A 60,948-nucleotide genomic window follows, 5' to 3' on the forward strand; every position below is an offset into this window, starting at 1 on the left:
ACCTCCAAAAATCTGTTATTATTATTTTTTAATGTTAAAGAGTCAAATTTATATGCTGTAGTGTTGGTTAGTTGAGTTCTCTGTTGCAAAGATCAGAAAGCAAATCAAGATCATTTGAATAATAAAAGGGGAGTTAAAACTTAAGGATATAGGATGATTCTGCCCCCCCTACTCTGGTACTCTTGCCTGAAAATTCCATGGACAGAGGAGCCTGATGGGCTGCAGTTCATGGGGTCGCTAAGAGTCAGACATGACTGAGCGACTTCACTTTCACTTTTCACTTTCATGCTTTGGAAAAGGAAATGGCAACCCACTCCAGTGTTCTCGCCTGGAGAATCCCAGGGACGGGGGAGCCTGGTGGGCTGCCGTCTATGGGGTCTCACAGAGTCGAACATGACTCAAGCGACTTAGTAGCAGCAGCATGGAACAGAATGATGGCAAGAAATAAAAATTTAGACTTTTTTTCTGTTTGCCTTTCAGGTCTTGTCTCTCTCTCTTTTTTTTCTCAGCAAACAAACTTTCTCTGATCTGTGAGTGTGTGTGCTAAGTCGCGTCAGACATGTCAGACTCTGTGTGACCCCATGGACTGGGTTCCCCATGGACCCACCAGGCTCCTCTGTCCATAGGTTTTCCGAGACAAGATTACTCAAGCTACCTAAGACAGTTGCAAAAAGGGCCAGAACACTGTAAGTTGATAAGTTAAAAATCACTTTTGGATGGCCCCATAGCTGAAAAATACAAATATTTCTGAGAAAGCCACAGAAAGTCTATGGTAATATGCTGATTAAAAAAATCAGCTGATAAATAATATACTATCAGAATAATAAAGTGTAAACAGTTGAACTATTGAAAAGTCATCAGAAATCACAAATAGTCACTGGTTTGGAAAAAGGTACCAATAACTCATGTTTGTACCCAAATTCCTAGGTCTCAAAAGGACTCAATGTTCATTTTCTAATTTAATCAAGAAAACTTTCTAGTCTCAGAGAGGTTTATTGATTTGCCTAACACCACACAGGAAATGCAGACTCAGGATTCAAGCCCCACGTTATCCCTGTATACACAGAGGTCTACCTTATAGAATCTGTTTTCCCTATTTTTCAAAGGTGGTTTAACTTTTATTTAGCATAGAAAAACCTAAATGAGGCTTGAAACTTCTAATCTAATTCTGAGAATATAAAGAAATACTATGTTGTAAAAACAAATCCAGGAAATTAACATGTGATACAGTACTATTGACTAAAAGACAGATTTTGTTCAAATTTCAAAAAAAAAAAAAAAAAGGGTGGATTGTACTGACATTGATTGTGGTGATATGCTATTATAGTTTTGCAAGGTTTTACCATTAAGGGAAACTGTGAAGGATACAGTGAATTTCTCTGTGTTCTTCCTTACATGTGAATGTATATTTTTTCTCAAAATAAAAATTTTAACTTAAAAAAGAAAGTAAAGGCAGAAATGCTTTTTTAATATTATAATAATATTTTATTTATTTATTTGGCTTCACTAAGTCTTATTTGGAGCACACGGGATCTTTTGTTGCAGCATACGGGATCTAGTTCCCTGACCAGGGATTGAACCTGGGTCTCCTGCATTGGGAGCACAGAGTCTTAGCCACCGGACCACCAGGGAAGTCCAAGAAATAATTTTAAAGTGCTAAATTTTTAGCGGGAAAAGTAGACTACAAAAAGTTATTTCCTCATATGATTCAAAAGCAAATAAAGTTGAAAACCCTCTATAGTAACCATTTATTTTTTAAAAAGCAAATAACTAGAACAAAAACAATCAACTTTCAGAGTACAGGAACATACATCCTTGCTTCACTGTAATGTCTGATGTGAAATGACTGAATTCTTCTTATTAAAAATAGGCTTTAAGCAGAGAGCGGGGATCGGGATGGGGAATACGTGTAAATCCATGGCTGATTCATATCAGTGTATGAAAAAACCCACTGAAATGTTGTGAAGTAATTAGCCTCCAACTAATAAAAAAAAAAAGAAAACATTTGCCAAAAAAAAAAAAAAAAATAGGCTTTAAGCAAAGTTAAAAAAGGAGGCCAATATCTAACATTCTCTCACCTGTAAGACACATGCTAAAAATGAAACTATTCAAATACCTGAGATTAAGGGAGCCCTGAAGATTTCTTATGCTTCTCTACATATAGAACGAGCAGGTGTTAGGATCCAGGTTGCAATGATTGTTATGTATGCCTGAGAACTTGGGAGAAAATGACTAAGCCTGGGAAAGGAAGAGAACAAGGTAATAGTTTGCTGGTGTCCCGGGAGATAAGAGAAACTTTACGGTTACCAAAGGGATGTAGACTCACTCTAGTCTTTGTGGCACCAGAGGAAAAGGCATGTGGTAAAGACGTTATACTATAATAGAGCCTGTGAGGCCAATGCTTCTATATGAATGATGTAATGTAGGTTTCACCCACATGATCCCAGGTGTTCTGTGCAAGTGTGCACACCTGTGAAGGAGGAAGTGGAACAAACTTAAATTGGCTTCAGTTGATCATATTAGCGAGGCTACAGCAGTTGAAGAACTCCCATTGTCAGGTTTGTCCAGAAGAACAAGCAAGTAAAATTTTCCAGGAAAACGTGATTATGATAGATTCTCTCTCTAAAAATAAAAATGCTACTATGAAGCAATGATTTTCAAAATTGTATTATCTTGAATTTAAAAAGGTAAATTGATGAGTAAAATAGGATAGTTTCTAGAAGTACATGTAAACAACAGTAACAGATCAAGAAAAGAAAAAGACAAAGAGCAATAACTCATCTATAGAAAAGCATATTACTATTTTAAAAGGGATTAATCTGGACAAAAATTAGCTTAACTCTCATCTTGAAAGTGAAAGGGTTAGTAGCTCAGTTGTGTTCAACTCTTTGCAACCCCATGAACTGCATTAAGCAATGCAGGCCCCTCTGTCCATGGAACTCTCCAGGCAAGAATACTGGAGTAGGTTGCCATTCCCTTCCCCAGGGGATCTTACCAACCCAAGGATCGAATGCGGGGTCTCTTGCATTGCAGGCAGATTCTTTACCCTCTGAGTCACCGGGGAAGCCCCAACTCCCACCATGCACTGTACCAAATTCCACCTTCAGCGGCTGTGAAGCTGGGGAGATCCTGGCCAGGAGACAGATGTCAGATCTCATTGTCTTCCCAGCCTTTCAACCCTCCCCTGAAGCCCCTCAGTAAAATGGTTTGATCCCCTCAAAATGAGTAAATTTCAGGTGACTTGCCTCCTGTGTATCCCTTCAGCCTCATCCCTGGTCACCCACAGCATCCCACTTTATGCTCAGCCATAGAAAACTGCCTAAAGCACCCTAAATGTGGTACCACATCTTTGTCCATTCTGTTTCCTTAGCTTGCTCCCCTCTCCCTCCTAATTTTTGTCCAAATAACCACTTCTGTTCCACTCTCAAGTTTCAGCTCAATAGCTGTGCTTCTAGAAAGTCATACCTAGTGCTTCGTAGGACTCTAGGCTTCTTTGGTGCACACACCTCTGGCACTTTCCACATAGAATTGAAATGATCTGTTCTGTATTTTTCTCTCCAGTGGATTGTCTTCATTCTGGATGGCAGGCATGGTATCTTAGTCAGCTTTTTATTCTCAGAATTTAGCACGGTGTCTGACACACACAGGTATTTGATACATGCTTGTGGAGCTGAAATAAACCGAACAAATTAAGTAGTCTTTGAGTAGTCCCATAGCCTGCAGCTTGGATTCTTACAAAGCTTATCACATTATATCAATAAATTGGTGTTTTGGAAAGCAATACAACAACATGCAACAAAAACCATGAAAATGTTCATTCTCTTTTACTTGGTATTTTCCTGTTTTTGAGTACTCCCCAAAGAAATGATCCCAAGGGGGAAAATTTACACAGATGTTCCCGGTAACTCTAGTTAAAGTAGTGAAAAAAACTGGAGGCGATCCAAGTGTCTAATAGGGAAATGACTAAGCAAACAATGGGATTATAATAGAGCTATTAAAAATGACAGAGGTGAGGACTATGTCAACATGGAGAAGTGTGTATCTGCAGGAACGCTAAGTGGAGAAAAGAACACAGGCCAGTGTTTAAACACGAATGGTTAAGGATGTGTGTGTACATGAAAGATCAGAGGCTAATCTGCAGAAATTGAAAATGGCTGGAGTTCAATACTTTCTTTCCTGTGCAATTCCATAAGTTTCTGGCATTAATAGTTTATATCTCATGCAACATAGATATCTTTTTTATTAATTAAAAAAAATTAAAAAAATTTTTTGGCTGTGTAGGTCTAATTGCTGCACCCAGGATCTTCATTATGTTAAACGGGATCTTTCAGTATCTTTCATTGCTCACACAGATTCTCTAATTGTGGCATGACTTAGTTGCTCTGAAGCACATGGAATCTTAGTTCCTCGACCAGGAATTAAACCTGTGTCCCCTGCCTTGCAAGGCTGATTCTTAACCACTGGACCACTAGGGAAGTTCCCAACATGGATATGTGGAAAGTTTGCAAAATAAGGGCTCTAAATTTCCTACCAGGTTGTAATTTAGTGCTAAATTCTCATCAAATTATTATGAAAATAGTGACACTTCTTTAAGAGAACAAAATACTTTAAATTCAGGAAGTAATTTGAGTCTAATTATGTGCTGTAGCACTTACATGCTCATGAAATTTACCAAAAAAATGGCAGAGATCCTCAGGCAGTGGTGGTATTATTTTAACTTACCTTTGTTTATTTGGATGACTGTACACATTAGGACCTAGTACAAAGGAAAGTCTGAAAAACCTTTGGCCTAAATCTCACATTCACAAATTATCTCAATTTTATACTTTTGATACTGTCTTCAAAAAGGGTTCTATGCACAGTCACTGAGATACACCAAGAAAGGCTAAAAGAAAAAAGTCATCACTGGGGACTTCTCTGGTGGTCCCAAGGGTAAGACTCCATGTTTCCAATGCAAGGGGCCCAGATTAGATCCCTGGTCAGGTAACTAGGTCCCGCATGCTGCAGTGAAGATTGAAGATCCCTTGTGTTGCAACTAAGACTCAGCACAGCCAAATAAATAAATACTAAATTAAAAAATTTTTATTTATTTTTATTTGGAGGATAATTGCTTACAATATTGTGTTCGTTTCTGCCATACATCAACATGAATCAACCATAGGTATACACATGTCCCCTCCCTCTTGAACCACCCATCCCATCCCACCCCTCTAGGTTGTCACAGAGCACCAAGTGTAAGCTCCCTAAACTTGGGTTACACTGCCAGTGTAACGTACTATTTTATAAATCAGTGATTATCTTGTGAATAGAGAAATAGTGACATTGTAAGATCTGTCATATGGCAATTAAAAGAAATAAACCACACATTTTTATGTCTCATTTTAAAATGTCTTCTTTTCATTTATTTTATTTTGATTGAAGTATAGCTGATTTACAGTGTTATGTTCATTTCTGCTGCAGCCACATGGATGGACTGTCATACTGAGTGAAGTAAGATAGAGAAATATCATAGATACTGTTTGTATGTGGAATCTAAAAAAAGGGTACAAATGAACTTATTTACAAAAACAGAAATAGAGTCACAGATGTAGAAAACACACTTATGGTTACCAAGAGGGGAAAGAAGGGGGGATAAATTGGGAGACTGGGACTAACATATACAAACTACTGTATATAAAATAGATAACTAATAAGGACCTACTCTATAGCACAGGAAACTCTACTCAATACTCTGTAATGCCCTATATGGAAAAAATCTAAAAAAGAGTGGATACATGTATATGCATAACTGATTTACTTTCCCATACAGCATAAACAAACACAACATTATAAATCAATTAGACTCCAATAAAAATTAATTAAAAAAATTTCTGTTGTACAGCAAAGTGATTCAGTTATATATATACTGGTTGGCCAAAAAGTTCGTTTGAGTTTTTCTGTAAGATATTATGGAAAAACCCAAATGAACTTTTTGGGACAGACCTATATATACATTCTTTAAAAAAATATTCTGAAAAAAAAAATAAAAAATATTCTGTTTCATTTTGGTTTCTCACAGAAACACTGAATATAATTTTCTGTGCTATACAGTAGGACCTTCTCATTTATAAAATTTCTTCTTTAAAAAAAAATTCACTGAGACCCTTTAAAAAAAATGGAGGTGGCCCAGACCTTTCTAGAATTCTGGGAGGCCCAGAACACAGTTATCACTTTATTTTTAAAATGTGATCATTTTAGCTAGGGGCCCCCAGACTAATGAGTTGTTAATAACTTAACTGTATAAACACCTGACTCACAAACTGCTATCTACTAACCATACTGTTTCTGCTGCCTTGTAACCAGTGGTCAGAGAATTCACAGTTTCTCCAGCAGTGGTTCACAGCCCTGGTTGCATGTTTAATCTGAAGGTCAGTCACCATTTTCATTGTAACATGTCCAGGGTGATGGGTTACAAGTGCCCAGAAAACAGTTTAGAAAAGAAGTTTGAGGGTGCAGTCCCCAAGATGTTGAAGGAACTGCCTCAATAATACTTTTCATCAAAATACCTTCAATTATTCCTCAAATATCTTATTGTGCTTAAATATATGAAAGTAAATAAATACTGAGTCAAAAGTATTATGTTCATGTGTCCATTTTTAGAAATGATGTGAACTACCAGATTTTTATAGGCGGTAAAACTACAACAAACCCAAACTGTCAAATGAATGAATTCTTTTTGTTCCATTAAAAAAAAAAATGGATTTATAACATAGAGAAAAACAAATTCTTGGACACTGGCAGAGGTCAGTACTGCCCATTCTCCTGGACCTTCTCCTCTTCATCCTAGTTCTGTGCTATGATTATTGATGCTCTGAAGATGATGATCCTCTCTGTATCCCAGCAACATTCACCCATTCATGAAACCAAGATTTATTTGTGTTCATCTAAACCCCAAACACGGGCTTCTCTGGTGGCTCAGTGGTAAAGAATCTGCCTGCCAATGCAGGAGATGAGGGTTCGATCTCTGGGTCAGGAAGATCCCCTGGGAAAGGAAATGGCAATCCACTCCAGTATTCCTGCCTAAGAATCCCATGGACAGAGGAGCCTGGCTTACCACAGCTACCACTCAGTGACTAAACAACAACAAAACCCCAAACACAAGAAAATGTCCAGGGAAGTTGGAGGAGCAAATGAGAATTGAAGAATCAGGGTACACTGTCTCACTCCCTGCCTACTCTACCACTGCCGCCCATCCCCCCACCGCCTGCCTGCCTGCCCAATTCACCCTGCTTTACATCCCATTTGGAATGACTTATGCCTATGGGTTCAGTGGAAGACATTTTCCCACCTCTTACCTCAAAAGCAGAGGCAGGCACTGAAGGTGTCTGACTGAGGGTTATGTTTATCCTTTGAGGAGCTGTAACCAGAATTTTTGGACATGGGTCAAATTCAGAAAAAGCGAGTTCAAAAAGGTCCATGACTGTGAGTAGCAAAAACCTGGGTTGTGTTCCTCAATACAATGTCTACTTATAAAGGTGGGGGACTTGTGTTCAAGAAAGATGTGGTTGCTAAGGCTTTCCAGATGAACCAGAGTTGAGACAATAATTTGTATCTGGGAACCTGTGGTAGGAGTCTTCCTGGCTGAGCAGCCAACACCTGTCTGAATGTCCCAGAAAGCATCCTCTCCTGAATGATCCAGAATATTGCCCTTCAGCCGGTGCTTCACTCCGTGGGGGTAGAATGCACTCATATAACTATTGCCTGGGCTACAGTGGTTGCTTCCCATGAAAACCCAGGAAACAGAATCCCCGCTGCTGTTGAAAGTGTATAATTAGCTCCTCGTGCAGCCTGACCCCACTGATTTTTCTGACGCATTTGGCCCGAGGTGTGCCCTTTCTGAGACCTCTAAGAGCTTCTCCGCAGCTGGAGATGCTCAAAACTGCACGCAGCACTTCCTGTGGGCGTGGCTCTGCATTCTGAAGGCTGCGCGCCTACTGAATCACGTGTTTCAAACGCTCAGATTCACGATGCTTTTTAAAAAAAAAAAAAAATACTGGAGTGGACTGTGAGTGGCTCTATCAGACAGAGTCTCTTCCCTTTTTCTTTTTAAAAAGTGGTTGTGTACTGGTGGCCTCCCAAGAAACACTATAATTGGTCAGCCTGGGGTGCGTTTGATGTCCTCTCAGATAACGTCATTAGCTATTTTCAGGAAAGGGAAGGCAGAGTATGCCCCCGGGACAATGACAGCACTTGTTTTAAGTTGGGGAAGAGCCTGTGGTTCTTTTCCTGCGTTTGGGCGAAAGCGAACACACAATGTTCATTTCCTAAATACGGGATGTGCTGCGAGGCTGGCTGGTCATTTTCCACCATGTCATATCCTTCTGGATGAAGGCAGCAGGGGCCAGGACAGGAAACGGCAAATTCTCAGAATAAGACAAGGCTTTCCCAGGGCTGTCATTGGCTCTCTGGAACTATAAAGCTTGCTCATCCAGAAACAGCCTCAGATTCTTCTTTCCTGGAGATAGCCAGAAGTGAATGGTAAGTGGGGAGACCAAAGGAATGCTATCTGAAAGAATAGCCACTGGACTGGCAATACTGGGGTTGTATCCTTGGTCCGTAATACATTTTGAGAAACGTTGCCTCCTTTTTGCTCAGAGGTGTCTTTATCTGGCAGTTTGTCAGTGGTGGGTACAATTGTGGAGGCATGCTAATAAAATTAAGATCTAGGAGTCTAGAGACCAGTGGACTTCTACACTGAGCTCTGTGAAGTATCAGCGGCAGATAGAACTTGTCTGTGTTTCAATTTCCTCACCTTCCACATGAGAATAATTTCTGCCCTGATATCTCACAGTAGTGAAGTGTTAGATTTCTATAGCTTTGTCACCTTTGAGAAGTTCCTAATAATGAGAAATACAATGGCTATGAAGGGAGAAATCTTTGGCAGCTAGAAAGGATGTACTTTTACTCAGGATGTAGTTTTCTCTGTTAGTCATCTTCAATTGGCTTCCGTTCAGCTCAGTACAGATAGCCCTCAGTGAGCTGTTCAACAAAAATTGTGGTCCCTTTTAAAATTCTGTTCAATTGTTACTCATTTTTAAAGGGCGCTTTCATCATAAAGGAACAAACTGGTGCTAGTGTAATTTAGTTTTAATTAAGCATGTATCAAAGAGTAAGATTTCTGAAGACCTGATGAACTCTAGTTAGAAGAAATAGCACAAGCCTAAGAAATCTTAGGCTTGATTCTAAGATAAGAGCTGGGAAAAATAACAAGCAGAAGAGTTGCTTCAGGTGAGCATCTAACTTAGAAAAATTATTTTCTTACATTTGATAGATGCTTTTTGAGTTTTTGGTGATTTGTCTTTTTCACTCATCAGAGAGGGGAAAAAACTATTGCAAAACTCCTAAGATCTTAGTCTTCTTGTAAGGAAAGGACTTTGTAAAGGGGTACAACCTATTGCTTGCCACATGTCATCTTGCAGATATGAGTGCTCAGTATTCCGTGCCTGTTCAATCCTGGGCGGCTCTTTCTGACCCCATGGATTGTAGCCTGACAGGCTCCTCCATCCATGGAATTCTCCAGGCAAGAATACTGGAGTGGGTAGCCATTTCCTTCTCCAGGAGATCATCCCCACCCAGGTATCGAACTTGCATCTCCTGCATTGGCAGGCTGATTCTTTACCACTTAGCCACCTGGGAAGCCCTTCAGTATTGCAGTAGACTTCTAATATTAATAGCTGCTGCTGCTTCTGCTAAGTCATTTCGGTCGTGTCTGACTCTGTGTGACCCCATAGATGGCAGCCCACTAGGCTCCTCTGTCCCTGGGATTCTCCAGGCGAGAATACTGGAGTGGGTTGCCATTTCTTTCTCCAATGCATGCATGCATGCTAAATTGCTTCAGTCCTGTCCGACTCTGTGACCCTATGGACAGCAGCCCACCAGGCTCCTCTGTCCACAGGATTCTCTAGGCAAGAATACTGGAGTGGGTTGCCATTTCTTCTCCAAATATTAATAGCACCACTCCCTTATTTAACAGATTAAAAAAAAAAATCAATCCTTGACATTCCCTGGGAGAAAAGTGGACGAGAGCATTATTCTTATTGGCTTACTCGGGTTTAAAGTCCTGGGAAGTGGAGGACTTGTCCCAGATGACAGAACGGGTCTTTGAGAACCTGACACATGACTCACTGGAAAATGACCCGTTTCCCCTTGGGTGGCCGTAGCTGTTGCGCTCGACTTCGGGCTAACCGCGTGTCTCGTCCCCGCAGGACATGGAGAGGCCGGCGGCCCGGGAGCTGCAGGGCGCGGATGCTCTGCGACGCTTCCAGGGGTTGCTGCTGGACCGCCGCGGCCGGCTGCACGGCCAGCTACTGAGTCTGCGCGAGGTGGCCCGGCGCCTAGAGCGCCTACGTCGGCGCTCCCTGGCGGCCAACGTGGCCGGCAGCTCGCTGAGCGCGGCGGGCGCTGTGGCCGCCATCGTGGGACTCTCGCTCAGCCCCGTCACCCTGGGGGTCTCGCTGCTGGCGTCGGCCGTAGGGCTGGGGGTGGCCACCGCCGGCGGGGCCGTCACCATCACGTCCGACCTCGCCCTGATCTTCTGCAACTCCCGGGAGCTGCGGCGCGTGCAGGAGATCGCGGCCACCTGCCAGGACCAGATGCGCGAGATGCTGAGCTGCCTCGACTTCTTCTGCCGCGGGCAGGGCGGCGGAGACCGCCAGCTGCTGCAGTGCGGGAGGAACGCGTCCATCGCGCTCTACAACTCCGTATACTTCATCGTCTTCTTTGGTTCCCGCGGCCTCCTCGTGCCCAGGCGGGCCGAGGGGGCCACCAGGGTTAGCCAGGCCGTGCTAAAGGCCAAGGTTCAGAAACTGGCCGAGAGCCTGGAGTCCTGCACTCGGGCGCTGGACGAACTCAGCGAGCGGCTGGAGTTCAGAGTCCAGCTCTACACGAAGAGCAGCCGCGGCCACGACCTCAAGATCTCGGCTGACCGGCCCAGGGGGCAGTTTTTCTGAGAACATCTTTTCCCATCTAATGACCGAAGCCAGAAAACCATCCCCATGGGGTGCTCCATATTTGTATCTCCCTCAGGAACACACCAAGTTGGGCTAGGAGCTGAATGCAAAAGATGAGAAAAACTATTCGAGGATGGGGTGGGGGGTGGGGGTGGGGGTGTGTTCTCCCAACTCTTCTTTACCCATCACTGACATCCTGCCAGGGGCTGAGTGCTAGGGACTTTTACCTGCCTGATCCTGGTGGGATATATGACCTGAAAACTATTTAATCTTTTATCATAACCGTTCAGTCTTCACGCCCTTGGGCACTCCTGATTTAAAGTTGTTGCAACATGCCTGTCCCTGCCTCGGCGCAACGTGCCTGTCTCTGCCTCGGCGGGTGATTTGAGCCGAGGCTGGAGAGCGGTGCAGACATCCCTACCCTCTGGGTCCTCTCCGAGCCCCACTAGGCTTTGAGGTCCTGAAAAACACCCTTGAGAAGAGACACTAGCTTTAAAACCTCTCTGGCAGAGTTTCTGAGTATGAAGAACTCCAGAATCTAGTGCTAATCAGACTCTCTGAACTGTGTAGGAGGGTTCAGGACCCAAGGGAGGCACCTCCCGCTGATATGCGCCCCCTCCTCTCTCAGAGTACCCTGCTCACAGATCCAACCTGGGGATGGAGTGGACCTTCCTAGGTGACTTCATAGCCAGACCTCCAGGTGCTCTGAGAGGGGAAATCCACTAAACCTTCACCTAAGTCCCGCCCCCTTGCAGAAGAAAATGAAGGAAGAGAAAATGGTTAATAGTTTCATTTACTGACTTCATACTGTAAAGAAGGGATCAGTCGCTTTTGAGTTAGTCCTGGGTTTATTCTGTGTGAGATTTGGCTTCCTAGTCTGTAAAATGGATGCTAAAACCTCACCCTATTGGGAAGTATTGAGTAAGATAAAGCCAAGCACAGTGTCTGGGTGGTAAAGAGTGGTCTCTGGGCTTGTAGCATCACCTGGGAACTTGTTAGAAAAGCCAGTTCTTGGACTCAGCTCTAGACTTAAGGAGTCAGCAACACAGGTGGGGCTTAGCAAGCTGTGTTTAAACAAGTCCTTGGGGGTAATTTGATGCCTGCTAAAATTTGAACATCATTGCAATGGGTGTTAGTTTGCAATCCCCTGATGAGCGTTCTCTAAATCTATAGCTTCTCTAGGGGCAGCTCCGTCTTTAGTGTCATTCACAGACGGTCAAGGACAGACTGTGTCCCAGAAGTAAAAGAAAATGTGCTTGGGGGCCGTTGTGTCAATGCTTCCTGGAGCAGGTTCCCACCAGGTCAACTAAGGGATATAACAAAATCAGCCCGTTAGAGGGCAGTGTTGCCTGCTCATTGTAGAAACTGGTACAGAAAGGAATGTGAATTTAATGGAAATTGACCTTTATTACATTTTCTAAAAACGTCCAGACCATGTTTTTTTTTTTTTATTATTATTTATTTTAAGTTTATTATTTAATTACTGTTTATTATTAACATTTAATTTTATTTAACCACATTAGAAAATAATAGGAATAGCAAGTTTCCAAATGGGAGACTACTGAGATTCTTTTCAGGAGACTAAGTTGAGTTTGCCTTTCTAAGGTGGGCCATGAGCTGTAAACAGTATTGTGTTCCTTGAATAAATCTTCTTCAGAGGGAAATTTTTTCCCTAGTGTTTTGAATGATCCTTTTAAGTAAATGAGGGTAGTTCTTTTTTCCTCTTGGATTTTTTTTTTTTTTTTTTTGGGGGGGGGGGTTGTTGTTCTTTTTATAAGTAAATGAGGGAAGTTCTGAATAGAGAGACCAGGAGCTGAATTTAAGCCTCATAAATGGGAGGCTTGACTTGTCAATATAGAAATGATGTGAGCATATCTATCCTGAAGGTAACTTGCCAACAGATAACACTTGACCTGAAAGGCCCTCCCTATTTAGTTCAGGGGAAAGAAAACCCAAGTAGAGGCGTATGAAGGAAACACTAGGAAGCCTGATGTCCTGCGAAATTGGGTCTTAGGAGTGACAAAGTAGCTTGTGTTATGATGGTGATGTGTTATATTTTCACTTTGGAATCTGTAAGAAATCTGTAAGCTGTCTCTAAGAAAATACTTCCAATTTCTTCAGTTTTTATTGCTACCATTGTATTGCTGAAAACTATGTTGAAAAGTCTTTGGGATCACACACATACCCAAGCTAGGTCAAATTATGTAATTATCTAATGTGATTTAAATTTGCCCAGTTGACCCCCATGCTTACCAATGATGGCAGTGTGTCGGAGGAAGTGTAATTTCAGAGCTGGGGAGAGGAGTTGGTGTTTCTATATTTTTATTTTTCCTAAAATGGCAATTGATTTGTATCCTGATTTATTTTGAAGTTGGTACCTTTTTAAAGGAAATGGTGTCAAATTTCCTAGGTTACCTTGCACAGATGCTAGCATTTTCGATCACCAGAATGTACTTCATATGGTTATATTATGTTATGAAGGTACAATCACTGCCTAACCCCATCTTGTATTAAAGCTTAAGTTTGAATTATTCTTCCAAAGGCCTGAGCTGTTCCTTAGAAATAAACCAGGCACTTTTGGAAGCAGCAGCAACAGAGACCATTTCATATCATTAGGGTATTTTGACTGTACCAATGTCTTAAGCTCCTGAAATTATTATTTAGTGGCCCACTGTACATCTAAGGAAGGGTGTCTACTTTGGAACAGTACTTTGCACATTACAGGAGCATAGTAAATGTATTTGAGTAATTTAATGAACTGTTTAGCTATATTAATAGGAGTTTGTTTTGATAGTGAAAGATCATTCATCCTCTTTTGTGTCTGTTATAGAGATGGAAGCGTCTATCAGGATTTAAGTCAAGTTTAGTTAAATGGATCCTAGAGACAAGTATTCTATTTATTTCTTTTGTGGGAATGTGAATAAGGCTTTTTCCTTAAGGCCATTGTTCTGTAAACAAACAGACTGAAATGGTATGTTGTAAAGGGAAGGAGAGAAAGGGGTATTTGGATTACAAGTGTACTTCAGAACAATATCCGAGTTGGAAAAATAAACATGTTCATATTGAAGGTTTAAGTGCTTCTGTTGGTTTCTGGGGTTTACAATTGTTTGGATTGTTTTCTTTCACAAGAAAGGAGTTTCTTTTGGTTCTACATCTCAAGGATTCAATAAAACTACATTCTACTCTATTAAAAAAAATAATCCTTAACAGACATTCTGATCCTAATCACTTTGATGTGTTTGTCCTCAGGAACCTGTCATTTCCAATGTGGCAAATGTCAGTGTCCAGAGTATTTACTGGGAGGAAAAAGAGAGAGAGTGATGTAGAAGCCACCCTAGATCAGATATGTCAAGTAGTTTGTCAACTATATATATTTCTCAGTCGATGCCTTGGTATGAAATGAAAGTAGAAGGAATGGAGACACTGAGATAAAGGTATTGTGCAGAGAGAAATGGGATATATTTAATTCAGCAGCTTGTAACCTCCTCATTTTTTTTCCCACTGTAGCAAAATCAGTCCTCTCCCTTTATTGAAATAAATTGCCCATTTCTCTTTCTTTTCAAATTTTTTTTTATGATTCTTAATCTTTTAATTTTATTGAAGTAGAGTTGATTTACTCAAACTTCTTGATCTTCCTCTAATTAGTTACCTAATCTCATGTTTGCCTGTGTATAAATTAGTAACTTTGAGAAAAGGTAGAGGTTTAATCATTTTTACTTAGAATATTCAGCATCAAACTGTATAAATCAATTTTTAAAGATTAATTCATGTACAGGAATTCTGTTATCTAAAAATAAGACTCCCAGCAATTTCAAACCTTTGAACACAACTACAACCTGAGAAGTAATTGAAAAGGATGCTTGTTGTTCAGCCTCCCAGTCGTGTCCAACTCTTTGCGACCCCATGGACTGCAGTATGCCAGGCCTCCCTGTCCCTACCCACCTCCCGAAGTTTGCCCAAGTTCATGTCCATTGCATTGGTGATGCCATCCAGACATCTCATCCTCTGACACCCTCTTTCTCCTTCTGCCCTCAATCTGGGACTCAAAAGTCCCAACATCAGGGACTTTTCCAATGAGTCATCTGTTCACATCAGATGACCAAAATACTGGAGCTTCAGCATCAGTCCTTCCAGTGAATATTCAGGGTTGATTTCTGTTAAGATTGACTGGTTTGATCTCCTTGCTGTCCAAGGCACTCTTAGGTGTTTTCTCTAGCACCACTGAAGAACTAAAGAGCCTCTTGATGAAAGTGAAAGAGGAGAGTGAAAAAGTTGGCTTAAAACTCAGCATTCAGAAAACTAAGATCATGGCATCTGGTCCCATCACTTCATGGCAAATAGATGGGGAAACAGTGGTTGATTTTATTTTTCTGAGCTCCAAAATCACTGCAGATGGTGATTGCAGCCATGAATTTAAAAGACGCTTACTCCTTGGAAGGAAAGTTATGACCAAACTAGATAGCATATTAAAAAGCAGAGACATTAGTTTGCCAACAAAGATCCGTCTAGTCAAGGCTATGGTTTTTCCAGTGGTCATGTGTGGATGTGAGAGTTGGACTATAAAAAAAGCTGAGCGCTGAAGAATTGATGCTTTGAACTGTGGTGTTGGAGAAGACTCTTGAGAGTCCCTTGGACTGCAAGGAGATCCAATCAGTCCATCCTAAAGGAGATCAGTCCTGGGTGTTCATTGGGAGGACTGATGTTGAAGCTGAAACTCCAATACTTCGGCCACCTGATGCTAAGAACTGACTCATTTGAAAAGACCCTGATGCTGGGAAAGATTGAGGGCAGGAGGAGAAGGGGACGACAGAAGATGAGATGGTTGGATGACATCACCGACTCAATGGACATGGGTTTGGGTGAACTCCGGGAGTTGGTGATGGACAGGGAGGCCTGATGTGCTACAATTCATGGGGTTGCAAAGAGTCGGACACGACTGAGCGACTGAACTGAACTGAACTAGCACCACAGTTAGAAGGCATTAATTCTTTGGCACTCTGCTTTCTTTACAGTCCAGCTCTCACAGCCACATCAGGCTTCAGAAAACCCAAACACTAGAGAGGGGTAGAGGGGAAGGACAAGAGACAGCCTCTACATTAGGATGGCAAAATTTTCCCAGAAGCCTCCAGTGGTCTTCATCTGGCAAGTCACTAATCTTAATTGTGCAAAACCGGATGGGAAACGTGGTACTTTTAGTTAAGAACTAACTGTTCCCCAAATACCTAGGTTTCTGTTTGTAATTAACGAAAAGGAGGATGGACATTGGTTGGAGAGGCCAACAGTCCAAAGAGCCTATAGTGGTTGGGGCAGTCTGTTGAGAACTACTGCTGGAGCTAATCTCATTATCTGAGTGCCAACCTGAAGCCCCACCTTGGAAACATCCCTGGGTCCGGATGTTGCACTGTTAATGACTGTGCAACCAAAAAAAAAGGCTGTGTTGGCAGGTTGGATCCTGGCTGTTTGCAAAGGCCAGCCATAAGCTTGGATTCTATCTTTGCTGAAGCATATGGTATTCCTGTCATAACAAGTATCCTTTTAGTTAACTGCAATAAATCTTTGTTGAGTTGACAGGAGGTTGGGATGTTGTTACTTTTTGCTCCTGGCAAACTCCCAAGTGGGAAAGTAAACCCTTCTGTGGTCTGGACTAGGACAAAGAGTGAGTCCTAAAATCTGGAAATAATCCCTTAGCAAACAACAAGTTGGTAGGAGAGGGGGAAATGTGCTGATGAAGCCCTCAGGGCCCAGGAATGAATATCAGGGACCTTCAGCATCCTCAGACTCCGACTGGCATTAGCACTGGGTGGTGGAGAGCAGGCCCTGCGACGTGGTCCTGCCTGCACAGGTAAAGCCTGTCCATATGAAGCTCACCGGCAGAGAGGGATGTTTATTCCTGTTTATATTAATGTTTCCAACGTAACCCCACGGGGTGGGAGGGCAGGCAAGTCTGAAACCTGATTTTCCCCAGAACTTTAGCAGTGAGTCATGGCGGAGGTTTCTGCCTCCCAAGTGCACAGGGCACCCATAACAGGACTTGTGCCAGCATTTGTGTGGATCCAGTTGCTAAATTAAACAAAACAGCTGTAATTGGGAGAAACTTCGGTGTAAGTGGAATTGGAGATGGGTAGTGATATCTAAAGAGTCGGACACGACTGAAGCGACTTAGCAGCAGTGATATCTAAACCCCACTCCAGTACTTTTGCCTGGAAAATCCCATGGATGGAGGAGCCTGGTAGGCTGCAGTCCGTGGGGTCGCTAAGAGTTGGACACGACTGAGCAACTTCACTTTCATTTTTCACTTTCATGCATTGGAGAAGGAAATGGCAACCCACTCCAGTATTCTTGCCTGGAGAATCCCAGGGACGGTGGAGCCTGGTGGGCTGCCGTCTATGGGGTCGCACAGAGTCGGACATGACTGAAGTGACTTAGCAGTGATATCTAAAACCTTTCTTTTAGGCCCCAGATTTCTGTTCCCAGTTTCCCTGGTTGACATGGGGACATTCAGTAAAACTGACCTTGTTACTTGGCTTCCCAGGTGGGGCTAGTGGTAAAGAACCCACCTGCCAATGTAGGAGACATAAGAGATGGGAGTTTGATCCCTGGGTGGGGAAGATCCCCTGGAGGAGGGCATGGCAACCCACTCCAGTGTTCTTGCCTGGAGAATCCCATGGACAGAGGAGCCTGGTGGGCTACAGTCCATGGGGTCGCAGAGTCAGACACAGCTGAAGCGACTGAGCATGCATGCACACAAGACCTTATTATAAAACTGTTCTGAACTTATTTACAAAACAGAAACAAACTCACAGATACTGAAAACAATCTTACTGTTACCAAAGGGGAAACATGGTGGGGGGCGGGGGCAGTGGTGGTGGGGAAGGGATAAATCAGGAGCTTGGGATGAACATACACTGCAGTATATAAGATAGATAACCAACAGGGACCTACCATAGAGCACAGGAAACTCTTCTCAGTATTCTGGGATAACCTATATGAGAAAAGAATCTAGAAAAGAATGAATATATGTACCTGTATAACTGAATCACTTTGCTGTACACTCGAAACTAATACCACATCGTAAATCAACTATACTCCAATAAAATAAAAACAACCTGCATTGTCAAAATTTCATTAAAGAACAATACTTTGCTAAATGCTCAAGTAAATGACATTTAGATAACAAAGTTATAAAATAAATGTGGGTTTTTGAAAATAATAATCATAGTTAAAATTTGTGGAAGATTTACTAAGTAGTATCCTAAGTATAATTTGATGTGCATTATCACATTTACAAAAATCTTTTGAGGTAGGCACTATAATTACCCCATATTATTAGATAAAGAAAAGAAAGAACTGGGAGGTTGTACAGCTAGCAAAGGCTGCCCCAGGATTTGAATCCCGGCAGCCTGACTCCAGGGTTATACTCTTAGTTCTTCTGAGAGTAAGTTTATTCCTAATATAAAAACTCACAAGAGTGACAACATTAGTTACAAGTCTGACAGGTTCATTCATTTAGAAAACATTTATTGAGTATTCACCTTGTATCTCCCACTATCATTTGTGAGCAATACAGATAGGATTCTAGATTTTATGGCCCGGACAATTTGGGTGGGGTATACTCTGGTTTTTCCAGTGGTCATGTATGGATGTGAGAGTTGGACTATAAAGGAAACTGAGCGCTGAAGAATTCTTGCTTTTGAATTGTGGTGTTGGAGAAGACTCTTGAGAGTCCCTTGGACTTCAAGGAGATCCAACTAGTCCATTCGAAAGGAAATCAGTCCTGAATATTCATTGGGAGGACTGATGCTGATACTGAAACTCCAATACTTCGGCCACCTGATGCTAAGAACTGACTCATTTGAAAAGAGCCTGATGCTGGGAAAGATTGAAGGCTGGAGGAGAAGGGGAGGACAGAGGATGAGATGGTTGGATGGCATCAGCAACTTGATGGATATGAGTTTGAGTAAGCTCTGGGAGTTAGTGATGGACAGGGAGGCCTGGTGTGCTGCAGTCGATGGGGTCACAAAGAGTTGGACATAACTGAGCGACTGAACTGACTGATACCCTGATGATGCCAGTAGGTTAATTAATAAGAAATTAGGGGAATTCCCCAGTGGTCCAGTGGTTAAGACTCTGAGCTCTCACTGCAGAGGACCTGGGTTCAATTTCTGGTCAGGAAACTAAGATTCCACAAGGCTCATGGTTTGGCAAATAATAAATAAATAAACAACCATGGGATTCTCCAGGCAAGAATACTAGTGTGGGTTGCCATTCTCTTCTCTTGCGGATCTTCCCTACCCAGGGATCGAACTTGTGTCTCTGGCATTGCAGGCAGATTCTTTACTGTCTTAGCCACCAGGAAAACCCCAAATAAATAATAAAATATATTTAAAAATAAATTAGAACATAGTTTTTCAAATGGCTAGTATTTGCTAGGAGAAGGAGAATCCCACGGCGGAGCCTGGTGGGCTGCTGTCTATGGGGTCGCACAGAGTCGGTCACAACTGAAGCGACTTAGCAGCAGCAGCAGTATTTGCTAAAAGCAACATGGGCGCAACTTGAAAATGATGAAACTTCAGCTCTGATTGTAAAACTTTGTGCATAGGTATTTTGTAACCCTGCCCCAATTGTCCAAAACATGGCAAGATTCTTGTGAATACAACACCTGAAATAAAAGGATGTGATTAATAAGAGCATTTTGCTAACTACTAATATACTGAGACAGAAGGTATGGGCAGAGACCACACAGACATGAATAAAGGAATTACTGGTTCAATAGACCTTTCCAGATCTTGCATAAAAACCTCTGAAAAGGAAACTTCTTGTGGTCATTCCATAGAAACTATCACTGAACCTGCTTGTCAGTTTTCTTCCTGATAAGGGTGTGTACTGAAGTTCTGTATGGTGGCTATGGACTAAAAGTGCTAGACACTTGTGGGTGAGTAGACAAGTGTGTGTAGGAATAAGATTCTAATAGTAATAAAATTACTCAAAATAATAATGCTTTGTCTTTGAATGATTTGTTTTTAACACAGTTCCCTGAGATTTTGCATGGAGAACATTATTGTTGGATTTTCACTCTTTTTTCCCAACAACCATTTATTATTAATTTTCAAGACCTTTCAAGGAAGGCATTTCTGTTGGTTTTTCTGTTACTCAAAGGACCTTTCTTTGATGTTTGAGTACCTCAGGCAATTCACATCCTACCATCATCTAGCTGTCATTGGAGGGAATTCCCTGATGATCCAGTGGTTAGGACTCCATGCTTCCACTGCCATGGCCCAGGTTTGACCCCTGGTTAGGGAACCAAGATCCTGCAAGCTACATGGCATGGTCAAAAAGGAAAGGAAAGTATTGGAGCAGGACTGGGCTTGAAGCTTTGGAAAATCTGAAGCAGGTTTCTTAAGATTGATGTGGCCATATAGAAAATTTTACTAACCTTTTAAATTTTATTTATTTATTTTATTTTTATCAGTGCTGGGTCACTGTTGCTATGTGGGCTTTCTCTAGTTGCAGTGAGCCGAGGCTACTCTTCTTGGCAATGTGTCGGCTTCTCATTGTGATAGCTTCTCTTTTTGTGGAACATGGGCTCTTGGGTGCATGGGCTTCAGTAGTTGCAGCATATGGGTTCGGTAGTTGTGGCTCCTGTTCTCAAGAGCACAGGCTCAATAATGGTGGAACACCAACTTTGCTGCTCCAAGGCATGTGGAATCTTCTGGAATCAGGGATCAAACCCATGTCACCTGCATTGGAAGGCAGATTCTTTACCACTGAGCCACCAGGGAAGCCCTTCTAACCTTTAAATGACAATTTAATTTATATTTAAGACTTTCTTCCCCTAAGAAGAATTTTAGAGTATATTGAATGTTTTAGGGGGCGTTGTAAAAATGTGAAATAGTATAAGAAAATGACTTTATCTTTCATTTGTTTCAGATTTATTTATATTTCATGAAAAGGTTTGCCTTCTTTTTAACAGACAATAATGAAAAAAGAAAAACATGCAGATGGTCAAATAATAGGACTTTGACTCTTTCTAACTTTTCTGTAGTTTCGACGTTGTTGACTACTTAGTTCATAGAAGACTCTGAATACACACCCCAGAGATGAGTTCCTGTGATGTTTGTCTCATTTTAACAGTGGGTTATGAAAGGTGATGTTGTGAAGGGCTAAGATGAACTTAATCCTGTGGTTTTAATGGAAAAAATAATGAAGTAGTTTATGGACTTTACAAAAAAGGACCAGATTTAGAAGTCTGAGGGTGGCAGTGGTGGGGACTGGGGGGAGGCTTGGGAGTGGGAGGAAGGTAGAAAGCAGAGGGTGAGCAGCAGTGATAAGCAGGATGCGGCAGTGACCAGGGGAATGTCCTCCATGAAACTACAGGTTTTCTGGCTTTGAGTGACCAGGAGGGAAGAATGAGATCACCACACACCAACCAACCAGTTTGTAGGACCTTCGATGGTGAGAAACAGAAGCAGCAAGGAAAGAGAGTTGAAATTGACATCTTACTTTCATAGGCTCTTAAACCTGTGTGGTTGGCATAAAAAAAAAGAATGCATGCCCAGCTTAGGTCAGCACTATTCTGCAGCTGAATCATAAATCTATGGTGCTGACAATGAACTTCCTGACCTCTGATAGCCTTCCTCCCTTGGGAGGCCTCCTTTTAAAGGCGTGTTATCCAAAAAGGAGAAGACTTTAGAGTGATCCGGGGTACCCTGTCCCTCCTCTCCTGTATCATCAGTTCTGTAAGCTTTGTTAAGTTGCTGATCCACATTTACCTCTCAGAACAGGACTGGGGGACATTTGCGTGCGAGAGCTGCCAAGAGAGGTTTTTCCTTTGCACCGTCAGATTGAACCTTGTCACTACACAACTGCCTTATATTTGGAAAGCTGTTCTTCTGTCCGCACCAGGGATGAGCAATCTTGGCCCAGGGTGATAACCTGCTCCAGAAGCTCAATTTAGTTTATGATATCCTTTACACACAAGCCTATGGCCTTTCCATATCACAGTGGCTGTTTCATCTGTCCTTCCTCATCCCCGTGCATACACACTACAGACACATGGATATTCCTCCATTCAACAAAATAGTTATTGGGGAGATATTTGCCAACTATTTGCTAAGTTTATTTCTAGGCACTGAGCCTAGCATGCATGCGTGCTCAGTTGAGAAGTTGTATCCAACTCTTTGCAACCCCATGGACTGTAGCCCACCAGGTTCCTCTGTCCATGGAATTTTCCAGGCAAGAATACTGGAGTAGGTTGCCATTTCCTTCTCCAACTGAGCATAGAGTAGTGAACAAAAACTGTCAAATGTCTTGACTTTGTATTCTAGTGATGATAGGGAGCACAGACATAAAGAAAATAAATGGCTGGTTTGTGAGATGGTATGTATTTGTTTGCAATTGCTGCTGTAACAAGTTGTTGCAAGCTTAGCAGCTTAAAATAACACAAACTAGGAGAAGGAACTGGCAACCCACTCCAGTATTCTTGCCTGGAAAAGTCCATGGACAGAGGAGCCTTGTGGGCTGCAGTCCATGGGGTTACATGACTGAGCGTGTGTGCACAAGGGTGGAGGGAGATGGGTTGCTAGCAATAAACTGGTAGAACTAAAAAAAATAAGAACACACAAACTAATTTTCTTACAGGCAGAAGTCCAATGTGGGTCTCACTGGGCTAACATAAAGTAGCTGTTCTATCCGGAGGATCTCAGAGAGCATTCGTTTTCTTGCCTTCTCTACCTTCTAGAGGCTGCTGCATTCTTTGGTTTGTGACCCCCTTCCACCCTCTCCAATGCCTGAGCTGATAAATTGAATCTTTCCCTACTGTGCCACTCTGACCTTCTGCCTTTCTCCCACTTTTAGGGCCCTTTGATTACAAAAAAGCCCCAACCAACCAACAAACCAACCAAAACCCCCCAAAAATACATCCTCTCAATGAGAGGAAAGGTAGGGTGTGTTATCAGATGGGTGTGGTTACTTGTACTGGAAAACTTGAAGTTTCCTTCATTTTCCCATGAAATAGGAAGTGAAATCATGGAAGTGACAGTGGAAGAGGAGCAGTGGATGTTTGAGAGGACGTTCAGGAGAGAGAGGGAGAGAGTGGGCTGAGGAAACGCCCTGGACTTGCCAGGCAACATGAAAGGCCGCTTATAGAGGGGCGGTATAGGGCAGGTGTTTTAATGATGTACCATTAGGGAAGCACAGTTCCTTCCCCCAGCACATTGGCTAGTCAGGTTTCTTACATTCAAAGAGTAGAAGCTCTTTCAACTAGTTAAGCAGAAAGGAAATTTATTGATTTGTGCTTAGCCTTTATGGCATCCGGTCCCATCACTTCATGGCAAATAGATGGGGAAACAGTGGAAACAGTGGCTGACTTTATTTTTTAGGGCTCCAAAATCACTGCAGATGGTGAATGAAGCCATGAAATTAAAAGACACTTACTCCTTGGAAGGAAAGTTATGACCGAACTAGACAGCATATTAAAAAGCAGAGACATTACTTTGCCAACAAAGGTCCATCTAGTCAAGGCTATGGTTTTTCCAGTGGTCACATATGAATGTGAGAGTTGGACTATAAAGAAAGTTGAGCACCAAAAAATTGATGCTTTTGAACTGTGGTGTTGGAGAAGACTCTTGAGAGTCCCTTGGACTGCAAGGAGATCCAACCAGTCCATCCTAAAGGAGATCAGTCCTGGGTGTTCATTGGAAGGACTGATGTTGAAGCTGAAACTCCAATACTCTGGCCACCTGATGCGAAGAGCTGACTCATTTGAAAAGACCCTGATGCTGGGAAAGATTGAGGGCAGGAGAAGGGGACGACAGAGGATGAGATGGTTGGATGGCATCACCAACTCAATGGACATGGGTTTGGGTGAACTCCGGGAGTTGGTGATGGACAGGGAGGCCTGGCATGTTGCGGTTCATGGGGTTGCAAAGAGTCAGACACGACTGAGTGACTGAACTGAACTGAACTGATTGCTTGCTAATTTATTAAAGCATAATGAGGAAGAATCTCCAAGAAAGTGAAGGTCGAGTTTGGGGGCCATGCAGCCAGGAACAATGCCCAAACCTGGAGACCAGCAGGCCAGCAGGAACTCCACTGCTGCTGCCACTAAGCGAGGACGCCTTGGAGTGCATGTCCCTCACACACTCTGGACACCAGACCCTTTGTCACGGCTGCCCCCTCAAGCTGGACACTTACGCCAAAATGCCAGGATCCACTTCTTTGTATTGCTCTGGAGAGGTGTGTCTGCTTGGTAGAGACACTTAGGTGCAAGGGTGGGTGGGAGAGAGAATTTCTGGTTTCTACTTAAGGAGAAGGGCTTGATCTGGGAGAACTTTGCTCATCGCAGGAAAGCTGTTCAAAAGATGTCAGGCTATCACCAAGCATGAGAAATTGTCCAGGATAGCAGTTAACGTTTTATTTTATCTATTTATTTTGAAGATTTAGACATCAACCCTTTTACTTACATTCAAAGACTTCCATTCAAAAGTGTGGTTGGAAGCTGTCGTGTACTATACTTATTATTTCATTGTGGCAATGGTGTTTGGATTGACTTTTTACTTATTTACTTTTGGCTGCACTGGGTCTTCATTGCAGTTCATGGCTCTTCCTTTCCGCATGTGGGCTCTGTAGTTGCGACTTGAGGGCCCTAGAGCACAGGTTAAGTAGTTGCGGTACATGCGGTTAGTTGCCCTGCAGCACGTGGGATCTTCCCCAACCAAGGATTGAACCTGTGTCTCCTGCATCGGTAGGCCTTTCTTAACCACTGGACCACCACCAGAGATGTCCCAAGGAATCTCTTGCTGCTGCTGCTGCTGTGAAGTCGCTTCAGTCATGTCTGACTCTGTGCGACCCCATAGACGGCAACCCACTAGGCTCCTCTGTCCCTGGGATTCTCCAGGCAAGAATACTGGAGTGGGTTGCCATTTCCTTTTCCAAAGGAATCTCTTAAACACCTCCATTTCTAGCAATTTGTTTTCTAAAAAGTTGTGTATGCATTTAAAAGAACACTTGTATGAAAGGAATGCCAAACAACCAGGAAATCAGGAAATGAGTCAAAGTTGCCTTTCCTTTATCACCCACTCCATAGTAAGAAGTGACCTTGAAACTCTAGCCTTTGTGGTTTGTAAGGCTTATAACTTTTGAATTTCCTGCTTGTTGTTGACTTCGGGTTAAATGCTCTTTTCCCCATATTTTATTTACATCTCGGTATATCTATGACATCGTCATTGTAATTCTCAAAAACTTCAGACATCAGGTTTTTTCAGGTGCTGGACATGAAAATCTTTATCTTAAAGATTTAAGGATGGTAGTGGGCCAAGGGTTTCTGACTAATGTTCCAGGGGCCAAATGACAAGTTAGGTAGAGAAGTTGGCTTTACTGCCACGTTGAGCTGCTCCTGGCCACTGAGGATGGGGTGGTGCCTCCCATAGGAGTGGCTGCACCCTGCCTTGTTAAATGACCACACTCCAAGGTCAGTTTCTCCGTTTTTGGTTTTTTTTCCCGTGATTCAGAAATTCCCTGTGATTCATCTAATTAGCAAATAAATAAACTCAGGGGATTACTCATGCCAAGCATGCTCACAGGAGACTAATCTACAAACCATTCTCATTTATTCATTGAACAACAATTTACTGAATGCCTGTTCTGTGCAAGGCACTGGGAATGGCAGTGACCACCAGTGTAGTCACTGCTCTCCTAAAGTTTAAATCTACTAAGACATCAGACAATGATAAAGTTCATTTTTGACAGTGGTGGTAGTGATGGAAAGGCAGGAGAAGAGGGACTCAAGATAAATTTAGGCAGCTGAGTCTACAGCACTTGTTGATGCGGAGGCTGGAGGAAAGGAAGAGGTGAGATGAAGAAATGCAGACAGAAACAAGTGTGGAGGAGAAAGCCAGATGCTTTCTTAATGTTCATTGGAATATGAAAGCAGAAGAGGTAGTCGCTCAGTTGTTCCTGACTCTTTGCAAGCCCGTGGACTGTAGCCCACCCGTCTCCTCTGTCCATGGGATTCTCCAGGCAAGAATGTTGCAGAGAAGCAGCCAATCCCGACTGCATATTAGAACTGCTTCTTTGACTTGTTTTTCATTGCTTTTGTTATTATAATCATACAGAACAGCCTGCCTCAGAGAATCCTGCCTCTCTAGTAACCTAAAGTGCCCTTGTTCAGAACACTATCCACCAGTAGATGTCAAGGAAGAAATTAGCACATTCCTTGCCTGAGGCTTGTCATTCTAGGAGATGTTTGCAAGATTAATGGCCTTTTATTTTGCTTCCTCATCTCACCCCATCTCTGATCTATAAAAGAACCTGGCATCCAGACCCCAAGAAGATGGTAATTTTGGTAACTTTGAGGCACTAGCCTGCCATCTTCTCAGTCAGCTGGTTCCCTGATTAAAGTCTCTTCGTTGTCTCAAACTCTGGTCTCTCGGATTCATTGGCCCGTTGTGTGGTGAGCAGATAGAGCTTGGACTCAGTAACAAGAATACTGGAGTGGGTAGCTATGCTCTTCTCCAGGGGATCCTCCCAACCCAGGGATCAAATCCAGGTCTCCTGCACTCCAGGGAGATTCTTTACCGTCTGAGCCACCATGGAAATAAGGCCCTAAATATTCAGGTCCCCACGTAGACCTCCAGCATCATCATATTATAATCTCTATAAGCTTCATTTGATTTTTCTCTACTGCAAAGCTTAGCCTGGAAGATTCTTTCTGCCTGTAAACTACTCTCTGCACCCTACACAGCCAGTCAATGGTGCTCATCTTCCAAATTTCAGTTTAAAAGTCCCTTCTAGGGGGAAAATGTCCCTGTTTCGCAGAGGAAGGCCAGTTCATCCCATCATATATTGCTGTAGCATCTTGCTTTTCTCCTTTTAACCATGCATCTCACTTTTGATTCCTTCTTTTGTTTGTTTTTCCTGCTTGATTGTGAAGATTTATTTATTTACTTTCTTTTGTTGTTTAAAACATAGGCTGTCCCCCTCACTGGAGTATAAATTTCATGCTTACTTCCAGTTCCTAGTGTGTGGTCCATGGTCTGCCATAGGGTTTGAGAATGTTTGTTAAACATAAAGAAAGAAACATACAGATTTTCTATGTTTTAAAAAACTTTTCAAACTATAGGCAAAAAGAAGAAGGGAAGAAATAAATAACCAGGACTAGTTATCTTTTTTTTCTCTAGACACGAATTGGTTAGATAACAGAGTATTTTATATGTCATCTGTTTATTGATTCCATGGAGACTGAAATCTCTCTCTGTCCTCATTATTACATCATTAGTGTCTTTTCTTCCCTTGGACATACATATCCATAACAGAATTATAGAATTCATAAGTTATGGGTGTTTTGCCCAATGTCCGAATCCCCGAGAGGGAAGAGAGAAGGCTTCCAAGACAATGCAATTCGCAAAAAGGGAAGTTTATTACTGACTCGAGCCAGGGCTTCTGCCACATCCAACACAGTGGTGCAGGGTCAGAGAGCCCCGAGCCCAAGCTGTTACCCAAATTTATAGGGTATGCATAAGGTTGGTAGCTGGCTTAAGCTGATTGGTTACGTTTGCAAAGCAATTTTATTGGTACAAACTTTCGGGGCTTTTTTCAAACTTGGGCGTTCCCGGACTTTTCAGCTTTCCCTTTGTTTCTTACTGGGCGCATATTGATTGGCTGGCTCCAGGCGGCCTGATGGGGGTAGGGAATCTTACCATTTCAGGGGAAACTGAAACTTAGGTCCGGGCCGCCTGTCATAGTGTTAGCCCTGGCAGCCTCACAATGGGGACTTCCCTGATGGCCCAGTGGTTAGAAGTCTACACTTCCACTCCATGGGGCATGGGTTTGATCCCTGGCCTGGGAACTAGGATTCTTCAAGATGCCTGGGGCAGCCAAAAAATTAAAATAAATAAATAAATAAATAAAGAATTCATAAGTTAAAGATAGCTTTTTGATAGATTAAATTTTGCATTGCTAGCTTCCTGATGAGTATAGAGCACTGTGTTAGAGGGAGCTTTCTCCAAAATAGACTACAGGGTATGTAGCTCCTGGGAAGAGCTTGAGCAGAAACTGATTAAGAACAGATTCTTGCTTGAATCAAAAGCTTGTGTTACTTTGGTCCAGGAGCCACCTCTATCCTCACAAGCTCTCACCCAGTGGAGTCCATGTCACTGGCCTGTTGAAGGCTTCCCTGTGGTCCTCACGCCCTTCCCTTATCCATCAGGTGCGGGAGCCACCGTGCCTGGGAGCCCACTATGCTTTTAGAGGCCCACATAAGGGTTTCATTTCTTTTAAAATGTCAGATGAAAAAGATAACTTTTAAGTCAAAGAAAATATTTTAATATACAATATTAACATGTTTATGTTAACGCAGCCGTAAACTATAGTTTTTAATATATATTTTTGTGTGTGTAGAGGACGGGGTGCATGAAGGCCTGGAAAACCTTTTGGAGGGCGAGGGATAAATTAGGACTGTGAGTTTAACAGATAGAGGGGAAGGAGAGGGTGGGATGAATTGAGTAAGTAGCATTGATATATATACTATCATGTGTAAAACAGATAGCTAGAGGGAAGCTTCTGTGTAACACAGGGAACTCAGCCTGGTGCTCTGTGATGACCTAGAGGGGTGGGAAGTGGGTGGGAAGGAGAGAGAGGTTCAAGAGAGAGGGGAGATATATATGTGTATGTGTGTGTGTGTGTGTGTGTGTGTAATGATGACTGATTCAAGTTGTATGGTAGAAACCAACATACATTCTAAAGCAGTTTTCCTCCAGTTAAAAAAAAAACCATATACACGCTGCTATATATAAAATGGGATAAACAGCAAGGATCTACTGTATGCCATAGGGAACTAGAGTCAGTATCTTGTAATAACCTACAATGGAAAAGAATCTAAAAAAGAATATATATATATATATGCATATAAAACTGAATCGCTTTGTTGTATACCTGAAACTAACCCAAGATTGTAAGCCATCTGTACTTCAACAAAAAAAATTGAAAGAAAAGAAAAAACCTCTCGGGGGGGAAGGGAGGTGGGGTCAGTCACTTTGACCTCTCCTCCTGGAGCCAGTGTATTGTTTCAGGTCTCTTTGCCCCTTATTTTGAGTGTTTATTTGGATTTCCTCTTTAACGTTTCTCATTGTTCTGAAAGTACAGGATATGACATGGTTCAGTTACTAGAACGGACCTCTATTATTTCCATGACCAGAATGTGAATATCCAAACTACTCCAGACTTGGTAGGAAGAGTCAAAAGCCCACAGTCCTCTTGATTGGACCCGCCTGTGCTCACCCTGTTGATCTGACATGAACTCTGTCATCAAGGTGGGTGCCGGCTCCAGAGGAAGTTTGAAAAAGAGCCTATGTCTGAATTATCCAAGAACACACAGAAGTATATATGCATATGTATGGCTGAATCCCTTAGCTGTCCACCTGAAGCTATCACAACATTGTTAATCGGCTATACTCCAATACAAAATAAAAAGTTAAAAAAAACCAAAAAAACAAAAAGAACACATAGAAGAGTGTTTCCCTTGGGTAAAGTGGGCAGAATTTGCTATAGCAGCTTGTTGGTTTGAATCCGTTTCCCTTTAGAGGAGCCCGAGAAAAGACCTTGATGCTGGGAAAGATTGAAAGCAAGAGTAGAAGGAGGCGGAAGATGATGAGATGGTTAGACAGCATCACTGACTCAATGAACATGCTGCTGCCAAGTCGCTTCAGTCGTGTCCGACTCTGTGCGACCCCATAGACAGCAGCCCACCAGGCTCCCCCGTCCCTGGGATTCTCCAGGCAAGAACACTGGAGTGGGTTGTCATTTCCTTCTCCAATGCATGAAAGTGAAAAGTGAAATAAGTCGCTCAGTCGTGTCCGATTCTTAGCGACCCCATGGACTGCAGCCCACCAGGCTTCTCCATCCCTGGGATTTTCCAGCCAAGAGTACTGGAGTGGGGTGCCATTGTCTTCTCTGTCAATGAACATGAACTTGAGCAAACTCTGGAAGATATTGAAGGACAGGGAAGCCTAGTGTGTTCGTTGATGAGATCGAAAAGAGTCTGACTCAACTTAGCAACTGAACGACAGAGCCCCAGAAATCTTGTGTGATTTTTTTTTGTTTTTTGTTCCTGTAACATATTTTAACAAAACTTGGATAACTTTAGACCCTGTATTATATACAGTCCTCTCAATCATTTCCATCTGGGTCCCCTTTCCAGACATCTTTGCTCTGCTGTCTCGAACTTTCTAATCTAGTCTTCCACCCTCTCCCAGAACTTTTAATTCCATTCCACTCTCCTACGTGAAATCAGAGCCTGAGCCTCAGAGAAGCAAAGTAAATCCTTCTCTCTTTGTTTTTACAGAAAAATCTGTATGACAGAGGAATTCTGTGTTGGGAAAAGTTGCTTGTGATCATGGAAAATGATGTTTCTGAAAGTATCTTCTTTAACAAGTGAAGGTTTCAGCACTGCAGCAAAGGGTCCCAGGTCCTAGCCTGTCTCATACTCAGATGAATTTTGTTTTTTCACAACAGGAGGAGTGTTGCTGGCCAAAATCTAGGCCTTCTCTGCCCAGTGAAGCCGAATAAGAAATACAAAGACAGAATTTGGAAGAAATAGAGAGGTGGCTTTAATTCTCAGGAAGCGGAGAGGGGAACACAGTAGGTTCATGTGTCAAAAACTGTGCCCTTCTTCATGAGGAGTCTAGCGCTTCTATAAGAGGAGGGCTCCCGCTCAGGAGTTGGCGATGGGGAACAAAGGTAATAGGATCTTGATTTCTTCCTCTTGCATTGTTTCAATGATTGTCATAGGCTGGCATCAGTAACCCAGTAATTGAGTCTGGCATTTCGGTGGCTCTGCGGCCTTCTTTCTGATATGTAAAAAGAAGAACTATAAGGGGGAAGAGTGTTGTAAGGGTAAACTCCAGATATAGGATTTATTTAGCACAGAATCAAGGAAAGCCTGTCCGATTCTTTGTGCTCCCATGGACTATACAGTCCATGGAATTCTCCAGGCCAGAATACTGGAGTGGGTAGCCTTTTTCTTCTCCAGGGAATCTTCCTAACCCAGGGATCGAGCCCAGGTCTCTCGCGTTGCCTGCGGATTCTTTACTAACTGAGCCACAAGGGAAGCCCAAGAATAATCGAGTGGGTAGCCTTATCCCTTCTCCAGGGGATCTTCCCCACCCAGGAATCCAACCGGGGTCTCCTGGATTGCAGTCGGATTCTTTACCAATTGAGCTATCAGGGAAGCCCATCTGCCTGCAACGCGGGAGACCTGGGTTCAACCCCTGGGTCCAGAAGAGGCCCTGGGGAAGGGAATCGCAACCCACTCCAGTATTCTTGTCTGGAAAATCCCATAGACAGAGTAACCAGGCAGGATGCAGTCCACTGGGTCGCGGAGAGTCAGACACGACCTAGCGATTGAAAAACGAAAGGAGGGCTGAAAGCAGACCCTGGGCATCAAGTCCTTCTGCTTTTGGCTCAGTTTCACAAGTCCTAACGTTTATATCCATCCTTAAAAAAAAAAAAAAAAAAAAAATATATATATATATATATATATATATATATATATCTATGTATCTATACATATATATATATATGTACTTGTCAGCGAAGCCCCGCCTGCCTGGCCGGCTGGTGCAAATCCCGGGCAAACCCACAGCGGGGCGCCCACAGCACGCCGCCGCCGCCGGAGAGAGCTAAAACTACGTTTCCCAGAATCCTGCGGTCCGCCGACCCACTTCCGGAGTTTGCGGACGACATGGCGGCGTCCGTGGAGCACGATTCCCCGGAAAGCATGGAGGCGCCCCAGACGGCGGTGGAGGAGGAAGAAACGAAAACGTTTAAAGACCTGGTAAGAGTGGATGATGCCAGCTTCCCTTTGTTCTTCCGGCGCCAGACGCGGGCAGAGTCCGGTTGCCTTCCATCTAGGCCTGTGGTGTGCGGAAGCAGCCGGGGCCTAGCTCAGGTTTCCCCCTGGGTACCCGAGGCTCAGGTTCGGGACGAGGGCCCGCCCTCAACTCAGATTTTGGGTGGTGGGAGGGAGGCCGGGCCCGGGAGCCTCATTTGCCCATTTCAGCTCCACTTGGTGTGGCAGCGCTGTGTTTGTGCAAATATTGTCCAGTCCGACCTGTCCGATTTGGGATTAGGGTTCCGATGAGCCAGGTTTGAATTCTGACCCAGTCATTGATTAGATGCAAGTTATCTCGGTGCCTGACCTTGCACCTCTGTAAATTGAGGATTATGATAAGTATCTCATGGAAGTGTGAATATTAAATGAAGTAACCCATCTAAAGAACTTGGCTTGGTCCCTGGTGAGTGGAAAGTGATGACAGCCTTGAGCTACTGTCCCAGTACCCAAAGTTAAGGAGACTGAGTCAGTTCAGTTCAGTTGCTCGGTCCTGTCCGACTTTTTGAGACCCCATGGACTGCAACATGCCAGGCTTCCCTGTCCATCACCAACTCCCAGTGTCTGCTCAAACTCATGTTCATTGAGTAGGTGATGCCATTCAACCATCTCATCCTCTGTCTTCCGCTTCTCCTCCCACCTTCAATCTTCCCCAGCATCAGTCTTTTCCAATGAGTCAGTTCTTTGCATCAGGTGGCCAAAGTATTGGAGTTTCAGCTTCAGTATCAGTTCTTCCAATGAGTATTCAGGACTGATTTCCTTTAGGATGGACTGGTTGGGTCTCCTTGCAGTCCAAGGGACTCTCAAGAGTCTTCTCCAACACCACAGTTCAAAAGCATCAATTCTTTGGCTCTCAGCTTTCTTTATAGTCCAACTCTCACATCCATAGATGACTACTGGAAAAACCATAGCCTTGACTAGACCGACCTTTGTTGGCAAAGTAATGTCTCTGCTTTTTAATATGCTGTCTAGGTTAGTCATAACTTTTCTTCCAAGGAGTAAGCGTCTTTTAATTTCATGGCTGCAGTCACCATCTGCAATAAATACCTTTTGAGTCAAATGTAGGAGATGCACGTGTCACAGCAAGGCTGCCCTGACAGCCCTTGAGTTGTGTGGGAGGCGAGTGTGTGTTGTTGTTTGTTAAACTGTGTTTTTCTGAATTCTAAGGGTGTGACAGATGTGTTGTGTGAAGCCTGTGACCAGTTGGGATGGGCAAAACCCACGAAGATCCAGATTGAAGCTATTCCTTTGGCCTTACAAGGTAGGTTGGATAAGTATGTGGCCTATTTCAGGCTCAGTGTAAAGTTGCACATACTCAGTTAAATACTTACCACATTTGAGAGCTATTGCTTTGCCTACTTCAAGTGAAATAAAGTATGGTCAGTAAAGATAAAAAGTTTGTGGCTTTCTGGCTTTTTAAAAAGTAATTCTGCAGTGTTAGTGAGCTTACCTTCTGCAAGGTGGTTTGTTGTCTTTGTCTTTCCAGCGTTTCTTTCTCAGTTTCTTCTGGTTCTTTTCCTTTGCCTTGCAGTGTTAATTCTATCTTCATCCTTTTTTACCCTCACCGTAAACCTCTACTAAGATTTCTCATCCAGTCCTGAAGCTTTAATGCTGTCTGCATCAGTGAGTTTCAGCCAGTGCTCATTAGAATCACCTGTGGATCTTTTAAAACTCTAGTGATTTCTGGGCTCCAGCCTAGACCTCCTGAATTGGAATTTCCAGGTGTGGGACCTAGGCATATATAGATATAAAACTTCATGGTTTACTCTGATGTGTCTGCCCCTGGGGTAGCACCACTGGTCCGATGCTCCTGCCTCCCACATCTGTATTTCTAGCTCATATTTTTTTGGATGAACTCCAAACAAGTTTGTCCAACTGGTTTTTAGATACTTCTTTCCAAGCTTACTGTGGGAATCTCAAGTTCCCTGTATCCAAACCAGTCTTTATTTTTCTCACCAGAACTAATTTCTCTGTAGCCTGTATCTCAGTTTATGGCCTTTGAGTGTCCCGAGGTAGAAACCTCTGTGCCAATCAGATTTTCTTTTGTTACTTTCTTTTATTTTTATTTTATTGAAATATAGTTTGATTTACAGTGACTGTTCATTTTTGTTTTGTTACTTTCTGTCTCTCACTTCACCTGACCTCCGTTCAGGCTGTCATCATAGCTCCCCTCGTATCCTCTCTGAGGTCTCATTTTCCTGTGCCTTCCCCATTTTGGCCCTTGAGGTCACTTTAGAGTGTAAGGAAGAGAGTCACGTTCAAGTTGCGTCAGGGATAATTTCTAGGTGAGGAATCCTCAGCAATCAAGTGTGGCGGTCATTACTTGAAGGAAACCTTTCCACTGGGTGCTGGGACATTGATTCAGTGTCCTACTAGTCTCTGGCCCTGGCCAAAGATTGCTGCCTTGGGGGCTACAGCGAACCTAGAGACAGTGGTTTTGCCTTGGGGATTAATTGCCAAATCTTCTCAATTATGGCTTGATTGGCAGTAACAGACCAATCTTAAGGAATTACTTCTGGCATTCTTCCCTAAGCAGGAGCAGTATAAACAGCAATTACTGTTAAGCTCCTTGGCTTCTCCTTATGCCATCAGGCCTGGGGTCTATCTTCGTAAAGAGTCATGTCATGTTATGTGTTAGTCGCTCAGTCGTGTCCAACTCTTTGTGACCCTGGGACTGTAGCCCACCAGGCTCCTCTGTCCATGGGATTTTTCGAGGCGAGAGTACTGGAGTGGGTTGCCATTTCCTTCTCCAGGGGATCTTCCCAACCCAGGGATAGAACCCAGGTCTCCCTCACTGCAGGCAGCTTCTTTACCATCTGAGTCACCAGGGAAATCTTAAAGAGTGTTGATACTTAAAGGTCATAATACTCCCTGCCCAAAATCCTTCAGTTCCTCTGTCTTAAAGGAAGACATCAGAACTCCTTAGCATGGCTCTGGGTTTCCTCATTCTTCTCCTTTTTCCCCCTTGACTTCTGTGTTCTGGCCATGTTGTACTTCTCCCTCTCCTGACTCATTCTGTGTTCTTTAAAGCTTCTTTCCTCACACGAGACTGTCCCCTCTTTGCTGACCCAGATTTAATTTGCTTGTCACCTCTGTCAGCCTTTCCTGACTCCTCCAAGCAGTAAGTTACTTCTTCCTTTTTTCACCCTGTCCTACAGGGACCTATCATATTCGTATGTATTGTGTATTTTACCTCTGGATTTTGAGCTTATTCAGGACAGAGACCATGTCTTCTGTCTGATCAACTTCTTCCTCCCCTCAATCATTCAAATATTTATTCATGGTCTGTGTTGTGCCCAGCATTTGGTCATATTTCCACCAATATGGAAATGGTGCAGGGAGCATTTCTTTGCTATTATGTATATTCTTTGTCTTCTAGGTCGTGATATCATCGGGCTGGCAGAAACCGGCTCTGGGAAAACTGGCGCCTTCGCTCTGCCCATTCTCAATGCATTGTTGGAGACACCCCAGCGTCTGTTTGCCTTAGTTCTCACCCCCACTCGGGAGCTGGCCTTTCAGATCTCAGAGCAGTTTGAAGCCCTGGGGTCTTCTATTGGGGTGCAGTGTGGTAAGTGTTGGGAGGAAAGGAATCTTCACAGTTTCTTCACAGGTTGCAAATGAATGTGAAAGAATGAAAGGAAGTGTTGTTAATAGAAGTTCATCGACCTAAAGAGCTGATTGGGTATGTTAGCTTCGGGGAAAGTTGTCATTGTAAGGGGAGAGAAATGAAAGTAGAAATCTGGCATTGACTTTAAAAGATGTTCAGGGCATTATGGAAACAAAATTAAGGATCTCTTTCTAATATTCTTTTTATTTCTGTAGCTGTCATTGTAGGTGGAATTGATTCAATGTCCCAATCTCTGGCCCTGGCCAAAAAACCACATATAGTGATAGGTGAGTAACTGACATCGGTAAAAGGCACTGGTGAGGATGAATTTCAGAAAAATCTTCTGATGCTATGTGTAATTTATTTGTGTGGAAAGTGTTCAAAGAATGATTGTCTGTAACCCTGTTTAATGTTTTTTTTTTTGTTTCTTTTTTTTAAAATTTCTGGAATTCTGGTTAGGAGGGGGCGGTCACTCCCTTTCTGTCCTTCTTAAACATGTCCTCAACCTTTCTTGTTAGCAACTCCTGGCCGACTGATTGACCACTTGGAAAATACGAAAGGTTTCAACTTAAGAGCCCTCAAGTACTTGGTCATGGATGAAGCAGACCGAATCTTGAATATGGATTTTGAGACAGAGGTGAGCTCTCAACATCTCTCCTCCTCTTAAAACTTCTCAGGTGCCCCGTTTCAAAGTCTGATTCATAGCTCACTTGCTTTTTAGAGCACTTACCATTGTCAGTTAATTTAACGTATTTGCTGCTTTTCTTTTTTATTGAAAGATGGTTGATTTAGAATATTATATTGCTTTTAGGAGTGCAGCATAGTGCTTCAGTATTTCTATAGATTATGCTCCATATACTCCATTTAAGATTATTGCAGAATAATAACTCTGTGTCCCTGTGCTGGTACAATATATCCTTGTTGCTTTTACATTTAATCTAATTAATTTTGAAATTGAAGCACTATTGATTTACAGTGTTTCTGGTATATAGCAAAGTGATTCAGTTAGACATATATCTTATGTGTGTGTGTGTGTGTGTGTGTGTGTAGATGTTCTTTTCCCCATTCTATTCCATTATAGTTTCTTACAAGATATTGAAAATAGTTCCCTGTCCTATATAATAGGACCTTGTTGTTTATTTACTTTATACAAAGTAATTTGCATCTGCCAATCCCAAACTATTAATTTATCTCCCCCACTTCCTCTTGGTAACCTTAAGTTTGTTTTCTATGTCTGTGAATCTGTTTCATAAATAAATTAATTTGTGCTATTTTTTAGATTCCACATGTAAGTGATATCATAGGATATTTGTCTGACTTAGTATAATCTCTAGGTCTATCCATGTTGTTGCAGATGGCATTGTTTCATTTTTAATGGCTGAGTACTATTACATTGTATAATGTACCACCACTTTATCCCTCATCTGTTGATGGACATTTAGCTTGCTTTCATTTCTTGGCTATTATAAATAGTTTCAGCATCCTCTTTAGAATATAGCCTGACTTTTGAGGGGGAGATAGATTAGGAATTTAGGATTAACATATACAGACTATTATATATAAAATACATAACAGGACCTACTGTATAGCACATGGAACTGTATTCAGTATTTTGTAATAACCTGTGCTGGAAAAGGGGGCTTCCCTGGTGGTTCAGACGATAAAGAATCTGCCTGCAATGCAGGAAGTGTGAGTTTGATCCCTGGGTTGGGAAGATCCCCTGCAGAAAGGAATGACAACCCACTCCAGTATTTCTGCCTGGAGAATTCCATGGACAGAGGAGCCTGGCAGGCTACAGTCTATGGGGTCGCAAAGAGTCAGACACACAACTCACATACACGCACACATACACATACTGGAAAAGAATCTGAAAAAGAGTATTTATATGTGAATCACTTTGCTATACACTTGAAACGGTGTAAATCAACTATACCTCAATTAAAAAACAAATAGTTGGGCAAAAAGCATATATATAATATATATAGTCTGACTTTGATTTTAGAGCTAAGAAGTATCAAAACCAGATTTTCTTTTCCATTTCATTTGATTTCGACCTCTTTTATCTTTTCTTTGACAAGAAGTTCTTCATAACTCATTTAGTTGATTAATGCTTATTCTTTCCTTTTCTCTTAGGTTAGCTGTACTGTACTGATTTAAAGTGTTCTTTTCTCTGATTAGCATTATTTTTTGATAGCATCGGGTGTGCTACCTGATAGCATATATTCAGTAAGTTTTAGCCGAATTGAATTGAAGGTTTGAGTTCTCAAATCCCCACTGTGATGTATTTAGTTTGTGATCCCTCATCTCCTTCACGAAATACATTTGCAGGTGTCCGGTGTAAATGTCACTTTGGTATCCTTTGCTTTTTCTGCCTCAGGTTGACAAGATCCTCAAAGTGATTCCCCGAGATCGGAAAACATTTCTCTTCTCTGCTACGATGACCAAGAAGGTGAACTTTTCTAGGAGTTCTCTTTTCTTCTTTATAAGAATCGATAAGTAGAAACAGTCCCAGTAACAAGAATAAAAACAGAGCACTTAGGAATCAACGTACTAATCTAGGTGTCCTTTCTCCAGGTGCAAAAACTTCAGCGAGCGGCGCTGAAGAACCCTGTGAAATGTGCCGTCTCCTCCAAGTATCAGACAGTTGAGAAGTTGCAGCAGTATTATCTTTTTATTCCTTCCAAGTTCAAGGTAGAGTGTTTACTCTGATCATTCCTGCCTCTCCCTCTCCTCCTTCACCACAGTGTCTGAAAGTGTCAGCTCTTGATTAGCTAAGTGCTGTGTGTTTTAGAGTTCATGCCGTGTTTACATTTATCACTGAAAATGCCGAGCATTCCGGGAATTCACAATGTATTAAACCAGAGTAATGAAGTCATGATATAATCCCTTCCTAACCCCATCCTTGAGGTAGTTTTTCTTTGGTCTGCTTATTATGTGGCTTTTTTGTGGGCAGCGGACCTTAGTCTTGTCCTCTGATGTCAGGGCTTTGCGTGCTTGCCGAGCCCAGATCTCCTTGTGCCTGGTGTCAGGCTGTGTGTGTTACTCATGGTTCTCAGAGATGATAATGATAAAGCTGATTAAGGGGTGCAGGGCTTCCAGCTGAGGGTCTGGGAAATTGGGAAGCAGCTAGAGACTTAGTCTTTTACGTAGTTTATATGCCCAGGACTCTGACTTGCTTCCAGGTTCAGTTACATATATTGTTTTGGCTTTGTGACTTAGGATACCTACCTGGTTTATATTCTGAATGAATTGGCCGGGAACTCCTTTATGATATTCTGCAGCACCTGTAACAACACTCAGAGGACCGCTCTGCTACTCCGAAATCTTGGATTCACTGCCATTCCCCTCCACGGACAGATGAGTCAGGTAACTATCCTTCATTAGTGGTGGCATGAGAAAGATAAACCTCACAGCAGGAGGTTTCTGCAATAGCAGCGTGTGACACTGATGCATCTTTCCGTAGTTGTCCTGGTATTACAGGCTTTAAAGTGTTGCTGTCCATGCTGCTTCCTCCTTTCAGGATAGCAGGAGGCTCCAGTTAGAATATTCCACAGGTAGTTGTCTGGTATGGAAGCTGTAGAGTTGATTTATTCAGCATGTGTGCATGCTAAGTCGGTTCAGTTGTGTCAGACTCTGTGTTACCCCATGGACTGTAGCCTGCCAGGCTCCTCTGTTCATGGGATTCTCCAGGCAAGAATACTGGAATGGGTCGCCATGCCCTCCTCCAAGGGGTCCTGGAGGAGGTCTCTTACTTCTGCATTGGCAGGCAGGTTCCTTACCACTAGCACCACCTGGGAAGCCCGATTTGTTCTGCCCTTGTGGTGAATTATTTCCCAGTTACCTTTGTTTAACAATGTTTTATGTTAGTATTTTCCAGTTTTAGTCTGAGACCTTTTTTTTTTTTTAAATTGCATCCATGTTTCCTTTTGACCTGTGAAGCCCAGTTAGACTGAAGGGGAAACATCCTTTTAAACATTACTTTCTTGGTTCTTGTATCTATTTAATGTGTCTAGTTTGTGTGTCTTGGATTTCCAAGATTCCTTAGATTTTCAAGATGAAAATTCTTACCGTTTCTTTTCATTGTTTCAGAGCAAGCGCCTGGGGTCCCTTAATAAATTTAAGGCAAAGGCTCGTTCCATTCTTCTAGCAACTGATGTTGCAAGCCGTGGTTTGGACATACCCCATGTGGATGTAGTCGTTAACTTTGACATTCCTACTCATTCCAAGGTGAGTATTGTTGCTGACCTGACTTTCTCGCCCAAAATATCTTTCTTTTCTTTTTCTTTCTCCTTCCCTTCTCCTTTCTTTTCTTCTTCTCTAATTCTCTTTCTCCCGCCTTTCTTTTCTTTTTTTTTTGAATTGAGGTGTAATTGACATGTAGCATTATATTAGTTTCAGGTATAAAATGTGATGATTTAGTATTTCTATATATTGCAAAATGGTCACAGTAAGTCTAGTTAACATCTGTCACCATTCATAGTTGCACTTTTTTTTTTGATGAGAACTTCTAAGATATTTTCCCTTAGCAACTTTCAAATGCACAGTACCGTGTTTCTAATTCTTGTCTGCATGTTGTACATTACATCCCCATGACTTACTTATTTTATAATTGACATCTGTACCTTTTGACCTCCTTTACCCATTTCACATACACCCATCCCTGCTTCTGGCAACCACCAAACCGGTTTTTTGTATCTGTGAGCTCAGTTTTTTTGTTATTGTTAGATTTCACATATAAGTGAGATCTCTGTATTTGTCCCTGTCTAACTTATTTTACTGAGTCAAATACCTTCAAGATCTAGCCAATTTTGTCACAAACAGGAAGGTGTCATTCATTTATATGGCTGAATAATATTCCATTGTATCCAAAGTATATTTCTTTATCATCTGAACCATCAGAGAAGCCCCCAAAGTGTATTTCTTAATGAACGTTTTTTGTCTTCCTTTAGTTACAATATTGGGGGGTGTGTGTGTGTGTGTCCTTGATTAGTTAAGTATCAGAAATTAGGAAACTCTTGATCTGTTCATTCTCCTCATCTTGCACATGCCTGTGGATGTGATATTAATGAACGTGAAGGAAGGAACCCAGGAGTGGGGCAAGATGCTCACCATCAGAGGAGCAGATGTACCACATGCTGACCTGTGCTGGGCTAACTGATAAGAAATGGCAGCTTGTGGTCCTCAGCGATCCCAGGGTTTCTCAGCCGGGGCACCATTAACATCTCAGGCCGGGAGTTCTCTGTTGTGTGGCTGTCCTCTGCACTGTAGGATGCTTAGCATTCCTGGCCCCTACCCACAGGTGACTTTGTGACCACAAGATATGTTTCTAGACAGTTCATCAGTGCTCCCTGGAGAGGACAAAACTGCCCCCATTTGAGAACAACTAGTGTGTCTTGACTTTGTATTAAACTGCTGTAGACAAGTTGCTCTCGCGCAGGATTTTCACAGTAACTCTTGAGTTTGGCAGGGTGTTTGTGCCCCTGTCTTATAGACAGAAACCATGGTTCAGAGAGGTTCTGGGACTTGCAGACAGTTGTGTTGTTGGTTGGGATGGGGAGAAGCAGAGCTGTGACCCAGGTCTACCTCTCGACCCAGGCGGTTTTCCTCTATCTGTGACTATGTCCGTGGAGATGTGCTTTGTGGATTCCTCTTTCTATAAAAGAAAGGAAAAAGGGGGGGTCAGTTTTGTGCTGTGAGGAGAATTAAAAAAGTGAAGCAGATGTATCTCAATGGATTGCCAGTGTGTTTCTCCACGTTCTAGGACAGATCTGTTTTCTTTCAAAGGCTGGCAGGAAGACTTTACATACACAGTTTTAATTCATATTCCAGCTGACTCAGAGTTACTTGCCTGTTGTGTTTCAGGATTACATCCATCGAGTGGGTCGGACGGCTCGAGCTGGGCGCTCTGGAAAGGCTATTACCTTTGTCACACAGTAAGTGACCCGACTTCAGGGCAGAGCAATGTAGAGAAAGGAGCAGAACCCTGGGGCCAACTCACTTGGAACCTGACTTCACCTTTTACTGTAACAGGCACTAAGCCTTCCTCATCTCACCTTCATCATTTGTAAAATGGAAATAGTAATACCAACCTTGCAGGGTTTTAATGAAGACTGAAGACGTATATGTAAAGAGCATAAACTCTACTCCATGTGTGTAGCAGAGTACTTGGTGTATAAAAGCACATACACCAAAACCCTGTTGTTTCTTTTAACATCTGGAGCCAGAGAACAGTGACCATTCCCTCAGCTCACCATATTACAATAGCTGTTCTTCTGATTTTGTTTTTAAAGGAGCAAACAGCCGCGTGTCCTAGGCTTTTCTGGGAGTCAGGGATGTGGTGGGTGGTTTTCTGCTGGGCTGTGCACAGCAGGTTGCATTTAATCAATATTCTGAAAAGGAGTAAGAGGTTTGATATTACTGAAAACTGTGACTCCTGTTGTGTCGTCGTTTTGGGATGGACAGACGGACGTGTACGTTGTCAGCCAGCCAGAGCCGTATCAGCTTTCCTTCCTCAGGTACGACGTGGAGCTCTTCCAGCGTATAGAGCACTTGATTGGGAAGAAACTGCCTGTCTTTCCAACCCAGGACGACGAAGTCATGATGCTGACAGAACGTGTGACTGAGGCCCAGAGATTTGCCCGAATGGTATGCAACTCATTTATTTTTGGCTCTGCTGGGTTTTCATCATTGCACGGGCTTTCTCTAGTTGCAGCGAGCCGAGGCTACTCTCTAGTTGCGATGCCAGGGCTTCTCACTGGCTTCTCTTGTTGCTGAGTATCAGCTGTATGGTGCACGAGCCTCAGCAGTTGCAATGCACAGACTCTAGAGCACAGGCTTAGTAGTTGTGGCCCAGGGGCTTAGTTGCTCTGAGGCATGTGGGATCTTCCCGGACCAGGATCGAAACCGTGTCTCCTGCACTAGCAGGCAGATTCTTGACCATGGAGCCACCAGGGAAACCCGTGCAATGCCTTTTCTCACCAGCTTCTATGCAACTTATCTTAACTGTGTGCAAGACACTTTATCATGTTAATCTGCAATAAATGTTATTATTTTATTCTAAGTGTAAGATGAGTATACTAAAGCATAGAGATACAGGCAGTTTGCTTTCAACCCTGTAATTAAATGGTCAAATCAGGGTTTGGACTGTCTGATCACAGTGACCACATTCATTCCCAGCTGCTGTTCGCTTTTCACTTGAGACAGGAAAACCTTTGAACTTGAGATGAGAAGACGCAGCTGTGAGCTGTGAGTCACGACAAGGTGTCTGACCGCTCAGTCAGTCCCTAACCTGTAGATGATGGAGACAGGGTTTCTGAGCACCAGATAAGCGGAGGTGGACAGTGTAGTTCCTGAGAGCATCTGTAGGTGGAGCAGTGGAGACAGGAGGGTCTAGAGGAGAGCACTTGCCTCTTATCCCAGGAGTGCTGCTCTGAGGGGCGAAGAGACTTAGTTCATGGGGCGCTTTCTGAGTAGCTGGGCTATGGGCTTGTTTTTCAGCCCACATGGAAGTTTTGGTGTTTTTGTTTATAAAAAATTTGATATGCATTGGAAAACATTTTTCAGAAAATACAGAAAGGATTAAAATAGTGAAACACATAAGCCACCCCCCACAGAAAACCATTGATTACATTTGGCTGTTTTTCTTTCTTTCGCCATAATGAGACTTTATCCAATTTGTATATGACTTTATCTGAATGTGTTTTGTTTTTTCTGTTTCAACTAATTGAGATTCATGTGATCACGTTTTTTCTTTCACATTTTAAACTCTATTCAAAAAAACTTCATCTAGGCTGCGTATTAGCGCTCATTTGATTCAGTTACCGAGCTTGCCTGAACATGGTGGCAGCACGGATTTCTCAGAGTCACTGAAAGCTCCTTAACTGCCTTTTGAATTGGCAGGGGAAGTCAGATTATGTGTTCTAGGCAATTAGTAGTCTGAAGAGGATGAATTCAGTTTTTTTTTTTTAATTCAGTTTTTTAAAAATGGCACCACTTTTAGGTTTTAGAGACTGTTACCTAGGTGCTAGCATCTTAAAATTCTCATGGCATCCCTTCTTCATGATCTGTTATGAATATATAACATGCTTTCCATTGATATGTGTTCATGCTTTTCCCAGTTTTATATATTTTAGTTAATGACTGTGTCGAGCATCCTACTATGTACAGCTTTGCACACTTGTTTCCTTAGAATAAATTCCTAGAAGTAGAATCAATTGTTGAGCGGAGAATGCACAGTTCAGATTCATACAGAATGCCCAGTTGCTCCCCAGGAAAGCTATAGCAGCTTACACGATGTATTTGGCATTGTATGTGGGACAGTGTCTATGCCTGCCCCCTGCCTGACCAGTTCTAGGTATTACTACTCTTAAATCTTTGCTAGTCTGCCATATGAAAATAGTAGCTTCCTGTTTTCATTTTTCTGTCTTTGTTGAGTAGTTAGATTAACGATTTTGTATATTGGGATTTTGGTTTTATTTCTTTGCTAATGTGAGGTGTTGGGAGTTACTTAGGGTTTGTTTGTTTGTTTTTAATAAATGAATTCTCTAATTTATCAAGATTTTATTTATTTATCTAGCTTGCCAGCTACGCCAGGTTTCTTAGTTGCAGCATGTGGGGTCTGTTAATAGTTCCCTGACCAGGGATCCAGCCGAGCCCCCTGCATGGGAAGCAGGGAGTCTTAGCCACTGGGCCGCCAGGGAAGGTCAGGGTTTGATGTGATGGAGCGGAGACCGGGACGTGTTCCCCTCAGTGACAGTGGCTCACGATCAGCCCCGTCCTTTCCGTCTGTTGCAGGAGCTAAGGGAGCACGGGGAGAAGAAGAAGCGCTCGCGGGAGGACGCTGGGGACAACGATGACACGGAGGGTGCGATCGGCGTCAGGAACAAGGTGGCTGGAGGGAAAATGAAGAAACGGAAAGGCCGTTAATCCCTTTTGTAAGGACTTGATTTCCGCCTTCAGTTCTGTGGAGAGGATTGAAGGAGAGAACGGGACCTCTTCCTCAGGCCGAAGTCTGCCGGCACTGTGTCCAGACGGCCCGGCTCGTACGGTGCTGGGCCCCCTTTGTGTGTCTGAGCATTGCTGCTGTGGGATGTTGTCACAGTGCTGGTGTTGAGACTCCGACTGGCCTTCCACTGTGGTTACACGTTCCTGACATGAGGAGCATATGCTCTCCTGTCCCCTCACACCCTTCACACCGACCTGTGCTTTTTTCAGCTCCAAGTCAAGGACTGGGCTAATGCAGCTCTCAACCTGTCATTGTAAAGGAAAGGGATGTTTATACTTAAAAGACAGTGGTACTTACTCAGTCTCAGCGTGTGTTTCATGACTCTGAGTGGGAAATAGTAAATTCAAATATTATTATAAAAAAAATTCAGACTCCTTGAAGACCTTTTTGTGTTAAAGACTTCGTAGAAGAGGACGTTGCTGTGCGTGGACTTTCTCTAGTTGCGGGACTACTGGCATGGATTGCTTTTCATTGCAGCGCACCGCTTTCTCACTGCCGGGGCTTCGCCTGCTCTGGAGCACCGGCTCCAGGTGCCCGGCTTCCGCAGTTTCACCTCACGGGCTCAGTAGTTGTGGCACATGGGCTTAGTTGCTCCAAGGCATGTGGAATCTTCTAGACCAGGGATCAAACCTGTGCCCCCTACATTGGCAGGCAGATTCCTAACCCACTGTGCCACCAGGGAAGCCTTCCATGTACATCTTAATGGAAAGTGCACGTTGTGTTTCTTGAAGTGTTTAGTAAGAAGTGAAAAGTAGATGCCAGTAAAATTCTCTGTGGGAATCAAGTGTGGACTGTTGACTGCAGCAAGAGCTTTGTGAATATGGGGGGTGGGTTGCCCACCACTGGGGGCTAATTCTCCATTAGTGTATTTCCTGTTGGGACTCTCCAGAGCAGCTTAGATAATGGTAGCTCTGTCTCCCTTTGAGCCAGTGGATAAAAGCCAATGGATGATTGCTCTTTCAACTCAGTGGAACACTTTAGAAGCAGGCTGAATTTGAATCAGGTTGTGGGTGGTGGGATTCCCTGGTAGCTCAGATGGTAAAGAGTCTGCCTGCAGTGCTGGTGACCCAGGTTTGATCCCTGGGTCAGTAAGATCCCCTGGAGAAGGAAATGGCAACCCACTCCAGTATTCTTGCCTGGAAAATCCCATGGATGGAGGAACCTGACAGGCTATAGTCCATGAGGTCATAAAGAGTCAGACATGACTGAGCGACTTCACTTTGTGAGTGTTGTGTAAGAAGAAACAAATTGTTCTGAAGAAATCTGAACTTTTTAAATAGGATCCCAAACCTAGGGTCTATGGACCCCTCAGGTACATGCATATTTCTGCAGAGACTAAAAAGGGTAGAAACCGTCTAAAGCTTAGCTGCTTTTTTTGAAGTACTTTTTAGAGTATGCTTTGCTAGGTTGGGAAGATGGGCCACTAAGGGAAGAAAGGTGGATGCTGTGTCTTCAGGCATATTGGTGGGTCCAGACCATAAACTAGAGTCTCAGACAAAAAGTAGAGATATCCTTGTGAAGGGCAGCAGGCACAGAAATGAACGTGATCCAGGTGTAAATGAGGACGAAGCTGTGGGTTTGTATCACTAATCAAGCTTTTCTTCACGCTCCCTGTCCTCCAAGGCAAGCTTGTGAAGTCTTGAGTCTCCTGGGCCTCCTGTAACAGTGAGTTTCCCTGGTGGCTCAGATAATAAAGACTCTGCCTGCAATGCATGACCCAGGTTCAATCCCTGGGTTGGGAAGATTCCCTGGAGAAGGAAATGGCAACCTACTCCAGTGTTCTTGCCTGGAGAATTCCACGGACAGAGGAGCCTGCTGGGCTACAGTCCACGGGGTCACAGAGTACAATGTACGTGTAACAAAGTAACACAGAGGGGGGCTTAAAAGAACAACAGTTTGTTGGGTCAGAGTTCTATAATCTAGAAATCCAGGATCAAGATGTCACCAGGGCCGTTACATCTGAAACCTCTTGAGAAGGGTCTGTCCTTGCCTCTTCTAGCTTCTGGTGGTTGCTGGTGGTCCTTGGCTCGTGAAAACATAGCTCCAGTCTCTGCCCCCGTCTTCATATAACGTTCCCTTTTGTGTGTCTTTGCTTTTATATGGCCTTCTTATAAAGGTGCAGTAGTTGAATTTAGTTGTTTTTAGTTGCTAAGTTGTATCTGACTCTTTGTGACCCCATCAACTGCAGCACACTAGGCTTCCCTGTCCCTCAGTATCTCCTGGAGCTTGCTCAAACTGTCCATTGAGTTGTTGATGCCATCCAACCATCTCATCCTCTGTCACCCACTTCTCTTGCCCTCAATCTTTGCCAGCATTGGGGATTTAGGTCACACCCTACTCCAGTATGACCTCATCTTGACTCATTATATTTACAAAGACCCTGGTTTCAAATAAGGTCACATTCTGGCATTCCATGTAGACAGGGATTTTGGGGAGACACTTCAACTCAGTACAGACTGTCTTTCTGGACTGCTACATTTGGGGGGGGGGGTGTTTAAGATTGTATTGTGGAATACAACTGGTAGATAGAGTTAATTACAAAGAAAGTGGAGAAAAGACAAGAAGTAGCTTCCCCAGTGGCTCAGTAGTAAAAATCCACCTGACAATGCAGGAGATGTGGGCTCAATCCCAGGGTCAGGAAGATCCCCTGGAGGAGGGGATGTCTACCCATTCCAGTATTCTTGCCTGGGAAAACTCATGGACAGAGGAGCCTGGTGGGCTACAGGCCATGGAGTTGCAGAGTCAGACACTACTGAGTATGCATGCACACAAGTTTTCAGAAATGGTAAGATGGCTGGAAGTACAGAAGTTTACAACGGCATCCTCTTAAATGTAAATTGCCTTTGCAGTCAAGGTCCCAAAGTGTCTAGTTTTAGAAGTGGGGAAGGTGTCTAGCCTTTATTCTAGTCCCATCTTGGTATAATTTCTTAGTTTTGCTTTCCTGATTTAGGACACTGAGGGCTTTAAAATAATCAACCATCTTGCCCCGAGTCCCAGTTGCAATCAATTCTTGCACCTAACTTATATGGCTTAGAGGGATTATCTTGCAGTAGTCAGTGATGCTGCCCCAGAGAAAATTCTCCCTTATTTCTCATCTGAATCATAGAGCCACTTTATACAGTATTCATTGTATCATGATTTCATGATACTAACCAGCCTGGTTTTACTTCCTTCCTCTGTGCTGAGCCAAAGTGAGATGAGGAAAGTATCTTTACCTTATGAAGGGAGGGGTCTTAGGATCCCAAACAAAGCTATGCTTTTCCCAGCAGTCATGTATGGATGTGAGAGTTGGACCATAAAGAAGGCTGAACGCTGAAAAATTGATGCTTTCAAATTGTGGTGCTCGAGAAGACTCTTGAAAGTCCCTTGGACAGCAAGGAGATCAACCCTGAATATTGATTGGAAGCACTGATGCTGAGGCTGGAGCTCCAATACTTTGGCCACCTGATGTGAAGAGCTGACTCATTGGAAAAGATCCCCATGCTGGGAAAGATTAAGGGCAGGAGGAGAAGGGGACAACAGAGGATGAGATCACTGGATGGCATCACTGATTCAATGGACATGAGTTTGAGCAAACTCCAGGAGGTAGTGAAGTACAGGGAAGACTGGTGTGCAGCAGTCCATGGGGTCACAAAGAGTCAGACACGACTTAGAAGCTGAACAACAACATAGGATCCCAGTGCTGGGTTTTCAGCTGAGTAGGTGGTTCTAGGCTTAAAGCAGGCCCAGAATTCCAGGCTCTCTGGAATTTAAGGGCAGTCTGAGAGGATTCTAGAAGTTGTTGGGAGGGATCTAGACTCAACTAGATGATGATGATTATTTTCTCAGTCCTTCAAAAATATGATGAAGGACTTCCCTGGTGGTCCAGTGATTGAAAATCCACCTTCCAATGCAGGGGACACAGGTTCAAACTCTGATCAAGGAAATAAGATACCACCTTACTACCTGCCATGGGGTAACCGGGCCCCCATGCTGCAACGAAGACCCAGTGCAGCCAAAAAAAAAAAAAAGGGTATCCTAGAACTTGTCTGACTCTATAGGAACATAGAGTTGGTTTACAGCCAGAGGATTTTCCAGGTAAGTTCCTACCTGCAGATATAGCCCAAGATCAAATCTGAGACTATCTACCCCAGGTCCTTCAAAGCCCTGAGGAATTAGACCAGAAAGAACCACAGACTGTGGTGTTGGTTACAGAAAACGAAGGCATCCATGTTATCAAAAGCAGGTAACAAAATAACATCAAGCAAGTATGCTCCAAAGACTTGAATGCAGAATCAGAGAGGAGACACGTTTTAATCCACATAGTTCTTAAGGTGAAATCTAGCCTCGGGGCTGATAATAAATCAGGATGTGAGTCAACCCTCTTTAGCTGGAATGACAAGAGATCTAGACTCTGGCACTAGAGACTCAAGGGCTACCCACACCCACATTCCTTTTCATGCCTCACCTGTCCCAGGTATGCACTAAAAACGCCAGCTAAAAATAGCTGCAGAAACACGAACTCTGAGAAATCATACTGACCAGTCTCACCTAGAGGGAAAAGCTGATTTGCGTCAAGTGGAAGAGAGATGGGGGGTAAAATGGGCTCATATAGAGACTAGAATCTCTAGGAGGTGGGCCTGATATCTGTTCAGATTCTTGAAGTTTTTCTGTTCATGGTCCACCCAGTACCTTCCCAAAATGTCATCCTTCATTAACCCATGGGTGCCATCTAGGGCCTGGAAGAAACTGGAAGGACGTGGAGCACAGCGGAGTGTGGGAACACAATCTCCTTCAAGAGACTGTTCGTAGCTCTGTGACCTTGTGGAGTTGCTGACCCGCGATTTCTCTCGCTCATTAACGCAGAAATGAGCATCTCTTCCATCTGCCTCACAGAATCTTTTTTAAAAATTAAAAAAAAAATTATTAAAAATTATTTAAAAATTTTTTTAAGTTTATTTTGGCTGTGCTGGGTCTTCGTTGGGGTGCCCAGCCTTCTCTAGTTGCGGCATGCGGGCCCTCTGGTTGGCAGTCTGTATGCTTAGTTGTCCCGAGGCATGTGGGGTCTTAGTTTCCTGGCCAGGGATTGAACCCACGTCCCCCTGCATTGGAAGGTGGAGTCTTAGCCAGTGGACCACCAGGGAAATCCTGCGTCACAGAGTCTTGAACCGGGTTTCTTTGTTTTTTAACTCTGTCCCCTCCTTTCCAGTGTCTGCTCTCTCGCAGCCACTGTGGCAGGTAGCAGGAAGACAGTACTGAAAAGTTGGGTGCTGTCTGGGCTGAACTCAGTCTTAATGTTGTATTGTGATTGTGCTCGCCCAGTGGGCAGGGACCACAGCCTTCTTGTGGATGTGATTCTTAACATCCGGCAGAGCCCGGCACACTGTGAAGTTTCAATATCTGTCATTTTCTGTAACAGACTGTGTATCAGCAACTTCACACTTGTCTCTAGTTCCCTGAACAATCCTGAAAGGTGGGTATTATTGTCCCCATTATAAGCTAAGGAGCCAGACTATCCAGTTGTGAGACCTTGGGCAAAATATTCAACCTTTTCTTGTTTCAATTTCCTTATATGAAGAAACACGGATAGTAATAAAGCTACCTCGTGAGGTTTAAATGAACTATACTGTGGCTCTTCCTTATAATGATTAGTAAGCGTTAGCCATTGTGATTGTCATTGTTGGTATTATTACAGATGAAGAATGGATAAGCATTAATAGCATGCCCATATAGCTTGTCATACAACTCATAAGGGACCAAATTTGATGCCAAGTATCTACTCTTTATCCTAAATACATTTTGTGTATTATGTGTACATGTATAATTTCATATTATTCATTCAGCAAGTGCTTACTGATTGAAGATCGAATCATCGTTTATATTTTTTTCCTTTGAAAAAAATGTATTCCACCTAACAAAGAAATATATGACACGATAGGGCTTTCAAACCCATTTGCAGATCTGAACTTCCAGGTGGGAGGCTACGATATTTTCATTTCCACCGGTAGATGGCAGAAGGGAGAAAAATACCCCAGAATGGGAAGTTTTCACTGTGGCCTATTTAAAGGGCTCTTTGTCTAATATTTGGCCCACAGTCATGAAGGGCTGGGGGTCAGGGTGGCTATGAGAACCACCTTCAGGTATTTGAAGGTGTCAGCCTTCATGAGGATCTACTAGGTTGACCCAGAAGATGGGGACTGGGAGATAAACTGAAATTCAAATATTGTAAGAAGAAAAAGTTGCATTCCTCTGTTATCTCTTGCTTACAGTCCCAGCTGGCATTCCCTCCTTTTCAGCCCACAAGCAGCTTTGTTCTTTCCAAAAGCCTGCCCTTCCCTCCTGGGATTTTGATAAAGTCCCTTGCCCTCCCTTTATGCCCCCTGCAACCCTCACCCCGGTCTGTAACCTCAGAGTACTGTTCATCTCTCCACACACCACCCCCCATATCATCACTTACCCCGCTACATGCTTGTGTTTCTGAATGTAAATTTGCTAAGCCATGAATCCCTCTTCTATTTTGTGTCACTCAGCTGTGTCCAAGTCTTTGTGACCCCATGGACTGTAGCCCACCAGGCTTCTCTGTCCCTGGAATTTTCCAGGCAAGAATACTGGAGTGGGTTGCCATTTCCTCCTCCAGGGGATCTTCCTGACCCAGGGATCGAACCCGCATCTCTTGCATCTCCTGCATTGGCAGGTGGGTCCTTTACCACTGTGCCACCTGGGAAGCCCCCTTTTACTGCATATCCATCTAGTTCCTCATAGCTCAGTTGGTGAGTCATCTGCCTGTAATGCAGGAGACCTGGGTTCGATTCCTGGGTGGGGAAGATCCCCTGGGTTGGGAAGATCTCCTGGAGAAGGAAATGGCAACCCACTCCAGTATTCTTGCTGGAGAATCCCTTGGACAGAGGAGCCTGGCAGGCTACAGTCCACTGGGTTGCAAGAGTTGGACACAACTTAGCGACTAAACCCCCCCCCCCCACCCCCCGCCCCGAGTTTTGTTAAGCCCTTACTCCTTTGTCCAATAAGCCTGTTTCTGGCTAGCTAGTGAATCACTTGCTTGTCCGTTCTGTCCTGAAGACATGTCTTTCAGCTCCAAGTGATGGGGAATTGTCTTTTTGGTTCTAAAAGAGTGGTAGCAGCATGCAAGTGAGGTGAGCTAACTCCATTGTAACTGATTTCTGTGCTGGCTCTTCCCACACATTCCTTTCAGGGGAGAAGTCCACAGGTGACTCCTGCCCAATACCCAACCTCTTTGAAACTCTGCAACTCAAGCTGTTCCCTCCAGTGCCAACTTCAAACCAACATCCTTATTGTGTTTTCTGGGTGGGTCAAGAGCATGGAGACCCTGAGAAGGTTTCTTACTTGACAGACTTCTATTTGTGTATTTGTAATGGCTTGTTTGTGGTTCTTTACATAAGGATTTGGAGAGCCAGCTGTGTGCTAGGCATGTGCTAGCTGCTTGGCATCTGCTATTTCAGTAACTGGATGTAATGAGTCATTTCTTGAGGAAACAGAAAAGCTTCTTCGTGGCATTTTAAAACCACAGCGTGGTCACTCCTTATTCACTCCTTATTCTACATTTTCAGTGACTTTTTTTTTAAAGATTTTTTAAAAAAATGTGGACTATTTGAAAGTCTTTATTGAATTTGTTACAGTATTCCTTCCGTTTTATGTTTTGGTTTTTTGGTTCTTAGCTCCCCAAACAGGCTTCAAACCTGCATCCCCACAAAATCGTAACCACTTGACCATCAGGGAAGTTCCCATGATTTCTTAAATTCATCCTAGGGTGTTCAGGAAATTAGCGTGGTGAGCTTATACTGACAAAATGAAGTAGAGATTTGATCACATGCTAGTTAATCTGTGACTTCTGTGTCCATTTCATTGATTTGAGTGGAATTCAAATGGGTGAGGGTGAGGTGGGGAGTGGAAAAGATTCTCCTCTCCTCTGTAGTTTTATATTTTTAGCAAGTCTCTAGAAAATGAATAAATTTGACGTTTGGACTCTGCCATAGTATTCATGTGAAAGTGTTAGTTGCTCAGTCCTGTCTGACTCTGCAATCCCATGAACAGTAACCTGCCAGGCTCCTCTGTCCATGGGATTCTCCAGGCAAGAATACTGAAGTGGGTTGCCATTCCTATCTTCCTGACCCAGGGATCAAACCCAGGTTTTCCGCATTGCAGGCAAATTCTTTATCATCTGAGCCACCAGGGAAGCGCTAACATACATGTGATCAGTTAGTCAGTTCAGTTCAGTCGCTCAGTCGTGTCTGACTCTTTGCAACCCCATGAATCGCAGCAGGCCAGGCCTCCCTGTCCATCACCAACTCCCAGAGTTTACTCAAACTCATGTCCATTGAGTCGGTGATGCCATCCAGCCATCTCATCCTCTGTCGTCCCCTTCTCCTCCTGCCCCCAATCCCTCCCAGCATCAGGGTCTTTTCCAATGAGTCAACTCTTCGCATGAGGTGGCCAAAGTACTGGAGTTTCAGCTTCAGCATCAGTCCTTCCAATGAACACCCAGGACTGATCTCCTTTAGGATGGACTGGTTGGATCTCCTTGCAGTCCAAGGGACTCTCAAGAGTCTCCTCCAACACCACAGTTCAAAAGCATCAATTCTTCAGCACTCAGCCTTCTTCACAGTCCAATTCACATGTGATACCTCACCCCAAATCAGAACTTTAGGGTGGAGAGGACCTTGGTGACCAACCAGATTGTTCATTTTTTCCTTTGAGGATAATTAAAGGCAGTATGTGTACTTTGTAGGTTTGTATATGTTTTATAATGTGTAAGTTTATGTTTGTTTTATAATGTACTCACAAGGTTATAGCAATTTAAAAAGAGACACTATTTTTCAAAAAAGTTCTAATACCTAAAGGGAAAAAAAAACTCGTGGTTTTCAGGATAACAGCTTTCGACTGAAGTCTCCTTTTTTCAGAAGCATGGTAGAAGACGTTGGGGGACAAACATGTATTTTAGGTGGCCCTGGTCAGCGTAATTTTCCTAACAAATGTCAGTGTGGTCCCCAGCCAGGTTCCAGGTGCTATCTTGGGAGGAGTGCAGATAAGTCTTATTTCACAGCTCACCTCTTTAGCATGTTTGCCTCGGTGAACTCCAACTGATGTGTGATCACCAAGGGCGGTCTGGAAGGAGGCCAAAAGCCCGGCCAGGACAAAGTTCAGGCCAGTAGTTTATGTGGGAAAGAGCACAGAGCCACCTCTGTGCTGGTCACCTGGGTAGGCTTCTAGAGGGAGGGGAGAAGAAGGAGAGTGTGTGTCTCCTGAGACTGATAGTCTGACGTCGGCGGTGGAGTTTATGGTGCTGAGCAGCAGGGCCGTCATTTCCTGCTCCTTCTCCCCGACTCTGCAGACTGCCTGAGTCACCCACTGGCCAGTGGCCTGTAGCCAGGGCTCATTTCTTGAGGAGCGGTGGGCAGCAGATACTAGAATTTTCACTTCTATTTATTTTTAAAAGTTTATCCTTTTTGGATTTCTATTTTTGTATATTTTTATAATGCCCATAAAGCATTATTTTAATGACAACTTGTATACAAGGATGAAAGTATTTAAACTTATGTCAAATAGGGGTGCATATTGGGAAAGTTTGAAACTTATTCTGATAACAGCGCTTTTAGAAAAATTATGTTTCATTCTGAAATTAATTTTCAAACAAAACTCTGATATATCCTTATGATTTAAAAAATTTATTTTGGGGACTTTCCTGGTTATCTGAGTTCCCAGTGCAGGGGGCTGGGGTTCAATCGCTGGTCAGGGAACTAGATTTCATATAACGAAATCAAAGATTGAAGATCACGCAATGAAGATCCAGTACAGCCAAATAAAATTATTATTAAGAGCAGTTTTGTATTATTTTGTATGACAATACAAAAAATTATTTTTAAGAGCAGTTTTAGGTTCACAGCAAAATAGAGAGGAAGGTATAGAGATATGTTGCTGTCCCCATATGTGTATAGCCTCCTCCATTATCAACATCCCCCACCGGAGTGGGACATACTTTACAATCAATGAGCCCACATTGACTCATCATAATTTTTTTTTTTCATCATAATTTCCTGAAGTCCATAGTTTACCTTAGGAGTCACTCTTGGTATTATACCTTCTATGGGTTTGGACAAATGTATAATGACTTGTATCTGTCTACCACTGTACTATTTTATTTTCACTGCCCTGTAAATCCTTGCTCCACCTGTTTGTCCCTCCCTGTGCCCTAAAAGCCTGGCAACCACTACTATTTTTACTGTCTCCATAGTTTTGCCCTTTTCAGGATGTCATGTGGTTGGAATCATGCAGTATATATATATATTTGTTGCTATTTAGTCGCTAAGTTGTGTCTGACTCTTTGTGACGGCATGGACTGCCACACGCCAGGCTTTCCTATCCTTCACCATCTCCCAGAGCTTGCTAAAATTCATGTCTATTGAGTCAGTGATGCCATCCAACCATCTCATCCTCTGTCATCCCCTTCCCCTGCCTTCCATCTTTTCCAGCATTAGGGTCTTTTCCAAAGAGTCAGCTCTTCACATCAGGTGGCCAAAGTATTGGAGCTTCCGCTTCAGCATCAGTCCTTCTAGTGAATATTCAAGATTGATTTCCTTTAGGATTGACTGGTTTGATCTCCTTTCTGTCTAAGTGACTCGTAAGAGTCTTCTCCAGTACCACAATTTGAAACCATCAGTTATTTGGTGCTCAGCCTTCTTTGTGGTCCACCTCTCTAGCTATTCAGATTAGCATTCATGGCATGATAGCTCGTTTCTTAGGACTGAATTATATTCCATTGCCTGGATGTATCATAGTTAATCCACTCACCTACTGAAGGACATCTTGGTTGCTTCCAAGTTTTGGGAATTATGAATAAAGTTGCTGTAAACATTCTTGTACAGGTTTTCCCCCCTTCCACTTCTCCTTTAATGTGGTAAAATACATATATTATTATATATGTTATCTTAGTAGTTATCATGTTAACTATAGTTAACATGTTAATGGTTATCATGTTAACTATTATCAAGTATACAGTTAGGTGATATTACACATGTTCACATTGTGCAGCCGCTACCACCATCTGTCCCCACAGCTCTTTCATCTTGCAAAATTGAAACTCTACCCATTAAACAACTCCCCATTCTCCCCTCCCCTCAATCCCAGAGCAACCACCATTATACTCTTCATCCTTGCGATTTTGACTAAGTACCTCATGTAAGTAGAATCTACAGTATTTGTCTTTTGGTGACTGGCTTATTTCACTTAGCATAATTGGAAAAGACCCTGATGCTGGGAGGGATTGGGGGCAGGAGGAGAAGGGGACGACAGAGGATGAGATGGCTGGATGGCATCACGGACTCGATGGACATGAGTTTGAGTAAACTCTGGGAGCTGGTGATGGACAGGGAGGCCTGGCGTGCTGCGATTCATGGGGTCGCAAAGAGTTGGACACAACTGAGCGACTGAACTGAACTGAACTGAATGTCTTCAAGGTTGATCCATGTTACAGCATACTGCAGAATTTCCTTCCTTTTAAAGACAAGATGATATTTCGTTGTATGTATAGACCACCTTTAGCTTATCCACTCATTTGTTAAGTGCGCACTTGGATTGCTTCCATGGTTTAGTTATTGTAAGGCTGCTATGAACATGGGTATACACATATTTCTTTGAGACCGTGCTTGCAATTCTTTCAAGTATATATACCCAGAAGTGAAATTGCTGGATCATAGATAATTTTTAATGTTTTGAAGAAGCATTAAACTATTTTCCACAGCAGCTATACCATTTTATATTTACACAAACAGTGCACAAGCATTCCAGTTTCTGCATCCTCACCAAAAGCTATTGTTTTCTGGTTTTTTGTTTCTTTTAAAAAAACACTTATTTATCTGGCTGCATCTGGGTCTTAGTTGCAGCATGAAGGATCCTTTGTTGCGACACACAGGCTCTCTACTTGGGCTTCGGTAGTTGTGGCACATGGGCTTTGTTGCTCCTCAGTTTGTGGGATCTTAGATCCCTGACCAGGGATCGAGCCCCAGTCCCCTGCACTGGAAGGCAGATTCTTAACCATTGGACCACCATGGAAATCCCTAACTATTTTCTTATCATGTACTGTACTTTGGTCCTTTTTTAGTCTTCCTTTCTTTCTGCCTCTTTCCTTCCTTTTTTTTTTTGTTTTTTTTTTAATATGTTTATAACTACAATTTCCCCGCAAAGCACCACTTTTGCCGCTTTCCATAAGTTTTGGTAAGTTGTGTTTTCATTTTCACTTACCTGCAACTACTTTCTAATTTTCTTTGTGATTTCTTCCTTGATCCATTGGTTGTTTAAAAATGTGTCATTTGGTTTCTCCACAATTTCGTCAATTTCTAGCTTTCCTTTTGTTACCAGTTTTTAACTTAACCTGGTTACGGTCAGATATCACACTGAGACTATATTTGTGGACGGGCTTGCACAATGTCTTGCCTGCACTTGGGAATAATGTGTGTGATGTTGAGTAGGGTGCTCTGATACTATGTCTGTTAGAGTTAATTTGTTTATTTTAAGTCCTCTATTTCCTTACTTTTGTCTGGTTGGTCTATCCGTTATTATGAGTGGGGTATTGAAGTTGCCAATATTTTTTAGAACTATTTCTCTCTTAAATTCTGCCAGCTTTTGCTTCACATATTTTGATAGTCTATCATTTGGCATGTGAATGTTTATAGTTGTTACATCATCTCGCTGTATTGAACATTTTATAATATATAATGCTTTTCTTTGTAAACTTATTTAAAATCTATTTTGTCTGATATTAGTATAGCATCTCTGCTCTCTTTTGGTTACTCTTTGGATGGAATGTCTTTTCTATCCTTTTATTTTCGATCTCTGTGTCTTTGGAGCTCAAGTGTGTCTCTTGTAGACAGCATATGGTTGGATAATGTGCTTTTATCCATTCTGCTAATCTCTGTCCTTGGAGAGTTTAATCCATTTACAGTTAAAGTAATTACTCATAAGGAGGGACTTCTGTTATTTTGCTATTTGTTTTCAGTATGCTTTAGAGTTTTTTTTTTTTGGTCCCTTATTTCCCGATTGCTCTCTTCTTTTGTGCTTAGCTGATTTTTTGTAGTCAAGTGTTTACTTTCCCTTCTCGTTTCCTTTTAGCTATTGTCTTTTTGGTTACCATGGGGATTACATTTAAAATTCTGAAGCTATAACACTCTAATTTGAATTTATACCAGCTTAATTTCAATAACATAAAAAATTCTGCTTCTTTACAGTTCTGTCCCCAGTCCTTTATGTTGTTGATGTCACAGAATTACACCTTATATGTTGTGTGCCCCAAAACATGAGCTAATAATTCTTTAAAATGCATTTGTTTCTTAAATTATGTAGAAAACAAGACTTGAAGTTACAGACCAAAGTTTTAGCAATAATAGCTTTTACACATTTTTTTCTTTAAATGTATTAGTCTCAACTCATGCAGAAAATAAAAAGTACAATTGCAAAACATTGTTATAATAGTACTAGCTTTTATAATTTTCCATGTATTTACTTTCATTGATGTCCTTATTTCTCCATGTGGCTTCTAGCTACTATCTAGTGTCGTTCCATTTCACCTTACAGAAATCTCTTGAACATTTCTTGCAGGGAAGGTCTACTGGTCACAAAGTCCCCTAGCTATTATTTATCTGGGAATGTCTTAGTCTCTCCCTCACTTTTGAAGGAGAGTTGCCACATATAGGATTCATAGTTGACAGGTTTGTTGTTGCTGTTTTAGCATTTTGAATATGTCTATCAGTCCACTGTGTTCTGGCCTCCAGAGTTTCTCATGAGAACTATACTGATCATCTTATTTTATTGAGGCTCAATAATATTGATAATCTTACTGTATGTGATAATTCATGTCTCTCTTGATGCTTTCAACTTTATCTTCGCCTTTTGAAAGTTTGATTGTAGGGGCTTCCCTGTGGTCCAGTGGTTAAGAATCTGCCTGCCAATGCAGGGGACACAGGTTTGATCCCTGGTCTGAAAAGATCCCACATGCCACAGAGCAACGAAATAGTTGTGCACCACAACTATTGAGCCTCTGCTCTAGAGGGAGGAAATTGCAACTATTAAGCCCACGTGATGCAACTACAGAAGCCTGGGCACCCTCGAGCCCATGCTCCACGACAAGAGAAGCCACTTCAATGAGATGCTTTCGTATTACAGCTAGCACCTAGAGAGGATCCCAGCACAGTCAAAAATAAATAAATAAATACAATTATTTTTAAAAATGAAGAAATAAAGACTTTCGTAGTCAAACACTGAGGAAATTTGTTGCCAGTAGATCTGGGGGTGGTGAGGAAAGGAAACTCTTCATTATATATGCCCTTAAGTAACTTTTGAGTTTTGAACAATGTGAATACATTTACCTATAAGCGAATAAAAACAAGTGACATGTAAATGTTAATATAACTTACTGAATGAATGTCCTCAGTTACCTAGGCACTGGGGAGTACATAAATGATTAATCCTGAGATTTCCCTAGTGGTCCAGTAGCTTAGACTCTGTGCTCCCAATGCAGGGGGTTCGGTTTAAACCCCTGGTCAGGGAATTATTATAAATCCCACATGCTGCTACTCAGAGTTCAAATGCTGCAACTAAAGATCCTGCACACTGCAACAAAGATTAATGATCCTTTGCAATTAGGATCCAGCACAGCCAAATAAATAATAATAAAACCCAGTTACTCCCAGTTAATCCACTTAAGAGGATTACAGCCTAGTGAGAGTAAAAAGATAAGTATGCGAGTTACTATAATACAGTGGATGCAGTGATAATTGGCTATATCAAAGAAAGATGAAAAACTATAGAGGCAAATGTCTCCCAAATGGCTTATTTTAGTTATATGAAAGTGAAAGTTAGTCACTCAGTCATGTCCGACTCTTTGTGATCCCATAGACTATTAGCCCACCAGGCTCCTCTCTCTGTGGAATTCTCCAGGCACGAATACTGGACTGGGTTGCCATTTCCTTCTCCAGGGGATATTCCCAACCCAGGAATTGAACCTGGGTCTCTTGCATTGCAGGCAGATTCTTTACCACCTGAGCCACCAGGGAAGCCCTAGTTAGAAGTGGGTTAGTTATATGATCCATTTCCTAATGGTTTGGGACATTTAACTTTTTAGATTTAGGAGCTTAGGCTGATTTGGCTCTGTTCCAGACACCCCTTTCCCTCCCTCCGCCTCCTGCCCTACCTCATCCTTCTCCTTTCTAGTCTGGTAATTTGTGTAACCATACCATAATTCAGTTTTAGGACGCTTACAACCCCCATAGATTTCCTTATGGTCGTTTGCTTCTGTTCCTATCATTTTACCTTTCCTTGTCTATTTTTCTTTTTTTTTTGTTGTTGTTGTTGTTTAACTGCTAGGTGGTGTCTGACTCTGGGACCCCATGGACTGTAGCCCGCCAGGTTCCTCTGTCCATGGGATTTCCCAGGCAAGAATACTTGGAGTGGGTTGCCATTTCCTTCTCCAGGTTGTCTATTTTTTAGAAAGGAAAAAATTGTGAATTCATATTGTTATTTTCAACTCAGTTTGTCCTGTAGGCAGCATCTTCTTTGGCCATACCTTGTGAGTCAGGATAGGCTTGGCTGGTCTTGAACCTGAACCTGGGATTGTCGCCATGTTAAATGGTGCGTGACCCTCCCACTTTCCTTTGGAAGAGCTGCCTAAGTGGGTGCTAATACTACTCATTCATCTCCACCTCCAGCTCTCTGTCAATTCAACTTGGAGTGGCCTGGCTCATTTTCCTTTTCATCACCTGACTTTGGAAAAATAAAATGAGGCTCTCCTTTGTAAGTTAGAAGCCAAAATAAATACAATGATGCCACATTAAGGTTTTCTAATTTAACTTTTATCAGATGCCAAAGCAGAGCACTAAACCAAGTCACTAGCTGCAGGGGATGCAGTGGGATTATGGAGGCTAGGAAACTCCAGAAATAGATGGCACCAGAGCCTGTCTGAGCCCAGCCCGATGGTTGAGAGGTAAATATGGAGAGCAGCTTTGGCTCACTTCTGCACTGTGAAACTGATGGTTTCTGATGACAGTCCCTTCTTTTCACCTCTTGTTTTTCAAGTTAGGAAACAGCAAGTGGAGAATTCAGGTGAGTTACCTTAAACTTCTAGCAAGGTGGAGCAGAACACAACCTCGACTGCCCTGGGCCACACACTGCTGCCTGAGAGAGAAGGTGAACGGAGTCCTGGGCGGACCTAAGGCGGTGACAGAAACCACGAGTGCTCTATGCTTCAGTGACACAGCTGTGCTACGTGTGGGTTATGTCACACCGGGTGTTTAAGCTCTCTGAGCTGCTGCGCCTTTCTTTCTTATAAAATGGGGATGGCTGGGCTTCCCTGGTGGTACAGTGGCTAAGAATTCACCTGCCAATGCAGGAGATGAGGGTTTGATGCCTGGGTGGGAAAGATCCCCTGGAAAATAAAATGGTAACCCACTCCAGTATTCTTGCCTGG

General features: G+C 42.9%; 2 protein-coding genes across 3 annotated transcripts; both read left to right on the top strand.

Moving 5' to 3' along the window:
- The first annotated feature begins 8,206 nt into the window (after positions 1-8,206).
- Positions 8,207-14,055, top strand: APOLD1 (apolipoprotein L domain containing 1). 2 transcript variants are annotated; one of them, XM_061125044.1, is made up of 3 exons: positions 8,207-8,517; positions 9,459-9,615; positions 10,245-14,055. In XM_061125044.1, the coding sequence occupies exon 3, from the start codon at positions 10,248-10,250 to the stop codon at positions 10,986-10,988; it is 741 nt and encodes a 246-aa protein (XP_060981027.1). In that variant the 5' UTR covers positions 8,207-8,517; positions 9,459-9,615; positions 10,245-10,247; the 3' UTR covers positions 10,989-14,055. The 2 variants fall into 2 exon arrangements, with proteins under 2 accessions (XP_060981027.1, XP_060981026.1); XM_061125043.1 differs by lacking the exon at positions 9,459-9,615.
- Positions 14,056-31,702: 17,647 nt separating this feature from the next.
- On the top strand, positions 31,703-45,264 carry DDX47 (DEAD-box helicase 47). Its single transcript, XM_061125045.1, has 12 exons — positions 31,703-31,815; positions 33,037-33,130; positions 35,249-35,437; positions 35,692-35,763; positions 35,995-36,113; positions 37,854-37,925; positions 38,051-38,167; positions 38,696-38,842; positions 39,566-39,703; positions 41,339-41,409; positions 41,992-42,121; positions 44,270-45,264. Exons 1-12 carry the CDS (start codon positions 31,723-31,725, stop codon positions 44,399-44,401), a joined length of 1,374 nt encoding a protein of 457 aa, XP_060981028.1. The 5' UTR covers positions 31,703-31,722; the 3' UTR covers positions 44,402-45,264.
- The last annotated feature ends 15,684 nt before the right edge of the window (positions 45,265-60,948 follow it).

Source organism: Dama dama, chromosome 22 (assembly GCF_033118175.1).
Source record: "Dama dama isolate Ldn47 chromosome 22, ASM3311817v1, whole genome shotgun sequence".
NCBI lineage: Eukaryota > Metazoa > Chordata > Mammalia > Artiodactyla > Cervidae > Dama > Dama dama.

Coding starts and splice junctions, on each gene's coding strand:
- DDX47 (XM_061125045.1), top strand. CDS start 31,723: ATGGCGGCGTCCGTGGAGCACGATTCCCCGGAAAGCATGGAGGCGCCC. Junction 31,816..33,036: donor CGAAAACGTTTAAAGACCTG/GTAAGAGTGGAT, acceptor CTGAATTCTAAG/GGTGTGACAGATGTGTTGTG. Junction 41,410..41,991: donor GCTATTACCTTTGTCACACA/GTAAGTGACCCG, acceptor TTCCTTCCTCAG/GTACGACGTGGAGCTCTTCC.